Here is a 72,089-nt window from a genome sequence, read left to right as displayed (position 1 = left end):
CAGAAACATGCTTTTAAAACAGAGCAAACCTGTTGAGCAGAAAGTGTGAGGTGAAATTACCGTAACAGTTTAATGGTGTGCTGCGTTTTCAGAGTGTTGTTACCAAGATGGCAAACCTAGGCCGAGAGCAGACCGCTGTGTTCTCTGCAGAGGAAGAAGGCACAGGGGTGGTGGAATCAGAGGTGTGCAGCGAGCTTTAGCCTTGGATTTACACCAAAATGTATTGACAGCGGATTGGTTTTGTTATTTGGGCTATTTAACTTGTCCTTTCTGCATGTCCTCTGGCAGGGAGTTCCACAGATTGCTGGATTGAAGACCATTTTGTCCATTGCCATTGAGTCCAGTTGGCAGGAAGCCCCTGCTGGTTCTTGTATTGGAAGAGACAGCAACCATCTCGTATTTGTTTTCTCTGCAGGAATTATTTTTTTGTAGGCTTGTGTTCCCCCCCCCAGTTTTTCTGACTTTTCAACTGATGCTGTAAGCAGCAGTCATTTCATGTAGTCCTTTGTTGAACTGTTCCTATTTTTAAGACAGGGAAGGGATCTCCATGCCCTGTTCATGGCGTGGGATGCCACATACAGTCTTATGTCATTGCCCTGTTTTCTAGCCCCTTTCTATTAATTCCCAGAGACATAGGTCTCTCTGAAAGTAATTCCTCCTATTTATTTCTGTGGAAACTACAAGCCATACAAAGTGCTCAACAGCACTTTTTGATAGAGCAAATTCTCAGCTTTAAAACACTATTTTTTCAACATAACCACCACCATTAACTGTGTATTTTTGCCAGTGATGAGCAAGAGCCTGCATGCCGTACTTGTAACAATATGCACCACTGGAGGTGACCCACTGTCACCACTGCTGAAACGCACTACCTCACTGTCCTCACATCCACTGTTTGGTCTCCAGAAATGTTCAGCAAGAGTCAGTGAGTGTCAGTGGGTGCCATTTTCTCTGCATGGAGGAATTCAGTGATGCATTTGCTTCATTCGTGCTCCCATGTCAGATACCATTCTGTCAGACCACCCTCTGTTCCCTCCCAGCAACAAAATGTAATGTTGACAGGAAGGTTCAGCCTCTACTGCCATCCCACCAACATCTGCCTGTGATGTCATGAGCCAGTCTAATGAAATAGAGGGCATCACTTTCAAAGCAGCCCTTCCATTCCTGCTGCGGTTCCACCATGGTGGTCCCTTGCTGCTTTAAGCTTGTATTTTACTGTAATGACTTTTGTAATTTATTCTAGCGTTCTACCAGAATGATGGTAAGGAAGCAGAAGTGCTGATGATAAGACAGTGAGTCCTTGAAAACTGTCATGACCCGTAACTTCAGAGAAAAAACAGTTTCCATAAGAGAATGAATTGCCATATGACTGCTTCCTTCTGGTTGTCAGGGAGAAGCACCACACTGCCTCACCTTCCTTTTCCTCCCTACACAAGCTGAGGGATGAAAGAGCTGCTTTCTTGAGGAAGAAGTCTCTTTGCCTGTGGCCAAAACCGCTTGGTTCACATGTTCATCATCCTCTGCACCAGCATGGTGAGCTTGCCCAGTTTAGAAGGCATAAAGGTTAAATAAGGATCTGAAACCACTGGGAAGAAGATGAGCAGTCTGCTTTAGCTCTTCCTCACAGAGTTAAACCAGGATCCCTGAAGGAGATGGGTAGTGATGGCTCTAGAGGGGAAGACGTGAAGAGCAGCTGCGGCCCTTAAGCGTGCTCAGCGCAGAGCAGAGGAGCTGAGGGGAGGCCTGATGGCGGCTGCAGCTCCTCACAGGGAGCGGAGGGGCAGCGCTGAGCTCTGCCCTGTGTGACAGCGACAGGGCCCGAGGGAACGGCATGGAGCTGTCAGGGGAGGGCAGCTGGGGGTCAGGGAAAGGGGCATCTTTGGAATGCCACAGGGCGGTGGGCATGGACTCAAGTGCTGGAGTTCAAGGAGCGTTTGGACAGCGTTTGGAAGTTCTTAGTCATATGGTCTGATATTTTGTGTGGGCCTGTGAAGGGACAGGAGTTGGACTCAATGGTCCCCCCTGGGTCCATTCCAACCTGAGATATTATATGATTCTATACAGTAGCATGGCCTTACAAATCATAATGGGGTTAAAATCCATGGAAAGATTATTTCAGCCCCATGCATAGTGTCCATCCATCCATCTGTCCCCCCACTTCTCAAGCAGCAAGTGACTGTGTTTCTTAACAACAAACTAAGCCGGAGAGAGCTGCAGGGCCAGTGCGCTTCTTCCTGTGACCCACAGACATGGTTATACTTCTTCCTGCTTATTGTGCTCACAGAAGCAGGGGAACAGGGAATCTGTAGTTTCCCAGGCACTCTGAGCATCCTTGAAAGAGACAGCTAGAGCCTGCCAGTCCCTAGCCATTCATTCTTATCCTCTGGCACCTCATCCCTTGTGTCAGCATTCATACAGCTGTGCATTAAGCTGGGGCTTACTCATAGTAAACCAAGGAAAGGAAATGGATTTTGAATTTTAGTGCTGAAATTTCATGTTTTAGTTCCCCAGGCTGGTGGCTCATTTCTTGCCTGCTTGAGCAGCCACTGACAGGAGGGAGGGCAGTGAAGGGGCCAGAGCTGTGTGCAGGGGAGAAAGGGCAGCCATTGCCTTGTGGGGGCCACTGCGGCTGAAGGCAGTGTGAACTCTCAATGGATCCATCGGGGTAGAGCTGGAGAAACTTCCTTCCTTTCTGGAAGAGGCACTGTGGGGTAATGGAAGCCCAAAGTTCATTTCTGCTTACAAAGAAATTTCTTGCCATCTATTTTTTTTCCCCCTCAGTCTTTAAAGTTGCCTTTGTTTTATTCTTTTCCACATTTAATACACTGGGGTCCTGATCTCTGACCAGAGTTCTAGAGGTCACCAACTGCATTAATATTCTAAGAGCTTAATCATCAACAGTACTCAAGCAGATGAGTAAAGAGACAGGAAGTACTGAATTTTCGTTTGGTTTCCACTACTGATTCACCCTGTAGCCTTGGGGCATCTCATTTCCTGCCTCCCCTCCCTTTCGCTATTTGGAAAATGGGAGTGATGTGGACCTGCTTGATACTGTGAAGTGTTAGACTTGTGCCCCCTGTACTGTCTGGAGAAATGGTTCTCACCTCATTCGTACCTTCCTTTCCTCAACCCCTGCTGGGACCCACATCACTGCTGCTCTCTCAGATATGTCAATGCAGCTCCCCTCTGCTGTAGTCAGATAGCTGGGTGATATGAGCTAAAAAAGAAAACTTTTTTTATTTCTGTAGGGCTTGCTTCACCTCTTGTGAAGACCCTGCCTTGGAGGAGTAGTCAGCAAAGTGAAAGCAGGATTTCCTCCAGTTGTTATCACAAGAGACTTAGGTATTGTGAAGCTATGTCTTAAAAGGTACTTTCAGGTGAAAGCGTTACCTCAAATGGCTTTGCAGCATAGCCTTAGGAGACAAGGTAACCTTAGCCCTGTAAAAATTGATATCTCATCAGTGCAGCACTAGGGCATCCAGCAGCTCTGATTTTATCCAGATCATAAATGAGCATGGGACAATGTTTATATGAAAAGAACAGAGCTCATAACACAGCGCTTATAGCACCTTAATGCTGTCTGTGAAGAAGGAAGATGGGATCTGGTCCATCTAGAACTAGAGGACATCTATAGCTAGAGGTCCACCCAAGCTGTAGGACACAGGGATTTGATGGCTGAAATGAAGTTTTTCAGGACAGCCGTGCTTCCAGAGAGATCAATGAGCAGATCTGAACCAGCAGAGTAAAGTTTACCAATTTGCATCAAATAGCTGGGGCATTTTGCATCTGGTTCTGAACATGCCCACACAGGATTTAAAGCCAGTGGAGCTGTAGCTGGTATGAGGAGACTGCTCCCATCCCTCCAACAAAACAGGGCAAGGAAGGGCGATTCCAGTCCTGCAGCCAAACTTAGGGCTGGCAAAAATGCATAAGCTTGGCAGAAAAATACTGTTGCGTGCTTGGGCTAATTGAGAAGATCCTGGGTATATTTTCGGACACTGCTCACTCACTGAGTTTTAACCAGCCAGCTGTTTCTGCTCCTGCTATCCATCACACAAAGCATGCTGCTACTGAGCTCAGATGGCTGTCTCAGGCTATCTGTTTTTGCAGCTCAGCTGCCTTCTGGTTATCTTCCTATGACCCAGCTGTGGCACCTCACCTCTCATGCAGGGCCATGAGACACATCCGAGCTGCTTTGACCAAACTTCCTCTCTCTGAGTCAGACCTCCTCAGTGAGCATTGTCCCCCCTCATGCTCATCCTGATGTCCCTTATCTCACTCAGGAGCAGTTGGAGATGCTCACCAGAGCTGGAAATAGCCCCCTTTATTTCTAATTTTGGTGACAGTATGAAGTGTTAGACAGTGCTTCCTGTATTGTTTGGGAAAATGGGTCTCACCTTATCCATGCCTGCCTTTCCCCAGCCCCTGCTGAAACCCACATCCTCTGCTGCTCTCAGCTGCACTGTGCTCAGTTGTGCTCACAGTGGTGAAAGACTTCCACAGTGGTGGAAGACTACATGGAGATGGCTGGATTGTGATATCATAATTCTGCACCTTATATAAATGTAGTTCGAGTTTGCAACTTCACTAGGCTTTTGAAGAGGTAGGCGGAGTTTCATTCTCGTAAACTTAGGCCTTGTTTTGGCATGGGCCTGAATGCAGTCTTTATGTGCCATGTGCTGCGTCAGAGATGCCACGACGACGTGATGCAAAGCAGTGAGCTCTACAGACTTTCTGTGTGAGTGAAGGACTTATTTAGTCACAAAACACCTTTAGTTGGACCAGGTTCTGTCAATTTCCCTGTAGCCAGCCTAAACCTGGTAAAAAAGCATAAAGCTGGCACAGAAATATTTCTGTGTACCGGACTAACTGAAGAGAAAGAAGATTGTTGTATGCTTGCAGCTGCTCCAGGGCAAGTTGAGCTCATAAAGCTGACAGATCTGCTAATAACCGTCCTGTCACCATGGCCTGAGCTGGTACAGATTCCATTGCAATACCAGATGAAGCCAATGCATTTCTGCCAGCAGCAGACTTCAGCAGGAAACCTGTGAGGGCATAAAGTCCCACAGTGCCCCTGCTCTGAGTATGGGTGCATTTAATCCTATCAATTTATCCCTTTGCTTAATTTCATGCAGTGTGCAAACTCCCTATGAATTCATAAATCTTCGAGGACTGTGCTGTAAGTGAGGTAAATTAGAGAAATTAAAGTATAAAGCATATATTTTAAACAAGTATTAAGGCTACTGAAGTGTGCCCCATGAAAGCTTTCTTCTTTGATTTCCAGGTGACATTTATTTGAATGCTGAAGAGATTTTATTTAGCTTTATTGTACAATCAGTAGGGAGTTACGTTTTGAAAGTAACTCAAAAAATGAAGCCTGAATGATCACTAAAATGCAAAAGAAAGGGGGGGGGAAAGAACATAGGTGAGAATTGGCTGTCCTCTCAAATGAAAAATTAAAAACCCAGAGCTGTTGAAGGAAACTTAGAACAAAATTATTGGCTTAATTGGCTTAAAATTCATCTGATACAGCACAAGGTTCACAGATGCCACACTTTCATGAAACTCTGGCTTTGTCAGGGAAGCTAGCTTAAAATGTTCCCTTTCATCCCTTCCCTGGTGCCTCACAGCTGGCTTCCCACCACAGAGCACTGTCCTGTCCATGGGCATCCCCCACCTCCAGAGCAAGGTATGTGGTTCAAGGTTTTTAACCAAGTTAGAAGTAACAATCCCCAGAGGAAGTGCTCTTTAGTGTGAATCAGTTCAGAGTTTTGGTATGATCCCACAGACAACTGTAGCATTGTCACAAAAGAGACTGTGGAGGCAGCAAGGAATATATGGCTGCTGGGAGACTGAGATGGCAAAATGGCACTGGAAACTTTGTGAGCTACCTCTGACACCAAAGCCAAGCTCTCACAAAGCTATTGCTGACGTATCAATAGAAATGCCAGGGAAAGGTCTGTGGGAAGAGAAAAAGCCTTCAGGCATCACCATGCGGCATGTAATTTAACAAAAGACACCCAGTGGTCATAATAGATGGTTGAAATGAAAGATGTTAGTCACCCTTGGGATGGTGATTGACACAGGGTAATCCTCCGGGTATTATTTTCTTAAAAACAAAATGTTGTAATCAAAATAAAGCAAAAGGCTGAATGTTATGGGGCACTGTTGGGTTTTGGCGTGAGGAGTTTAGCTATAGTTTGGCCTGAAAGGGCAATTTCTGTTCCTCTTCTTCTGGATCTTGTTGACTGACCAGCTGGCTCTTTTGTAAAACACATTTACCCTCTGTGATCTGGTTTTGAGAAAGTCAAATATCAGAGATGCTGTGACACAGAAGTGCCTCGCTGTAACTCTTAGGACAGGAACTTTGTAATCAATGAAATCCTTTTCTCCTCTGAAATATGGAGAGTTTGGGGGACCTTCTAATCACAAAAGAAACACTTTTGAATAAAGAAGGTTCACAAAGAACTACTATCTCAGGACAAGACTTCTGGGGTTCACCTGAACACACATGGTAAGCATTTTGGATGTCTGTCTAAGCTGATTGCCTAAGCTGCCTTTAACAGGTGGCAGAAGGAGGTAAGTACTTCCAGGGCACAGCTAAAGAAGGGTAGAGGAATCGTGTCATAGCGTTGACTACATGGAAGAGTCTGGCATGGTGAGTTCTGGTGCTGAAGTCTGCACTGAAAACAACTCAGGCTAGTGAGATCAATGCCAGGCAGCTGGTCAGTGCTCTTGCAATGGTAATTTCTAAGATTTTCAGCTGCAAGGTCCTGCATACTTCAGAATATTTGGTAAATAGCATTTACTCTTTGGACTAGCAAAGTGAAGCCAATGGGTAAGACTTGATTGCTGCAAAAGAGTGCAGCTCTTGTAGTGAAATTCCCTGGTAGCTCTGTTGACCAACTTCTCGCACTTAAGACTAGTGTATTTAGTGCAAGCATTTATCAGAAGCAAGTGTGCCTAGGCAGTGAATAGGCAATCTGCCCTCTGTTCAATTTGCTTTGAAATAGAAAAAGCAGGAACATTTATACAAAGAGTAAAAAACAGCACATGATTTCCCAACAGCACTTGAGAATTGCTTTTGCTGCTTTGATTGTTCTTGTTCCCTGCCCTCACGAGCCCAGAGTGGAACAGTTACTCCAGGAAGGTGGAAGCGCATAAGGACAAATGATGAGATGAAGATGTGCATCATGAGAGTAAGGTCCAGTTTAGAGGACAGCTTAAGCACTGGGATGTTAATGGCATGCAAATACATGCTTCTGCATAAGGATATTTCCTGTGTCGTTTCCTAAGCACTTGGAAAGAACATTGTGCCGAGTTCTCCAGGATACTGCTAGATGTACTCAGACTCTCCCTGCTATTCTTTGCCTGATTGAGCCCTTGATTTCCTCCAGGAGATTAAGGACATATTTTTACTACTGCCATGATCTGAAATTCTGCACATTGAGGATGAATGTGAGCTTTCCAAACTAGTCTTCTCTTGCACTTGAAATTTAACAAGACTGGGGACAAAAACCCCTGTAGCTGGAACACCCTTGACCTCCATGGAATCATGCCAGCACTGGAACTGGTCCTTTGGTTTGCCAAGGTGGACACACGTACAGCAGAGGAAAAAAACGGCTCGGCCTTGCCATTCATTCAGCTCTGCTGGGAAACAACATGAAGATGTATTTTCATACCATTAAAAATTCAATAGCAAATAGATGAAATTGCAGTTTTAAATAAGGTGCCAGCACCCTAGAGTTAGGCATTCCAAGCATTTTTTCCATGCCACTTTCTTCTCACCACCAAAAAAATGTAAGATGGAAATACTTCATAGTTTTTTGAAGATTAAATGTTACAATGACAAGATAATTCTGTTCTATTTAGACATAAAATCTTTTCTTGCATCACACAGCATTTTCCAACATGTTTGCATACTCTATTTTACAAGACAACAGATAATATCTACACTTAATATCACCCAAATCTTACATAGTTATCTGAGGTCTCAAGCACTTTAGAGAAAAAAGATCACTGTTTTACCCAAGTGCTAAGAAATCACAGGTCACAATTTCTTTTAAGCCAGGAGCTAGTTTTACTATCTTAACTTGAGATTAACTGTTGTATTCTTGACGACTCTTTGTGTGCCTTTTTTCTTGGCAATTGACTTTATATAATCTTTCTCAATCTTAAATCTTTCTGCAATCCTAAATATTCCAAAATCATAGAATCACATAATAACAGAGTGGTTTGGATTGGAAGGGACCTTTATGATTATCTAATTCCTGCTAATGCATACAGATATCTGAAAGTTGTCACTTCCTTTGAAGAATCCTGAGGCTAAGAGTCCTTCCCAAAGAGGACTTTGCCTGATGAAATCTGCCGTTATGCTTTCTTTTTACAGAACCCTTGCAGCAAGTCTGACAGGCTAAGGCACCCAGGCTCACCCTACGCACACACCCACCACACTGCCACCTCAGCTTATGTATAGCATGCTTATGCAATCTGGCTTCCTATAGAATGTGCTGGCATCATGCTATATAGGCAAACCACTGCCATATTTGATCAGATTTCTGTCGATGCTCTCCAGATATGTGCCAGCATGTGCAGAATGCATAGTTTTATGCTGTGCTGCCTCTACGTACTTCAAATGCTGAGATAAGGCAGGCTGTGCCATCTTGCAGTGTTTTTCAGTCATTTGAGACTCCAGAGTGGGCCTAACACTGCTGAGGACAAACATTACCTCCTTGCTGCTTGTTCCTTTAAGAAGTTCAATCAACAACATGATGAGGTGAAGATCATCTGTCCTCATGAAATCGTTCCTGGTGCATGTATGCAAAGAAGTCTGAGCTAAGAGTTGCAAAGGAAGAGCTAAGATATCTCCATACTGAGACACCTTGCCCTGGCTGCAATTATCCACAGTTCTTTTCTGCTCACTCCAGAGATTGTAATATGGACTGTGCAACTAATGTGTTCCCTAAAATCCCACAGACTCAGGTCTGAAGAGCCCAGCCACACAAGGAATAGGTAGGGTTGTGTTTGGGGCCCTAAGCTTTGGCCCAGTGTCGTCCCATTGCTCAAATTGCTTCTGAGCTGTACCTCAACAGTACTCTCTGGTGGAAGCAAAAAGAAGGGACCCATTCTGCTCCTAGATTGCTTGTATGAATTTCCAGCATTCTGTGGCTTGCCTGTGTTTTTTAGTTGCCTGTTTAGTCCTGTTTTGAGGCAAGGAGATGTTCATCAAATTTCATTGCAGTTTATGGTGTGTAAAAATTTACTCTAAATAATAACAGATACACTTCTGTGCAAATTTCATAGGTAGGAATCATCCTAAATGTCATAAGCTATACACAGCATGGAAGCCCAAACTTCACCTTCTTCCTATAATCTCTGCCAAAAGCCATCAGTGAAAGAAAGACAATTCTTGAGCATGGTTCATCTCGTATGATATAAAACAGGTCACACAGATCACCGTCAAGAAATGCCTGTTTCTCTGTACTGACTCTGAAGGGAGTTGAGGTGCACAACTCATGCATAAATGCTTATACTGTAAACACACAGAGTTAGATGGGATGAATCCCACATGCCTTCCCTGGATTTAACACCCTATGGAAAGTCTTTTTTTCTCATCTACTCCTAAACTAGGTGTGCATTTTCAGCTGCTCAGGTAACTCTAAGTGTCTGCTGCAGAGGAGTTAATTTGTCACTTCCCCCAGGAGCCCCAAACACCACACCACAAGATGGTTGAGGGATAATAGGAGTAAAGGAAGAGGGACTTAACTGTAGGGCATGAAGATCAGCAAGCAGCATCACAGAACAGCAGAGGCTGGAAGGTGCCTCTAGGAACTGTTTAGTCTGATAGTTTAGTCACCCCATTGAGTATCTGCGCACATGGATAAGATCCTCCCCGAGTCTTCTCTACTTCAGGCTGAATAGTACCAGCTCTCAGCCTCTCCTCGTGTGTCATGCTCCAGTCCCCTCATCATTTTTATGGCTTGCTCCAGTAAGTCCCTGTCTCTGCTGTACTGGATGAGGAGCCCAGAACTGGACCCAGCACTGCAGACATGTCTCACCAGGGCTGAACAGATGAAAATAATCACTTCCCTCGACCTGCTGGCAACCCTCTTCACAACGCAACCCAGAGGGCTGCTGGCATCATTTTGAGCTATTGCAATAGACAAGGGCAGAGGGCAGCTGCCAGCATGACTTTAATCCGGTTCCCAGGAATGCCAGAAGCGTGTCTTCTAGTTAAAGAGCTGCAGCCTTGAGGCAAGCCAAGTACAGCATGCTAGGAAGATGCTTCACAGGGAACTGTGTGGGAAGGCAGGTTGGAAGATCATAAGAAGGACCACTATTTTGGTACTAGCAGAGAGAGTGGGGGGCAAAGAAGCGCCAGCTGGCTCTCCATACTAAAGGAGACTTGTCCTGTTGCTGACAGATGGGGGAAAATACAGAAAAGAGGTAAATTTCGAGAGGGAGAGGTGGAAAAATAGGGAAAAATAGGCTAGACAAAAACAGGTATGTCCACAGGTATAAGGTCTCCAAAGGAGTTAAGCCTCTAACATTGATGCAGGTGGCATTGCATGTAGCTTTTCTTGCTGTGGAGCAACATTTATGGAGGCCATTGCCAAAGTTATTTGCAGGTTTCTGGAGAGTCCTGGAGAGTTTTGGTAAAAACATGTAGCAAAACTGTGAGGGAAGCGGGGCTTGCTAAATGACAACTTCCAGCAGATCACTTTGTCTCCATTTGGGCCTCTGTCTTTCATCTCTCTCCAAAAGGTGACATAGAAGGGAACAAACATCCAGCAAGCAGCATGGGCAGATGAAACAAGACCATTGCTCCATGTCAGCCTGAAGCCATGTAACTACTTCCCAGCCACAGGCTCTAGTGGAAACCGGTGCTGTGTTTTTGTGGAGTGAGGGTGACAAAACAGCTGTGGCAAGGGCTCAAGAGCACCAAGGGTGGCACAGTGCTGGAGCAGAGCACATACGCCAGAGCAGGGGAGGGCTGTATGGTGGCAGTTCACAAGTAGCTTGGTTAAGGCTCTGGTGGGATGGGAGCCAGCAAAACACAGACAAAATGCTTGTCCTGTTAGCTATGGGGGAGCATTTGGAAAGGCTTTATGCACCTGAATGAATCACCAAAGAATGCTGCTGGGAATTTTTTATTTCTGGTTTGCCCAGTCCTCTGAAATGAGTCAGTTACAAGCGGAGATAACAGGAAAGTATTCCCTAAAATATTAAATGCCAACATTCAGCAGGGTGACAGCCCTGCTTGGTGTCTACTGTAAAATTCTAGCAGGCAAGGACAGTCGCTTGGCTCTTGCTCAGAACCTGTCAGGAACACCCCCACTACACTGTGATTCAACACCAAAGGAGAAAAATAAATCCATTCCTCTGTAACAGGGAGAGTAGGTGAGCATTACTGAGTTAATAAAGCAATGCTGCCATGTCACATCTGGAAACCCAGCTTGGGGCAGAAAAAAATCCAATTAGCTGCAATATCCTTACTATAGTGGTCCTGAATCAGTCCCTAGAGAGCCATTGCATCAGATAACTGCATCCCAAAATGAATGACTACATCCTCTACAACATTTGCCACAGATGGCAGCCACCAGCCAGCAGAGAGAGGTGCCCATTAGTAGAGAGGCAGAACTCAGCTAGAAGTGCCTCCCCAACCCGGGAATGGTGAGAAACAGAGCTGCCTGCTAGCAGATGCCCCCTCCCATGCAGAAAAAGTTGCAGATCCAAATTAAACAACAACAAAAATAAAATCTTGCAAAATACTCTGAAGTTTGGGTTTTATTTATTTATTTATTTATTTATTTATTTATTTATTTTCCCTTATAAACACATGCAGGCAAAAGCAGAGTTTGCAGCCCTCCCTTATCCCAGGTGCTAAAGCTTGTTGCGTGCTGAAAGGCACCGTGAGAGACTGGCTGGATTCTCTGTTAGCAGGTGTTGGGAGCCTGCAGGGATCTGCACCTTAATTAATTCTGACTTACCAGGGCCGGGGAGGCTTATTAGCCTCCACCCTAAAAATGAGGAAGACAGGAGGAGCCCTCTGGGGAGAAGGCAAGCAGTGTTTGTGGGGACAGAAGCTAAAGGAGAGCCAAATCTTTAGGTGGGGCTTTCAAATTCATTTCTTATCCATTTTTTCATAAATACAGCAAAGTTCAGAAGATCTATATTTTTACACTTTGAGATGAACATCTAATCTGTCAATAGTTAGCAGAAGCTCCTTTTGCAGAAACCAAAGCCTCCTTGCACTCAGCTGCAGACAGAGGCAAGTGCTTTCTCTGCTTTGTCTTGGTGCTCCTTACATTTCTTTCTATGTCCCTAAATGGGGAATTCTAAGGCCCATAAGTGGGGGAAGGAAGGGGATATTTAACTTGTTGTCAGAGCTTGTGAAACCACATGGTTGACTTGTTAGGGTTTCTGTGCTTGCCTGCCTGCACGTCATATCATTATTTTCTAATCAAATCCAAAAAGTCAGGGAGAGTATCACTGGCCAAAACCCGTTAACTATGGGGGAAGGGGAATGGGAGAGCCAGAGTAGGGGGATGGACCATTTGTTTAGCATAGCTTCAGATCCAGGCATCTCCGAAGTTGTTCACTGTTCAAACAATTGGATGACAGCACCAGCTTGCACATTCCTGCTCAACTATGCTTCCATCTCATCTTTTCTCCTCTTCCTCATTGCCCTTAAGATGCTGACATCCTGACAAACTCAGACTTGCCCCAAGCAACACTCAGAGCTGAAGCATCCCAAGTAGAAGGCAGGATGGAGTGCTGGGAGATGCCCTGGCTGTCACCACCAAATGAAGTTTGAACCAAGCCAGAGGATTGTTGTACAGACAAGTAAGAGTTTGGGGACAGGGAAAGGGACACTGCCTTCCTGGGATATGGAATTGCACTGTCTGGGAGAGAAAAAAAAGAGATGAGTGCAGAATTCCTGGTACAGGAAATCATATAAATCCTTGTACACAAAGTGAAGGGCAACCCAAGAAGCACTGTGGAGGAAAAGGAAATGGGAATGTGAGGAAAACAGAGATTTGTGATAGAGAGAAGCAAGAAAACTGAGAGTTAGCAATTCCTCCCGGGCATGCCTGGAAAGAGGTCAAGAGGGTGTCAGTCACAAAAGCTTGTAGGGATCAGCCTTGTCATGTGGTGGGCAGTGCAAGCTCTTTTCTGGGTATGTTGGATAGACCCCTTATTGACTATGTGTTTTCAAGGCAAACTCAGGTCAAAGTAAGCCTTTAATGATGGTAACAATTGCCTTTGGTAGAGCTTGAAAGAAAAGAAGAATACACATATTTCTTTTATCGGGAGAAAAAAAAAGAGTGACTGGTATTCTAGGGAGGACTACTAGGCTCCAGGCTATCCCTTGTCCCAATTCTCAAGGAATAAATCAAGAGAAAACTTCCCATTTCATTTCACGTGAGAAAGGAGAATGAGCTCGTTCCCATTTCATTCTTTTGCTGGGATGCCCCTTTCCCTCCTCCAGCATCTGCAACCGAGATCTGAAAATTACAGAAGCGATGAGGGTGGTGCTCATCGCCTAAGGACAATTCCTAAATTCCTCCCCCCCCCCATGCATCCCACTGAAAGTTGTTGCCCGGAGTGAATTCAGCATTGAGCCACCTAGTGGTATTTGATAGAAAACAGCCTAGGCAGGCAACATCAGGCTATAAAGCCCCCTAAAAGGCAAGAAGAGGAGAAAGAGGTCTGTTGGAAGCCTCGTAGCCCTTCCGTGCTCTGGTCGAATTGCATGAGAAAGTCCTTTCTGTTGCTAAGGCAGCCATCAAGACATGGACCAAACGCGTATCAGTGCAAGAGCAGCAAGCAGGGGGTGGAAGCTGTGCAGCACTCTCCTGAGACCCAGCTGCTGTTGGTTTCCTTGCCCAGAGCTGAAGATGCTCACATGTTGCAAATACCTTAGATGAACACAAAGTCTTCTTGCCTGTATAGAGGAGCCAGGGGACTGCGTGGCTGCCTTCCTGTGGCTGCCGGCAAAGGAATTAAAAGGAAAAAAAAAAAATAAAAAATAAAAGGCTTCTTGTCCAGTATCAGGGGAAAAGCAGCTCTGCCTGGTGCTATTTCCCCCCAGGCACTGCTGTGGGGGAAGGGGAAGCCATGCAGAAATTGAGCAAAGGCAGCCCTGGGGTATTCCATAGAGTGATAAACTGCTGTGGAATGGACATCTGAGCCTGGAAGGAGCCAGCCTTTATTACTAAATTAAATTGGTCATTCTGGCCGCTTGCTTCTCATTGCATCACATCAAGGAATATCTTGACTAATTATTTTTCTCTTCTGCTTTTTCAAGAGGGAAACCCAAAGCTGAAAAAACCCTGATTTATTCTCCCTAAAATCAGCTCACACCCAAAAAGGCAGTTCTTCAAATTTACTTTTGATCTTTCATATTCTGTGGCTATGAATCCATGTATTGTTTATTACATGCAATATTGAATGAAAGGATGCTAACATTCTCCCACAGTCATTGCTTATTGGAGTTGGGGGTTAATAAAAGAACCAAATGTCACAAGACTTAGAGTAAAATCATGTGGATTCACATTATTAATATATGTAACTTTGTCTTTTGGATTAGTTGCAGCCTTCTGAATGCCAAAGTTCTCCCCTCTCAATCTTTTTTCTTTCTACAGAGCATAATCCAAAGTATCAAAAAGCCAAGTGAGAGTCTAGTTTAAAGAGCAAGGCACACAATATGTAGAGATGAGGGTATGGCAAGAATGCTGTGATTGGACATATCAATCATTTCTATGGCAACAGGAGAGGATGTAACAATAATGTAGAACAGAGCAGAGAAGACTGTAAAAAAAATAAATTATACACTACTAATACTTTCATTTACCCATTACAGAGATAGACTCAAAATACAGAAAACCATACAAAAAATATTAAGAATTATTTATATTTCCACATTTCTCATTTACAGTAGCAAAAAAAATATATCTTTTATACAACAAGTGCATTCTTGTTCATCTGGAGGATCTGTAGGTCCATTTGAGAAGGCACACATTTTGTGAGAATGTAAGTAATATAGCATAGTAGGATATGATGAAAAGGAGTATGTGTTTGCATGTGGAGAAACAGAGATTGAATCTTATCCATCCACCAGGCTTATGCCTTTTTATTCTTCACTCCGATGAAAATGACAAATGATGGCACAAAGCCTGATGCCATATTCTTCTAATAAATGTACATAGATGTATTCAGTCTTCTTTTAGTCACCAAGGTTGGGATTTAGTTTGCCTAATTTGAGTGCCTGGACCTGAGGTACTCCCTATGCTGCTCTTGGTTTATCAGAGCCTCACAAAAGTCTTCAGCTCTTCATGAAGTGAACCTCTAAACTTTGTCAGCCAAATTGCTCTGCAAGGTCTGCTGATCCGGATCCTGGTCTAGATCCCTACTGACTGCAACAGGAGCTTAGATACTTTGCTCACATGCAAACACTTGAGGCAAAAGTTCAGCTGCCTGCCCACAGGTGTCTGACACCATGCCATATCAGATCCCTTTGAGTAGCTGTGACATCACATGGGGCTGATGGAGGCCCTGTAAGAAACTTCTGAGTGACAGTTCAAAGCTAAGTAGGAGACCTGAAGTCAAGTCAAATGGTGAATCAATCCCTTCAGTGGGGAACAGCAGGAGTGGAACTGGGTGTGCAGCCAACCTGGAGAGCCTAGGAGCAAGTCAGGGTCAGCAGGGAATGGGGGATACAGGCACATCTACAGCATAGCTGGAGCAAGGACTGGTGCCAGGATTGGAGCCCACATGCAGCCCCTGAAGCAAGGGGTATGGGTTGCCTGTCTGGAGGTGCCATGAGAGGCTGGTCAAAGCAGTTACAACCTTTGACAGATCCTAGCTTCTGAAAAATCAGAGTGAGGTGAATCTTCAACCTTGATGCTTATACACCACAGAGATCTGCATTTGAGCCTGCCTCCCACACTTCCTTTGTAGTACCTGGAAAGAAACAGAGACTGCCAGGAAGTTGTAATATCTGTTCTGAAGGTGTGCTATCAAAAAGAGAGATATCAGGCCCTGAAGATACCCGTGTATCTCCTCTACCACAAGAAGAATCTCAGCATAGATTACTGTGCGGTAGAATGGGTCAGATGAACACTGCCTGATGCATCTGCAAGAGCCAGAATAAGAATGAGCACAGATGGAAGAAGCACACAGGGATATAGCCCCATAATGTGGAGTCATTTTATCCATTGACATCTCTATTGCCACATTGAAATCAATATTAGCATATTTCTTAGATTGGATACTCATATTTGATATCTGTCTGAGCATTTCAAATTTATTCTGCTTCCTGTCCCAAGCACAGAGAGGTTATTTGCTGCCACGCATTGCTGTTTCCCTTGAATCTACCCCTGCTGCTATTTTTCTTTAAATGATTCTGCATAGCAAGACCATGTCGAATTTTTTTTTTCCACAGACTCTTACTATCTTGTATGTTAGAGCTGGAGCCAGAGGAATAAACAAGCACACAAGTAACAGAGATGTGTATTGGAAGTGATATGACCCAGGCTGACAGCTCTGTGCCAGAGCCCTTCCTCTGCCAGATAGCTCAGGCACTCTCCCACTGTTCAAACAGCTTCCACACCTGACCTCAAAGGAAAGTTGCATAGCCTTATACATATTCCTTTTCTCAAATCTCAGTAATTAGTTTTATATGCAGTGGTGATCCTGTCAGCTCCATCGCAGAACTGGGAATGAAAACATCAGCTCTTGCAGGGTTGTCTCTTCTCCTGGAGAAAGCTAGACAAGACTGTTTTGAATTAAAGTACTAACTAGCCTCCCACGCAGGGCTAGACATGGTTCTGAAAGCCTCTCATACACCTACGTATAAACACATACACTACAAAATGGATCACAAAATAATTTGATCAGAGGTGGTCTGTTTAGTTGCCTGTCATTCATCTGCTGTTCCTTCACTAAAGCAGGGCTGTCTCAGATCAGGTTGCTCAGGGCTTTGTTAAGCTGTGTTATGTGCATCTCCAAGGACAGGCGTTCCAGAGTCTATCCAATCAACCCATTCCAGCACTTACTGCCTTCCCTGTGTGACCTGTTTTTCCATGATATCCTTTGTTGCAAAATGTGCCAGTTGCCTCTTGACTGGAGCTTAGCCTTTATTGTAGTATCTCATAGGATGCTTAGAGCCAAACTGCTGAAATGTCTACCAGATGAGTGGACTGTGAGGTGGGTGGAAAGCTGGCTGGAGCGCTAAGCTTAAAGGTTTGTTGTTGGAGGTAAAAATCCAACAAGCAACTGGTTGCTAGTGGCCTCCCTTGGGGTCAGTGCTGCATAACATCTTTGCTGATGAGCATTGCTCTCCCCTTGTTCACAGACCCGATTATCTCATAGAAGGCAATCAGGATGGTCAGGTATGATTTGTCCTTGCTAAACCCATTGTTCTTCACATCTATTCATGGCTTCCAGAATTACTGTTTTTTTTCAGGAATAGAGATTAAGCTAACCAGCCTGCAGTTCCCTGCATCCTTCCTTGCCCCTCAGATTCAGCATTTTCCTTTTTCCATTCATTGGAAACCTTCCCCAGTGACCACAGCCTTCCAAAGTTGGCAGTAAAAAGCCTTGCAACGACTCCCTCAACATACTCAATTGCATCCCATGTCCCCTGGACTTCTGTCCTGCCTGTCTTTGGCCAAGTGTCATATCATGCACATTTTATAATTCCAAAACATTCTATCCACCTAACAAATTGAAGCCAGTCCCAGGAAATGCAATCTTCTAGCTGTGTTCTTCTAGAGAATCTTTCATATCTTTGTAGTTCTGTTATGGGAAATGAAACAGAAAATCACTGTGATCTCCGTGCTCCTGTTTTGCAACTGAAGAGAGACAGAAGTCAACCTTTTCTTTCCTAAAAAGGCTTACAACCACCATCAAACCCGCTCTTAGAAACTTCTTAGTCCTTAAAGGAAAAATTAAATCCTCCTCCCTTATGAACATCTCCAAAAACAACATAACACTCCCTGCTGAATCAGGAACTGGAAAACAGGACTCGAAGGTCTGCTGCTTTTACTTTCTTCGCACATTCTGCTACTGTAAATAAGCTAATTCTTATAACAAACCCTGCTTCTTGCTCAGCCACAAAGGGTGGGAAGACCAAGTGATTTGTAGGCTTCTACATCTGAGCATGTTACCTGGATCCCCTCACAGCTCATGGAGGCTTTCCTGGCATGCAATTCCTTTCTCCACAAGAGAGGGTCAGGTGTTTCTCACATTTACCAGAAAGGGACAGAGAGAACCAGGCTTGTAGATGCCTGTGCTGTAGGAACATAATATTAGCCAAGACAGGTGCGGCCCAAAACACATAGAAAAAGTGGCACAGATCTGAGAAAGCATGTCCCTGTCTCCTATGTAGTCTCCTAGCTAAACTCTTCATGGTGTGAACGTAAGTCCATTTTGCAGAGACCCACTGACAGCACGTGAGAGAAGACAGTAAGGAATCCGAGCCCTTGCTCACGACAAACATGTTCAGAAGCTGAATGGAAGGGATTAGCCCAGATACTCCCTACAATATTGCATCAACATTGTGTTTGCATAGTTACTCCCAGTCTCAGAACAAACAGTAAGGAAATAGTGAATCAGACCATGGAGATTTCCAGAAACCTGAGCAGACAGACTGACTGAGAAGCTTGTGCAATGAACAAAAAGTACTGTCACTTCTCCACAGCCAAACTCATTCTGCAGCAATTTATTCAAAGCTACACGGTTGCATGAAGCACCTGTAAGTGTTCCAGCAGTAGGATGTTTATCATTCTGTTAGGAGCATGAAGTTGAGAAAATATTCTATCTGAATACACAGTACATTCAAGAAAGACTTTAGCTTCAAGACAAATAATTTCAAGCTCAACTGAAACCTTTGTTTTCCTTAACATGCTGAGCCATGCCTTCATCTCTAAATACAGTGTAGTTCCAACTCTATTATCTGGATTTGGGCTGCCTACTAGACGTAAGAAGGATTTCATTTGGGAAGATATTGATGAAAGAAGCAGGTCTAGAGCAAACTACACTAAATATTAAAATGCTTGCATTACTCTAAGCATTTTGAGGCAAATCGAAATTCCTTCAAAAGAGATTTAAAAATATATGAAAATATTGAAAACAAAACCGTGTCTCTTTTTTATGACGTGAAATTAATTACAGTATCACTGGATTTACTTCCTGGTTTTGGTGGACTATTTCCAGGGGGCTGTATTCTATGCTGCACAAGTTTTTATTTACATATTTATTCTCCAGTGGATCAAACTTACAGACTCTGGAGCTCCTATCCTGCCACCAACCAGGCTAAATTCAGAGAGAATAAAGGCATTTGTAATCTTCTGCTTTTCAGATATGAAACATTTCCTCTTAAATTAAAGAGAAAACAGAAAACGAATATAAAAAAAACCCCTTTATCTCTACGCTGAGATATATTTATCTTTGGAGGTAAAAACACGTAATGAGAGAGGAAAAGATGCCAGGAGACAGGTGTGACCAAGCTTTCATTACCTATACCTTTATCTAACCGGGTGGAGACAAAAGAAACAAAATCTTTCCATTTAGCTGTGTCATTACGGGGTGAGGCATGCTGGTTTTGGTGCACTGAAACTCTGACAGTGGGTACAGTCACACTCTCCCACTAGCTCCAATTACTCCCTCTCTTTGCCAGCTTCTCAATATCCTCACTTTCCCTAGCTTTCCTCTTCTCTGGAAAGTGGTTGTGTCCCTAAAGGCACGTCCCTCTATATCCTTCCAGCATACCAGTGTCCTTATGGTACCACAACCAAACATCTTTCCTCTCACCACTTTGGCCATCTGTCGGTCTGTGCAGCTTGCCTCAGCAGACAGAATTCAGCTCCCAGATGTCGCTCACTGCTCCTACTGACCGCTCAAGAATTTGCACATGCAATACCCAGTGAACAAAGGAATTCAATCCTACAGCCCATCATGTAATACACACAAAACTCTGGCTGGGACAGAAAATATGCCCATAAATAGTTTCAGAAAGAGAAGTTTAGCTTTTAGGCCTTTTCAATGAGTAAATAAGATACTTAAGTGCACTGTGAATAAAACTACAATTTCCTGCAACTTGCAGGATAAACCATTATGTTATCTACCAGAGATTAGAAGCCATTCTGCAAAAGCTTTAGGAACTTACATGAATTATCTGCAGAAAAGTAAAAAAGAAGCACAGAGGTGTGCATCGAAGTTCCAGCCCTGCCATTGTGAAGCTTGTTGCTTAGCACCCCACATGAGCTGAGTGTCAAATCCAATCGCTTGCAGATATCAAATATTTTGCAAACATCAAATGAAATACTTCATAAACAAGCCATGGTTTGAATGTTGTTCCAAAGTATTTGGGCAATACTTAGAAATACATCTATTCAAAGACAACTGGGAATTTTCAACATTTCACCAACTCAAACAGACCGACTTCATAAGAATTATTATTTTTATCTGTTTCTACTAAGAGAATATAAAAATTCTAACACTTAATATGTTTAGGCAAAGCAATGCTGTGTCTGGAAGCAGCACAAAGGAAATAAGAGCTTGCTATGCTATCAGGGGATTGAAATTGGCAAACACATTCCACTAGCCTGATTTTCCAATAGAGTCACAGAGTACAAACAAGAAAGGCACTACACTGAGGCATCTACTCCTGTAGATGGAGGGTGGTTCCTTACAGGGCATTTTGGGTTCTAAGACCTTGCGGGTGGGACATCAACTGCTTCCCTGGGTGATCACATGGTAACACAGCTCTCTCTGTTGGGGCACAAAGGAAGCTTTGAAGTCCATGGAACCATGGTATCACATAATGGCTTGGGTTGGAAGGAACTTAAAACTATACAGCCCCACACTAGATCAAGTTGCCCAGGGCCCCCATCCAAACTGGATTTGAACACCTCTGGAGATGGAACTTCCCCAGCTTCTCTAGACAGCCTGTACCAGTGCCTCACTGCCCTCATACTGAAAAAAAATATCTTCCTTATATCAAATTTAACTCTTCCATTTCTCAGTTTAAAACCCCTTGCCTGACCACTATACTTCATGATAGAGTCCCTCCCCACTGTAGACCCCTGTAGGTTCTAGCAGGCCACTGTAAGGTCTCACCAGAGCCTTCTCTTCTTCAAGTTAAACATCCCCAACTCTCTCAGCCTAACCCCATAAGAGAGGTGCTCCAGCCATCTGATTATCTTTATGATCTCCTCTGGACACACTCCAGCAGCTCCACGTCCTTCTTGTACTGGGGGCCCCAGAGCTGAACTCAATACTGCAGGTGTGGTACTTGAGAGTGAATTTAAGGGGAAACATCACCTCCTTCAGACTTCTGCTCAATGCTGCTTTTGGTGCAACCCAGGACATGAGCTACCAGAGCAGATCTACCTCTGAAATGAACATCTGAGGTTGTTGGTAAGTGTCAATGGTTCAAGACAGCGTTCTGAGCAGCTTGCAGTATGTAGTTAGGCTGAGCCAGCACCTACAAGGATTTCTAATCTTCACTCCCTGCAAATCCCACTAGCATAACCGATGTGTTTAAGTGCAACATTTCTTGGATTGCTCTCTTTTCCAATGTCACTGGAGGGTAATAGCTACAGAAAATAATAATCATAGGGCTCGCTCATAATGGCTTACTCTTCTCTGCTCAGAAGAGCAAAGGTGAGACCAACACCAAAATAACATTTTCCAGCTCTCATGGGAATCAGTCAAAATCACTGGTTGTGTTTGTATTTGAGCTGCCCATTTCAGATGAAACTCCCAGGGTGAATTTAGTAGTAGTTCTTCATGAGATGCGGCCTGAGTCTGATATAGGCTGGCCTATTTCAGGTGACAAGTCCAAAGACTTGATTGTAATTCTGCAGTATGGCCACTCAATCGCCCCTCTTTGCAAATCCTCCCACAGCAGCCAATATTCCAATAGGAATCTCTACCAGTAAAGTAATATGGACAGTTGCACTCAAAAATTGGCTTTTAGTAATTATTTTCAGTAATTTGGAATATGGGCCAAGTTTTCTGTGCACAAATAACGGATGCAGTGATGTGATGAATGACAGTGATTCTTGAGGAAATTTGGCCATGGGATTTAGCCAGAAAAGTCTGTGAAAGAACATATATCATAGAATCATAGAGTCGTTGAGGTTGGAAAAGACCACTAAGATCATCTTGTTCAACTTGCAGCACATCCCCACCATGCCCACTGACCAGGCCCCTCAGTGCCGCATCTACACATTTCTTAAACACCTCCAGGGGCAGTGACTGCACCACCTCCCTGGGCAGCCTGTGCCACTGCCTCACTGCTCTTTTACGGTATAATTTTTTTCCAAACATCCAACCTAATATACTCCTAGCTAAGCTAAATTTCACTCTGGTGTAAAAAAACTAGTTAGGAAAGGGCATGAGCTGAAACAAAGTAGAGCTGGCCACAAGAAAAGATTAGGCCTATTTCCTGAAGGAGTGCCATCTCCTGTGCAGAAACAGGAAATAATCCAACCCAGGGTTAGTGGTCAGAGGTAGCATACAAGAGGTGCTACACAGAGAAGAGCTCTGGAAAAATATCAACACCGACCCACAAACCAGTGGGAAACCACTGAAATAAGACAGAAAAATCCCCTACTTTTCCAGCCTCATGGAAGAGTTCGCGAATTCTGCTGCCCCAAAAATGGCCCAGCATGGCCCAAAGCTCCTTCCTCTGCCTTGCTGCTCAGCCACCAGCATGAGGGAAGTTGCAGCACGGCAGGATAAGACCTGTTTGCAAGCATTGCCCAAGGTAAGTCTGTTTTGCTTCCTTGTTCACGGCACCTTGACAAGGTCAGGACGCAGCATTTGGCAATGAATGACTAACCCAAGGCCGCTCTGTGAGTCAGCAGCCGCGGTCCGACAGGATTCAGGAATGCTGATTGCCAGGTCTTGCCGTCACCACCAGATAATGCTTTCCCCACAGCTGCCCCAGCAAAGCTCTCATGGGCACACACGGTGTGGAAATACCTCCCGTCATGAGGATTTCCCACTACAGTTCTTGGCAAAGTTGAACTGCTGCAGATTTATGAGCCTCTCAGATCTCCTCTAATTCCTCTTTTGAAACCCCATTACCTCCATCTGTGCTTCCTTTTGCATCAATCGAGCCATTTTTACTCGATGGGCTGGGGGTTTTTTTGTTTGTTTTGTTTTTCACAAGCTCCGATAGAATTTCACCAAGTGAATTTAGTAGACTCCTTCATTACTGACATCTTGCGTGCAAACATATGCAGACCATTTAAGGAAAAACCACAAATCAGCACAATCGTGTTTTTTTTCCGAAGAAAGCAGAGAAGTTCTGAGTTTTATGCAAAGCAAAGCAGTTTAACTGAAAAAAAAAAAAAAGTGTTAACCAACAAAATGGCAGTACCACATGATTTCAGAAACATATTTTTCTGAGCAATTTTTCCAACCCCAGTACTGATCATTATTTTGTAGCTTCCACTTCAATTTCCTTCAAAGAGTGACGATCAGGTTAACCCTGATGCTGAAGAGCGACCTACCAGAGAAGTGGACCTGGATTATGCCAGCAGCTCTTGGATCTGTTGGCAGAGCATTGGTGGTCAAACCACCCAAGCAGACATCATCCTAAGAAATGAACAGAGCTGATGGCCAGGGCCAGAATTCTTCCATATTGCCTTGATGCCAAAGCTGCTCCCTTGAGAAACACTGCTGCTCATTGACAGGGCTGCTCACTCTGATACAGTGGCACCAGCTTCCCTCCCAACCTGAAGGGGGCTTGCCCCACACCTCCTTTCCTCTCTGCTCCAAACTTAAGTGCAACCCAAATTGTTTTTTGGTTTTGAAATAATTTATTAAATTAGTTCCTATTTTTAGGACTTTATATGCTTTGTCTAGTCATCCAACTAGCTGTGTATTTATTTATGAGAGATGCTGACATCTAAGAATAAAAGAAAAATTGTGATGTCATTGCTTTTGAATTAATTTTGCCTGGAGACTTATTTCTGAAGTGTTTTTGTTGTTGGGTTCTAAAATACTCTTGGATATTTCAGTTGTATGAACTTTTAAACCTCCTCAATAAAGAAGAAAGTTCTTTCCTTTTCCCAACTTACAGAAAAGCAGTTTGATTATGAAAGCTCCATTCCAGAACCTTTTAGCCAGAGTTGATCATGAATTATACAAATGCTTTTCTTTCAAATTAAAACCAGAAATAATAGAGATCTTGTCACATTTTTAGTAGTAAATATTATTTATAACAGTTATCAGAAAAATATATGTCAGAGAAGAGACCATCCAGCATCCTATAGAGCTGCTACAAGTTACCATCCCTACAGGAAGAGACAAGTTGATGCTGAGGTTGAAATCCCAGCTGATAAAGCTTCTGTGAAGATAGCTACGTGGCAGTACCACCATTAGAGCTCTTTGATCACACTCTCATGTTTTAACTGGTGATCATTTGGTTCCGGCAGAAAGCATACTGTAACTACTACATTTTTAATATGATGAGGTGTGATTTGCTATCCGTTACATTTCTCATCTGTGTGGGAGGGTAGTACCAATTTGCTTTATGGGTGCAGTGACAAATCTAGCTCATAAACTGCCCAGTATGATATTTGAATGCTTAATGTGACTGCTAGCCACAATGAGCCTGCTGAAATTTGCTTTTGACTATGCTAGAGGGCATTGCTTGGATTCTACTGATTTGCCATCTTCACGTGACCATTTTTGGGCCACCTTTTGTCTGCCTCCACTCCTTTGGAGTATTGCAGTTTTCACAGTCCTACCCAGCTCTGGATAGAACCATAGAATGGCCTGGGTTGAAAAGGACCACAATGATCAACCCCCCTGCTATGTGCAGGGTCACCAACCACCAGACCAGGCTGCCCAGAGCCACATCCAGCCTGGCCTTGAATGCCTCCAGGGATGGGGCATCCACAGCCTCCTTGGGCAACCTGTTCCAGTGTGTCACCACCCTCTGTGTGAAAAATTTCCTCCTAATATCTAACCTAAACCTCCCCTGTCTCAGTTTAAAACCATTCCCCCTTGTCCTATCACTATCCACCCTCATAAACAGCCATTCCCCTTCCTGTTAACATGCTCCTTTTGAAGGCCACAATGAGGTCTCCCCGGAGCTCTCTCTTCTCCAAGCAAGTGGAGAATAGTGCCAACTTGGACTTACACATCAACAGTGATTTATGTAAAATAGTTCTACCTCTCTACAACAGTATAATTGCCATCAGCTTATTCCTGGGACTTTAGAAGAGCTGGTGGAGATGGTTACAAGCTACTCCTGCAACAGAAAGACATTCTGCTGGTGTGTGATGGGAAGTACTCTCAGGGGCTTCCCACTGTCTTTGTTTGAAACTACAAACCCACAGGCAGTGCATTACATCAGCCCTCAGAAGGGCTCCTGACAGGCATCGAGTTCTGCCTTTCTACCACACCCTGCTGCTTCCAGTTGTCAAATACTTCCTCCCTTCTCTCACAGAAGGTGATCTGTTCACCATTATACATGTTTTTGTCAACTTCTGTCTAGACTAGAGCAATGCCATATTTATGAGCAAGAAACCATAGATTCTTAGGAAATTCCAGCACCTACAGAAGGCTGCTGCACTCCTCACCACCACAGGCTATGACAAGAACCCTCCTTCTTTGGCTTTTTCAATTGGTGAGTCCAGCCCATGTCCCTGATCTTCAAAGTACTCATTGGCCTGAGTCCCAAATTCTCCTTGGGCTCCTGTATAAAGGTGGTGATGGCCAGATTTCTCCTCACTTGAATGAGAATAGCCCATGACAATAAACACTATTTAATGGGGAATGATCTCCCCTGGAATCTAGGAACAGCATAAACCTACATCTTCTGTGTGAGACCTATGTTTTATTAAGCCTCACTTTGTCTACTGCACACAAACAGCAGCGTGTACAGTTAGGATAAAAATTCTATCAAAGGAACATAGTGTGCTGCACCTTTTCTACTGGGAAAGGGACAGAAAGCAGGTTGCACTTGAAACCATAGCTGTGCAGGACACGGCAGGAGAGCCTGTAGCTACCAATCAGTTATCGCAATAAAACGTACAAGAGAGCACAGCAGGTGCCCCTGCAACCTGTGTTTCGTTGTTTATAAGCACTCATGGGTATCACTTTATCTTAGTGTGCTTGGTAGGCAAAGGCTTGAAGGTCAAACTGTTATTTCAGTAAGCCAGCTATGTCCTCTCACCTCTCATCTGCTGAGAGTAGATGCACAGCAGCTCTGTATGCATGGAAAACTCAAATTGGGTGCTATTGGGTATGAGCTTCTTAGTAAAAGTTCCCTGAAGCTTGGGTATTGCTTAAGACACTGTTCTTAGGACAGAGATTCCTCCATACTAGTAACTTTTATCAGTCAACGCGGTATGAATGTATCTGGATGACAGAGATACAGAACCAAAAATAAACTTTTGCATTTCAAGAACTGAAAACAGCACAATCAAATGTTATTCCCTTCAACGAAGCTTTGAACTACGATGCAGAAAGATATATTTCACAATATAGAAAACAAAAAGTGATATAAAAGACATAAGGGGAATGCTTATGAGCAGAAATGGCTTTTCGAGGGGGTCTCTCTTCACTATGTTTTATAGTCTTAGCTACACAACATGTACCTCACAACAAAACATACAAAACAGTATTTCATGACTGAGATGGGATAGCTGTTGTTCAGATCTCTCTGGCACATACATTAAAAAGGAACCCTTACCAGAAAAAAAAAAAAAGAGGAAGTGCTGTCCCATCAACCAAAGCTGTTTAGAGAAACTTGGATTCTATGGACAAAAAAAGGGCAGGAAACATTACCTCACATCAGGCTCAGATGTCTGGCCTCACACCTTCATCACTGGATGGTGACCATCTCCTCCTGCACTGCAGGGTTTTCCAGGCTTCTTCACTGCTCCAGCACAGCTTAGGAAAACAGCACGAGGCTAATGAAACCAATTCATGAATGAATGCTACAGCATTAACAGACTGAAGGTCCAAATCTGAGCTTAGTCTATAGCTCTACCATACTTGAATATCAAAGCAGATACCTGAAGAATACCTGAGGATGCATTCATTCATTAGTAAGGGTTACTGTGGTATGTTTTATCCTGATTCTTTTTTTCCCTCAGCTCATTTCTCTCTGCAATGAGGAAGCCTCCAAGAAGATTATGTGGACATAGAAAGATCAGATCACACAAAACAACAATCATCAGGTACACAAAAGGGCTCAGTTTCCATGGAGGCACATATACCTATAAGCATCCAAAATTTACCAAGGCTCCATCCAGAAAATACAGCTAAAAGCAGATGCTGAGAGCTGCTGAGCCCTATATACTCACAAAAGGACACCTGTAAGGGCCTAACTGAGATAAACAGTGGGTCCCTGCTGCTTCAGGCTATCAGAAATTAGTGCAAATAGCTGTGACTGAAAGCCACCCTGACTTTGCAGCATGACTAGCAGCACCACCGATGAGGCAAGCATTGAAACTGGTCACAGCACAGGTGTTTTGTCCTTTCTGCAGCAGAACCTTGGTTTTTGGGGAATGAACAAACAGATTGCTCTTCTCTGAGTTGCTAAGCCTATGGTTAGACCACACGGAGCTGAAAATATAAATTGTCACTACCCTGCAAAACACTTTTCACTGTCATATGCAGAATTAACAGCAGTATTTATGAGGACTGAACAGACAAACTCTGAAGCTGTGTGTGCAGACTACCTCTGCCCTTTAACATGACCTCCCATATCCTTACACTTCAGGTGTATCTGATAGAACTGAGAGCGTGCCATTTACATTGGTGTTAAAACGCAGGAAAGCCTTTCCACTTTAAGGGTTTCAGCAAGCTTTCCTGCTTTCAGCCAAACCCGGATATTGCACCTCGTAGACAACAACACTTCCCTATTTATCCAGATATTTTTAATTTATTAGAAGCAGTCAACCACAATGCTAGATGTTTTATAATTACAGTACACAAAAGAACAGGATGAACTGGCAGAACATGAGCAGCTGCCTACCAACTGAAACACGGGGTGAAGTGCTGCGTTTAATGCTATTAAGTGCTATAGATTAAAAAAAAAAAAAAAAAAAAAGCACTAATAATGAAAAATTGCTTTAGGTTTATCCATGCACAGCTTCTTTTCCATCCTTTTATCAAGGGCTAAGGTTTTTTAGAATGCACTAATAGCTAACAAATTGGAATTTGGGAGACCAAAGAAGCTTTGTCACACATATGCACAGATGATCTTCCTTTCTTTCAAACTAGCAGACAACAAACACTAAGCCCTCTGTCATTAGTGTGTTCATCCATCCCCTATTTGATGCTCTTCCTAGTTCCCTTGATTTCTTCCTGCGTGTAATAATCCAGTCTTCAATATGAGCCATTTCTTCTTAGATTCATTTGTTGCATAGGTAAAAAATGAATCAATCAAATACTCAGCAATACTGAAGTGACTTGTATAAATCTTATTTTCAAAGTAGAATTTGTCCAAAATAAAGTTAGAAATTCATTAATAACTGAACAGAAGACTAAACGAGAGAAAACTTCTTTCTTGTAGTTCAGAGACAGTACTAAGTTACTCACTTACAAGTAAGTCCATAGATACAGCTTCATTTTTACCTGCTAAAATATCACTGGGCATGGAAGTTTCTTAGCAGAATGCTGGCTTCAACAGTCTGCAGGAAAGGAGGTTTCACCCTGTTCTGTTTTTGTTGTGCTATTCTGTTTGTGTGCTAAGAATGGACAGTGAAGGAGAGAAGCAAAAGGAAGCCCCACGGTGGAATGGAAAACAGTAAGAAAAAATCATTGAGAAGGGAGTGGATGGATGAGTGTTTCAGAGATGGGAGACTCTTCCAGAAGAAGTGAAGTGGAGAACCCCCTTCACTACGGCTTCCGATTACAATTAATATGAAAGAACCCACCAGCTTGAGCCAAAACTCAGAGAAGAAAGAGAATCTGAGGCTCATCTGCAAGGGTCACAGTGGTCCCTTCGTCCTTCAGGTACTGGGGTACATCACTCCTGTCTGTTCTTCACCTGGTGCCCCCCACATAGCAAGGAAGAAGACAAGGGTTACTGGTACATCCCTCCAAATCTCCTTCCACTGTGGAATCAGATTACAGTTGGATGTCCTCCCCATTTCACTTGGGTAAATATTAGCTGCATGGAAAACAACGTCAGAGGCTTAGCTATGCAGTGAATGTTGCGTGGACAAGTAATGCTGCAGTGAGGTCAACCCTACATTTTATTCATGTATTTTCACTTGGCCAGGTTACATTTCTGCAGAGACTGTGGCCACGAGTGGGGTGATAACCTTCCATTCAGATGCAACCTCTGAAAAGAAAACCTTCTGCACTTTCTAGAGTTTGTTAGGAAGTGACTGTGTGTAAACTGATGAGGTATTTGTCAGGCTAAATGCAGTTTATGGAGAAGTTTCTTAACTGCTTGCATCCTTAAAAACACTACTGCACATAAATGGAGTGGATAATAAAACAATTCCAGGATGATCTATAAAAACAAAGCATTTGAAATCAGTTTTGTTTTGTTTTTTTTTTTTTAGCTAAGAAATACGTTAATTAGATAAAGATATCTACTGCAGAAGCACAAAAAGTTGCCAAAAGATTTTATGAAGTCACTCACAGATTATGAGGGTTGTTCCGAAAATAATGCCTCCTATTTTATTATGTTGGTCCACAAAATCAGAGGCAGATGTTGGTGGTATGGCAGTAGAGAATGAACCTTCTCACCAATATTCCGTTACATGATGTCACCATGTGACAGATGGCAGCAGAGGGACAGTGTGACGCAACAACATCTGGCATGGAAGTGCATGTGAAATGTTATTGAGCACTTGATATCTGCTGTAGTTTCCATGGAAATAAAGAGGAAGCATTACTTTTGGAGCAACCTATGTAAATGATGTTGTTTACCAAGACTCACTCATAGCTAGAACTGTCTGTCTTCCCAACCAGGGGCTTTGTACATTTCCAACAGTATATTTCATCTCTTTCAATTAAGAAAACAATTAAAGACTTGATTAAAAATATTTTTCTCTGTGGCCCCTGAGGCTTCAAATGATTGAAAATACTTCTGATACTAATTTACTGTTGCACAGTGGAAAAGGGAATTGTCCATTATCTACTTGATATTTTCTAGGCAGCATCCTGGACACCTACCTGTGCGACCTGGTGTAGGGAACCTGCTTTGGCAGGGGGGTTGGACTTGATGATCTCTGGAAGTCCCTTCCAACCCCTACAGTTCTGTGATTCTGTGAAAACATATTACAAATATTTGACAATTTAAAAGATATATTATGTTGAACATTTGAATTTTGAAATTATAACACAGTCTGTAAGTTTTAATTTGGAGGTTATGCTGTCCAATAATAGGAAAATCTAGGATCTGATAATTGTTTATGAATATCTGAAGGGAGCTGGGGGACAAATGGATGAAGCCAGGCTCTTCTCGGTGGTGTGTACTGATAGGACAGGGAGTAATGGCCTAAAACTTGAACATGTGGAACTCCTTTATGATAAGGGTGCACTGGAATTGGTTGTCCATAGAGGTCGTGGAGTCTCCTGTGGAGATATGCAAGACCTGTCTGGACACCTACCTGTGTGACCTGCTGTGGAGTAACTGCTTTAGCAGGGGTTTGGACTTGATCTCTTGAGGTCCTTCCATCCCTTGCAATTTTGTGATTCTATAATGGATGAGAGCTTCCAGGTAATTGCCCAATTTACTATGTAAGTTGTATAGCTGAGGGTTTACAGTGTATTTTCTTCATCTGTCATAACATTTCAAAAGTACAAGATTGTTTTATCATATTTGAATACACTAACATGGTGAAGTATGCGTCCTCAGGATCCTGGTGTCTGTACCCTAAATGTGAAGAAATATTAAAATGTTGACTAGGCTTGCTTTTATATGCAGCAGGTTTGGAAAAATAAGTGTATTGGTACAGCAGATTAGGATCCCTCACTCACGTTTTTGAAGTCATTAAAGCTGGCAACATGAGACTGGCAAAGAGGCATGACTTGTCTTGAACCTGAATCCTAGATATTGTCATAGTTTGTTTCAAAAGTTTCACAATGGAGGAAGCTTTAAAACCACAGGGTGGTGAGGCTGGATTCCTCTGGCCCACCCTCTCTCCAGCAGCAGCACCCAGAGCAGGGTGCCCAGGGCCACGGCCAGGCGGCTGCTGGAGATCTGCGGGGAGGAGACTCCACAATTCAGGTCTTAGTGATTTTGTATGGATTGAAGCTTGTGAAAGTCCTTTATTTGTTGAAAGGTAAATTACACGTGACTTCAGAGAAAGTGTAGATCTACAAAACCTCACTTTGGCAAAACAGTACAAAAAATATATCTGCAGTCAATCAATCCACATGTTTGTTCTTTAATACTTATCCCCCCTTTTTATTTCAGCAGACAAAAGTCAGTGATTTTCTCAAAAGAAAAAGCTGAGTTTTGAGGAAACAATAAGCATAATGGTGGGTGTAAAAACCATAAACTAAAAATCCAAGTATGCACTGAAGATATTAAAGCAGATGAAAAAAAAAACACTGTAAATTGTCTATCTAAGGGCAAAAGAGTGTATTTGAGAGAATAACATGAGGTAGCCTCTGTAAAATGCCTCTTAAAATAACTGTGGATCTCTTGTTTTCCCCACAGCCTGACAGAAGGGAGATGACCTGCCTACTGGTGGCTGCAGCAGCACCTCCTGAGCAGAAAGACTGCTCGATGGGGCTGCCCACCTCCGTGTTTCAGGTTTTAACATGCCGCAGTGATGCTATTCACATACCATCCCCATACGACCAGATGCACATCCACACTGTGCTCTCCAGGTGGACTGCTACTTAGTAACCAAGCAACCATCTCCTTCATCTCTAACTCATGCATGCTGATCTCACAGGAGGATTTTCTTTGGCAAATTTTACCTTGAGTCGTTTGAAGAGCTGTACCATGTCTGAATTATTCTCGTTATAAAATTGTGAATGGATTACTTCAGTGAATAATCATAGGTCTGCAAAACATCTGATTTGTTGCGTTTGTAACCCACTCAGAAAACGGGGATGCCTCTTCAGCAATAAGTCAAGTAACTTGAATTTGTAGCACATCCGCTTTTTGATCTACGCGGGTGTATTTTTTAAGTTAACAAGGAGGGTGTGGATGTTAGTTGTTCATAGACTGCAATGCTGCCAAGCTGTGCTTTGTCACAAGGATCATAACATTTGATTTGAATAACTAATCTAAACAAAGTCAGTAGAAAAATATGAGCTACCTTTCAGTGACCAACTGTTTTAATTAAGTGTTTGTTTCTCATGAGTAAGTCACAAAGGAATTCCCAAAGACACGTATGGGAGTAAAGCTCAAGAGATCATGTATTCATAGAAAATAAATATGAAAGGTTTATGGCCACAGCTATATAAAAATTCCCCTTTGAATGCAAATGAATATTCAGGGTATGTACTCACTCAGCCCTAGCTCTTGTTCATGCAAAGCTCCAACAGTGCTCACCAAAGGTCCATCACATGTTACACATAGCACTCAGCTGAAGTAAAAAGTTTGCAGCGATTCATAGAATCATAGAATCATACAATGGATTGGGTTGGAAAGAACCTTGAAGATCATCTAGCTCCAATCCCCCTGCTGTAGGCAGGGAAACCTCCCTCTAGACCAGGTTGCTCACAGCCCCATCCAGCCTGGCCTTGAATGCTTCCATGGAGGGGGCATCCACAGCCTTGCTGGGCAACCTGTTCCAGTGTCTCACCACCCTCACAGTAAAGAATTTCTTTCTGATTATATAGTCTAGATCTACCCTCATCCAGTTTCCCCTCATCCTATTGGTACATGCCATTACAAAAAGTCCCTCCTCAGCTTTCCTGTTGGCTCTTTCTCAGGCACTGGGAGGCCACTATAAAAGTCTCCTTAGAGGCTTGTCTTCTCCAGGCTGAGAAGAGATTGAAAGAGATTCAAATTTAGATTGAAATACTTTATGTAATCCACCCAAGGAATACTTAGGAATAAGGAATGTATTTGTGTCAGTCACAGTTCAAGATTGAACTCAGCCCAGGTGAGACCACAACTCGAGTGCTATGTTCAATTTTGGGTCCCTCACTACAAGAAAGACATTGAGGCCCTGGAGCGTGTCCAGAGAAGGGCAGTGGAGCAGTGAGGGGTCTGGAGCACAAGTCTTATGGGAGGCAGCTGAGGAAAATGGGATCATTTTGGAGAAGAGGAGGCTCAGGGGAGCTTGTAACTCTCTACAATGACCTGACAGGAGGCTGTGGTGAGGTGGGGGGTTGGCCTCTTCTCCCATGTAACAGCGACAGGACTAGACATAATGGCCCCAAGTTGCACCAGGAGAGGTTCAGGTTGGATGTTAGAAAAAAATTTGTTCTCCAAAAGAGTGGTGTTACATCCCTGGAGGTGTTCAAGAGAAGTTTAGATGTTGTACAAAATGTGATTTTGTGTGGAAATATTAACAGTAGATGGACAGTTGGAATGGATGATATTGGAGGTCTTTTCCAACCTTGATGATTCTATGATTCTATGAAGACCAGGATCACAAATCAGGACTACAAATGGAGGATGTTGGCTGGCCAGAGTGGCCCACCAAGTCTTCTCACATTGCAGTGCTCTTCAGAACTCCTTCACATCAGTGCAGCACAGTAGAAGAAAATAAGGAATACAAGCACACAAAAAGGTCAATGGGGATTTTGTACCAAATATTTCACAAAGCTTGATCTTTTAATTTATTCCAGTGGAGTCTTTTGTATAAATTTATTGAAAAGATGTTTTTTCTCGTGCTAATCTGTATCAGTCTAATGCAATTTGCTATACAGCAAGAAAGAAATATGCTTTCATTTGAACAAAGCAATTGTTCCCAACCTGTATTCAGCTTGGTGTTTGCTGCTTTTTTAGGATCAAAACTGCGAATATATGTAGATGTATGTAGGCTCCTGGTAACTGTATTTGTTCTAGCTGCATCAGGTGGTCTACAGAAAAGGATACTCATTCTCTTTACGAGATCTCTTGGAGTTGTATCCCTATGCTGCCCTAGTAACAGCAGTGCTATTACTCACAAAGTAAAGAAGTGCTCTGCTGAACTAAAGTCAAAGGCAGACAAGTCGAAAATACTCAAGGCAATCAAGAAGAGACCATGCAGCAATCATAGAGTCCTGAAACCATTTAGGTTGTGAGAAATGTCTGGAGATGTTAAGTCCACCCCTACTCCAAACAGGGTCCTGGTAGATCTGAACATCTCAGATCCTGAGGCTTTCAGGTTTGGTTATTCTACGACGGTTAAGTCGTAATGTTCATTAAGCCTGTTATGGTATTTTCCCTCCCTAGAATTTATTGTGGGGCTTAGACACAAATATTACATGAAAATGTCATAAATAGTGCTACGTCCAGTGATATTTTGTAGTCTTGAGGATGAAACAGGACTTGTAAAAGAACTGTCAGAATAAAAGCTTTACAAATCTGGAGAACAGTTATACAACTGCATACAGTTCTAGTTTTAGTCATATCATTTCTGACTCTAAACATGAAATATTTCTTTGATGTACCACTTTGCTCTGAGAAATTCAAATGGTTGGAAGATGGAGCTACATCAATCACGTAATGCTTGCTTTATATTAAGAGAACAATTAGGGCAGGATTTTTATTTGTTGTAATAGAAGTCATTCTCAGAGGAGATTAACTGCTAACTCCATCATCATTTAATTACATCAAACTTATTACACTGAAGCTTTCAGCACACACTTCCAAGAAAACACTTTCACGATCTAGCTATTGAAATAGAATATTTTCATCTGTCATTTTTAATTTATTTTTTCCCAGTGTTGTACAAAATAAATACAAAACAAACAAAAAAACCATGATGCTCATTCAAAGTGATTCATTTTTAACCTGAACACAGGAATAATGGATACTCCAGATTTCCCATATGTAATACTTTAATATTACACAAGCTGTACATGTATTTCAAAACAAGAAATGTACCTTCTGGGCAAGAAATAGTGTTTGCTGTAAGGTTCAGATGCTTCAGATCATAAGTCGCCAATGGTATGAAATGGTTTTTGCTCTGGTTTCTAGACGTTGAGCATCCTTGCTATGATTTTTTAGCTGGCTTCTAACTCATGTTTGAAATTGAGAACATGAGATTCATGTTTGGAAGCACCTCTTTTCACAATGAAGTCGTGTATTCAGTTTAGCGCAAGAAAGAGAAATTTTCTCTCTTTTCAAACCTTCTCTAAATGGGCTTCACGTTGATCATAGTTCAAAGCGACCCTTGATTCCGTTTGATTCCATTCTTTCCTCTGAAACTGACTGATTCTCTGCACAAACATTTCTGATGCACAAACACAGCCAAAAATCACTGGCATGTGTTCTGTAAATCAGACACAGAACAAACGGCAGAGCTGCTGGTCTATCCAGCCTCTGAGACAGGTGGAACTTCACCAAACAACTCACCATAGCTTTTCCTGTAAGGAAAAAAATAATAATAATTTGTTTCTGTTCAAATTATTGTAACATGCAAAACCAGCACAATTATTTCACAGCTTTTAGCAGATCCTGCAAAACACATTGTTAACAGAAAGTAAACTCCATGCAAGATTTTGAAAACAAAACAAAAGCCACAAAAAGAATGAACAAGGGAAGCACAATATTGCTTTGACTTGGAGGAGCAAACTCATCTTCTGTCAGGCAGGAAGGAACCAGTTGCTTTCTCCAGCAAGCATTACTTCAGTCACTTGTGGACAGACGGGCAGCTAGCTCTTATCCACATCTCCATCTCCATGAGTCACTGTGTGATGGTTTGGCTGCCCTGAGTGGATCTGAGAAGAGAGAAATAGAAAGAGCAGATGTCATCAGCACACGATGGAAAGAACAGCACATAGTTCCCTAGCCACCCTTTCATAGGCACTGGGAACATGAAGGACAACTGGCGAAGACCAGAGTCTCTTTGGAAGAGAGGAACTGAGCTGCCTGAGTAGATCCTGCTACCACTCATGGCAGGACCAAAGGCAGCCAGAAGTCCCTGATATCAAGGAGCACGGAGACACCTGGAAACACGGCCATAGTAAGGGCCTTCTTCATCCTAGCCAGGAGGAAATTGGTAGCCAACACTGCAGGGCTGCCCTGGGCAACATGTCTGGATAAAGTCATTCCAACAGATTTCAGAGCTTCAGCCACTGTGTGGAAGAGATTCCCACCCATCTCCAACCCCTCTTTCCCCCCTCCCCCCCAGCCCCAGGCACCTTAAATGCAGCTGAGCCGAGCTGGTGCAAGGTCTGGAGTAACTCTCAGTGCTTGTCACCCACCTCAAGTCAGCAGGCCCAAAGCCTTTCTAATGGCTTCATGTCTTTTAAGAGATCTTAATCATATAATGGTTGCATCATTGAATCAGTTTGGTCTAGTCCCGACAAATCCTCATTTACATACTATTTTGTGTTCCCAGCTCTGTCATTAATGTTTAATGCCTTAATTCAGCCATCAATCCCCACTCAGCAAAACCATTCAGCTAAGTACATATTTAAAGTTAAGCACATTCTTAAATGCTTTGCCAAAATGAAGCGGTCTTACACACATGCTGACTTGCTTTGCTGAACTGGGTTTCCATGTACTACAGAGCTCATTTGCTTCAGGCAACTTGAAGAGAAGCCTTCCTCTGCTCATTTGCATTCATATGTAAGTGGGTGGCTTGTGAAGGACACAATCTTCTGGGAAGTCAAAGCACTGTACTCAAGGAGATGGTGACTGCAATCCTCTTTTGATTATGCTGTTGCTCTGTGTCATGGCACAACCAAACAGAGCCTTTTATATTTTCTAAATCGTCAAGCTGATTTATTCTAAAATGTAGCAAGTGCTCTGATGAGCTCTGTACATGATAAACTGATCAGATTGAGATAACACCATGTTGTTGGTGTAATTCAGATCTCAGAGGAAGGAAAAATCAGTAAATCTTCAAACATATGACATTTTGTCCCTAGGATATCACAGGGAGGGAGGGAGGGAGGCAGGAAAGAAGGCAGGAAGGCAGGAAGGCAGGAAGGCAGGAAGGAAGGAAGGAAGGAAGGAGGGAAGGAAGGAAGAGTGGTGGAGAGGAATTTCTTTTGTTTGTAGCTTTCAAATTCCTTTAGTGTCTCCTTTAGTGTCCTTTTACAGAGAAAGGAATTATACAAAGATCATCTAAGCCTTTGCAACTCTAGGAAAACAGACAATTCTAGCAATGTGTTTCCATTGTTGTTGGTAATGGTGGAAAGCAGTAGTGAATTCACTGTCTTTCATGACCATATTTTATACATGCTTTAGTTTAAGTGCTTAAAAAATCTTATGTGGTGCTTGTTTCAAGAATATTAAGTGCTTGAGAGATGCTAGAACTTCTGCATTCCATCACAATACAGCCATTTCCAACAACTCTTACATGTGCCATATACCCCTACACCAAAGAATAACTCTCCTCTTGAATGCGGGCAGACAAGAGAAGGGTGTAATCTGAAGGTGTGGTTTTGTTTTAAAGACATTCATTACAACATTTTGCAGACCTCTGCTTTACCTCCGTGTTTGATTTCAACTTACCCTAGTTATGGGTGAAAGTCAGAAGAAAGGCACTCCTTTAGCACGCCTTGTAACCAATTCAACCACACTAATCTTAAGTCAAAATTGTATTCTGTCATAGTGTATGTTCATTAAATTCTCTTTCATTTTATGCGAGGAGGACGGCCGTGACAGCAATAAACAGCCTGCAACATTCAGCTTATGCAAGAATAAAAGCTTGCCACAGTTTAACCAAGTGTACATCCACTCAATCCTATCTGACTGCATTAAACTGAAGAAACAGATTTCAGGTTTTCAGCCAAATTCTACTAATAGCTTGGTATTCAAAATCTGATTTTTTTTTTCTCTCTCTGCTGAAAAGTATTAGAATTAATTGAAAGGTTAAAGAGAGATTTTCTGAGAAACTGAAAATACTTCAATCAAATAATGGTGAAGTGTAGAGACCTGAACAGGACACACTCATTTATCTCATTACTGTGACCTGGAAATTGGGCAAGGGAAACTCTGTGACCTACTTCTTCATACATCTTAAGCCCTGGGCAGTAATTGGGCAATCTCTTTGGGCGGCATTACTTCCTCTCATCAAAACTTAGTTTCGAGCAGCAGGTGCTGCTCAGGGACCTTCTGATCCATGTGGCTGCTCCCACTTTCAGTCTGTCATCATAGAAATGGGCTGTTTATCATTTTTTCTCTTTGAGATAAACTGTACATGGTTTTTGCTGCTCTGGAGCCTATGGAGCTTCATAAATGCTGTGGGATTTGGGGCAGGTCCAGAAAGTCATCCATTGGCTGTGGATCTTGAGAACTTAAACTGAGTCTGAGGCACGTACAAAAACATGAGTGAGTAGTTGTTGGCAGCAGGTGAGACTTCATCTTCCTCAGACCCATAACCTGGGAGGTCACTGCTATTGCTGTGCCTGAATAAGCAAAGACTGTGCATCCTGGTACCAGAAGCACAAAGAGAAGGTCAGCGAAGTGGAGATACAGCACTGGACAACAATTAAGAACTGAGTGAAGCTTCCACAGTAGGCAACCGATTACATTTATTGATGATACTGTGCTGGTTATAGTCTGCATATTTGGGGCAGACATCATTCTCAAGGCTTTGGTTAGGGGCTCTGTGAATGAGCAGCATCTTCCTATGGGGTTTTCAACACAGCGTGAGGCTTTACGGATTAAAACCAACATGCATTATACATGACATCTGTGTGCACTGCTCCTTAAATGCAAGCTACACAGAGAGACCAGAAAACCAGCAGCTTCCCAGTAGAAATTTGTGTTTTCTGGTCCCCTGTCCCCTTCCACTTTTAGTATTGCTGTCTACCAATATGTTGGCTTAGGTCGCCTTGTCACAACAAAGAAAGTGAGGCTGTGTCATAGCCGAGCTTCAGCAGTTAATTAGCACTGGGAAGCCATGGGAGTTTCTGAAAAGCAGAGCTCTGATGTAACACAACTCCATCCACTAAGAAGCTTTCAGTTGCTCCAGCCATACATAATTTATTTTTGTCAGTCACATGGTACTCAAGCTCGTTTTGCATAATGGATACATGCAATGGAAAAGTGCTTAAAGGGTTTCGGTGGAGGAGACAGCCTTTTCATCTATCCATATCAAAGAGAAATTAAGTAATTATGGGAGTTCACGGCATCCTAGTGTAAAACTCTAAAACTCTATACAAAATTGTGTTTCCAATGTGTGCGAATCTATTAAAACAGTGCTTATGTTGTTCAAATATGCTGCTGTGTAATTGTTCATTTATACCTCTCTCCAACATCTCCTTACCTCCTGATTTACATGCAATTAACTTCTTACCTGTAATTCCTATTAAAAACGCTGTGCAGTGATACACAGGACAGGTACTGAGCAGCTTCTGATGCCTGGGGACAAATCCAAGGTGCAAGATCATGGTCATTTGTCTTAGTTTCAGTTGGGATGGACTTGATTCCTTCAAATTGTCTGGTATGATGCTGTGCTTTGGTTCTAGGAGAAAAACAGTGTTGATAACACACTGATGTTTGTAATTGCTTCCAAGTTGTGTTGTACAGAGCTGTTTGTAGGGAAGGATCCGAGGAGCTGGGAGGAAACAGAATAAGGATAGCTGATGTAAACTGAACAAAAGGATATTCCATACCATATGGCATCACGAAGAAGGAGTTTTGAAGGGGATAGAAGTTCATCTTGCTCTCTTCTGCTCAGGTGGCCTTAAAGGCCATCTAGTCCAACTCCCCAGCAATGAACAGGGACACCTACAGCTATACCAGGTTGCTCAGAGCCCCGTTCAGTCCAACCCTGGATGTCTCCAGGGATGTGGCATCCACCACCTCTGTGGGCAACCTGTACCAGTGTCTCACCGCCCTTATCACCAAAAACTTCTACCTTGGATCCAGTCTAAATGTCCTCTCTTTCGGTTAAATTAGATAGATAAAACAGTGAGCAATACAGTGCTTCAGGTCATGGAGCCTGCAGCTCGAGCCGAGAGGCTCGCACCACCCGGCTCCCGGCACGGCCGTGCCCGGTACCCGGTACCAGGTGCCCGGTGCCCGGTGCCCTGTGCTCGTGCTGCCGCCGCCCCGCGCTCGTGTAGCGGCTTCGAAAGGCAGCGCGGCTCGCGAGCACCCGCTGGCCGGTAAGGAACGGCTCGGCGCGGAGCGGCTCGGCTCGGCACGTCCGGCCCGAGATGGCGGAGGGCAGCCCCACCTCCCTCCTGCACCTCTCCATCACCCGCTGGTGAGTACTGCTCCTTCCCGCAGCTCAGCCCGTGGTTTTGGGGCGGCAGGGGCCGGCCAGGACCGCGATGGGACGCGGCTGAAGCCGCGCTACGGGGCAGCCCGCTTTCCCTCCCACGGGGGTCTGCAGGAGCTCCGGGAGTAAAAAGTCTGGGTCTGGACACGATTTGGGAAGACAGAAGTTTTGCTGAATGCTAAGGATCCATCATGGCGGTGGGGCATGAGACATCCGATGAAAGTGGGTGAAGTTCCCTGAAAGTCTGTCTTCTGACATAACTCGTACTGACGTAGAGGTGCCTTGAGACTGCAGGACCACCCCGATCGGAGCTGGTTGCCGTGACAGCCTGGCATACAGCTATGCTGAGCGACTGACACTCCCTGAGGTCATGTTTCCTTGGAGTGAAGGCAGTGGTTGGGCTCCTCTTCAACAAGGTGCTCTGTGGAGTGGAGTAAGGTAGTCATCATCACTTTTACGGGGCTTTGAGAAGGAGCATCACCTGCCAGGTGACAGGGAAAGGGAAACCAGGGCTGCTTTCTTCTTACCCCAAACGTGGCTGGGTCTGGCTAGTGAGCCACGCTGAAACTTCAATATACTTTTTGGAACTGTAGATAGACTATTTCCATTTCAGAAGAACTAAAGAAAATGAGTTGTGGAGATCATCCCACAGCTTTGAGACACCGCGTAAAACTGAATCGTAAACAAGCCTTGAAAAGATCAACTGCTGTTTCTTTCATCACCATAAGCTTCTGAATCACCTTTCTGTGTTTTGAGGGTTTTTGAGTGTTTAGCTCCATTGTATGGCTGGTGTATTGACAATAGCAAGGCAGACTTAGCTTCAGAAGAGGCTTCATAGCAGACCATGTGATGTCCCAGCTTCACATATAACAGGCAGCAAATCCCAGCAAAAGGTGAAAAATGGCTCACATAGTGACCCCAATGGACAGTGTGGACAGGAAGGTGTGGTAGAACAGGAGATATTTCCTCAGGTGTTGTTTTTAACCTTCCCTTACCATTCTCTTCCCTTTTGCTCTTACTGGTTTTGCTGTCAGCTTTGCTTTGATGCACGCACGTGTTTGGTTTGCCATTTGAAAAAGGCTCGCGGTTTAAGGAATGATAAATTCATGGAACAAGATTCCCAAATATTTTGTCAGCAAATAGTTAAATGCTGAGATGAAACTATTGGCAGAAGTCAGTTACAGAAGCACAAATTAATTCCTTCTGCACTTCCAGTGACTTTTGCAGTGAGATATTAAGGATGAATTTGGACTTAGGTTTAATCTCCTCTGGGACTGCCTGATTATGAAGAGTTTTGAGACAGCTGCCTTAGAAGAACCGTGTGCTGCTGCCAGCTGGGATGCAGAGCCAGGGCTCTGTTCTGGGATAAATTGATTTTTAGCCCCATGGTGTGAAATGTCCCATTGGATCTCTCAAACCTGGAGATAGGGAGGAAGCAAGAGATGAGCAGACATCATGGGGCCATGGCATGGTGATGCCAAATGGCATCTGCTTCATCATATCACTTTGCTGCAGAGCTTACCTATTATCTGCTACCAGTAAAGCCAGTGCTTTAGACAAACACTGAGTAGCCTGAAATCAGGATATTAAGAATGTACTGAGTTAAAGTCTGACCTGCTTATCTCACCTGATGGATATGAAAAGTCTGTATTCTGAACCAACCTAATTATTGACACAGACAATTGAGGCACTGCGCTGTACCAGCGTTCATCTGATGAAATAATAAAATATGCATAAATCATTGGTTATAGCAGAAGTGGAGTCACTGTAAGACAACACTATCACATGTGCAGTGTGTCATGCTCAAAAAATTAATCCTCTCTGCTTCTTTGCTCCTGTATTTGTACTGCAGGGAGCTATTTTCCTCTGGCATCAAAGACATTGCCACTATCTCGTAACTAAAGGTCTTTATTCTGGTGAAGTCAATAAGTTGGGCTAAAAAGAAACTAAGTTCACTTCTTCCTTCTTGGAAAGAGTGGTGATGCAGTGGCACAGGCTGCCCAGGGAGGTGGTGCAGCCACCATCCCTGGAGGTGTTCCAGAACCATGTGGATGTGGCACTGAGGGACGTGGGCAGTGGGCGTGATGGGGGTGGGCTGATGGTTGGACTGGGTGATCTGAAAGGTCTTTTCCAACCTCAATGATTCTATGAATCTGTGAGTCTTCATCATGTTTAAGGAAATAGTTCCACATTTAGAACACAGTTCTGTTCTAAACTTGTGCTAAAAGCACTGAGATTGTATAAGAGCAGTATTTGGACCTTCATAATTTGTGCACTCTCCACCCCAAACCATCATGTTGGACATTTTAGAAGAGAAAAGGCTTTTATTGATGTTTTGGTAGAGTGGATACCTTTAGAAGTAGAAGATGAAATTTATGTCTTATTAAAGAGATGCTAATATCTCACACAATGGTTTTAGTGTTAGATAGTACCACTAAGTTGTATTTCTTTGTTAAAAACTATGAGATCCTGTCAATTTCTTAGCAGAGTCTCACACAATTTTTCTTACACTTTGGAAAAAAAGAAAGTTGAAGGTAAAAAGTTGAAAAACTTAGAATGTATATATGCCTATGAAGATGTATTTTTTTTTTTTAACTAAAATACAAATCAGCATAGAGGTGATAGTCCGTACTTTGACTTTATGTTCCTATAAAATAGCAGTATTAACTAGTCCACTGTAACCTTGACAAACTATCAATATTGTAAGTTAACAATTCTTTTTTTCTAATTCTGACATAAACTGTTTTTTTTTTTTGTTTTGTTTGTTTTAAAGGATAGCTGATAATTTCTATTTGTGTGAAGGATGTACCATACCGCGTTGGCTGCTGTATGAAATGTATCTAGAAAACTTCAGTTCCAGTGACAACGACAAAGTAAATTCAGCCACCTTTGGAAAGGTACAGAATAGAGAGGATTTGTAAGATTAGAAGCTGAGTTCCAAACAGAAAATAAGATGCTTGCATTTAATATGCGCATTGTGTATCAAGAAAAATTAAATAATAGAAAAGGACACATACATAATATATTATTAATAGGGTAATTCAGCCTAAGAGCTTAGGAAAGACTGTGTTTGAAAGCTTCTATGTTATCCTTTCTTCTGCTTTGGCTTATCTGGGTGTTGTATCCATGTTTTCTGTGGCGGGTGCACTGAGATTTGTGCTGATCCAAAAATGACGGCTATGTTCATGTCTTTGCTGATACACTTCTAGTAAGCTCTCGTGTAGGTACAGATATACTGGGGAAAAAAAAAAGAAAAAAAAGCATTGTCTGTAATGGAATTCATTTTCTTCAGGGAAGATGTGCATGTTACACTGGCAAAGATCTCTGGGCTCTCCAGGTCAAAAAAGACAGGGTGTCCTGGAAGGAGTCCAGTCAGGGCCACAAAGATGATGAAGGGCCTGGAGCATCTCCCATATGAGGAAAGGCTGAGTAACCTGGGTCTGTTCTGCCTAGGGAAATGAAGACTGAGAGGGGATCTGATAGATGTTGATAAATATCTGAGAGGAGAAGAGAGACAAATGGGTGAAGTCAGGACCTTCTCAATGGGGCAAGGACAAGGAGTAATGACCTAGAACTTGAAAGTAGGAAGTTCAGTACTAACATGTGGAAGAGCTTTTTTTTGTGGCGAAGGTGACAGAGCACAGGAACAGGTTGCCCAGAGGGCTTGTGGAGGCTCCTATGGAGATATTCAAGACTCATCTGGACACCTACCTGTGTGACCTGTTGTAGAGTATCTGCTTTGGCAGGGCGGTTGGACTTGGTCTCATGAGGTCCCTTCTGTCTTCTGTGATCTTTTTTTTAGAAGGCTTTTCCAGGGTAAACAGTGCAAGATTAAGAAACCAGTCCTGAGAAGCTGATTCTGCCGTCCTTAAAAGACCCATTTGGTTGTTACGTAATTTTAAACTTCCTTTTTTAAGTACACTTAGGGTGATTTTGCTCCAAACACACACTAAAAATTCTTCACTGAATCTTCCAAGCAAAACAAAAGCAGATGTAAAAAACAATCTCCTTTAAGAAGTCACACTCTTCCACTAAGTGGATGTTGATACAACCCACAAGGCAATTACCACTTAGAAATCCCACATGCAACACATTCTCATGGCTATTTGACTTTATTTGACCAATTAAGGAAAACAGAATTGTGTGTGATTGATATTCATGATTTTGTGTTCAGAACTTCCTATTTTTACAGCTAATAGTTTTCCAATAGTGCCTGTGGTAGGAGCTGTTTTAGCATTTTTAAAGAAAAAATTCAAGAAAAAGTTGTGCCTGGAATCAATTTTGTGTGTGGATAAACTCATTTTAGGAATCATTCATCTCAATTCAGTTGAACCTGTTTCATTTTGTTTTGCTTTTACTGGGTGACGATCACTCTTACTTAAGGTTTGAGTGACCGATCCCACACGATTGGTTCCTCACAGCCTAATGGCTCATCACCCATCAGCCAAGCCATGGGTGGAACTGGTCTGGTTTGGTACAGAGGTCTGCCATGAAGATCATCACCTTACCATCTCTTGGTAGTCGATGGAGAGAAATAAGTAGTTTCATACAGTTCCTCTCACTCCTAATGAGTCTTTTTGGTCAGCTCAGGTGACTCATGACTTGGAACTGCCTGTTTTTCTCTACTGACCATGGAGTCAGCCAACAGTAGCTTACACAAGGAGCCATGTGGGTAAAATGAGTCCCACCTCAGCATGAGCTGCGGCTGTGCAGCTGGAGACTGAGGGGCAGGATCTGCAGTTACACTGCTTTAAAACACAGGTGCACATGTAAGAGGCTAGTCAATAATATGAGCTATTAATAATTTGTCAAGCTGCAGTAACTTGACCGCACTGCAGGTAAGGATTTTTGCCATCAAACCTTGTGTGAGTGAAACGGCGGTTATTTGAGACGGCATGAATTTAATCTGCCTGGTCCCTCTGCTCCGGTATGCCACTGCCTGTAGAAGAGGCCCCAGTTCACAGGACGGCCTTTTGGGACAAGGGGAGTATGTACCACGTTGAGAAAAGGAGCAGCTGAGGGGGGTGCACACAAAAATGTGCACAAAGCAGAACCATTCCAGCACTGTTATCACCTGCAGGTCAGAGAATGCGATCTGTCCTTGTGCAGACCCTTCAGCCAACAAGGTGCACTCTGCACAAAGGCAGCGTTGGGCTGCAGTGAAGGATCACCTGGCTCAGTGACAGCATTGTGCCCTCATTCCTGTACAGCTCCAGCAGCCCCTGTTAGGCTCTGCCTTCACAGGAGAGCTCATGCAGAATAATCGTGCTGAAGTGAGGTATTACCCTGACACTATCGTGTTATTCTGTGGGGCTTAACCTTGGCAGATGCTGCCTGACCTCAGTTCATATTACCACAGGGGTGGCCTGGAGGTCGCTGTGCAGTGTGGGGATGCAGCCTCTCAGAAACATGAAGCCAGATCCCAACATGGAGTCAGAGCTCCACGTACAAGTGAGAGGGTTGTGTGAGTGAACCCTGCTCAGATGTGGAGGGCTGGACAGGGAGAGAGGAACTCCAGCCCCTCCACAGGCCTAAGACAGATGCCTCTTGAAAATCAAGTTCCCCTTACTGTGCTGCACTCAGTCAGCTGTGGGTGGTCTCCTGGGCGTGCTTCAGTGCAGGCAAACCAGGCTGATGTGAAACAAGTCTCACCTGAGGGAGGTAATCCATGGAATTACTCACATTACTATCCACAAAAGCCTGATTGAGTTCAGTTCAGTAGTTCCCATTTGAGAGGTACGTAAGGACAGGTATTAGCCAGCAAGTGATGGGAAGAAAAATAAATGATCAAGCAGAGAAAACTGTAATGGGTACCCCTTTGTGCTTTTTGAATGAACTTGCTAAGAATCTCTAATTTTCTGCTTGTTTTTTAGCTTATCCGGTTAGTTTTCCCAGGTCTGGGGACAAGAAGGCTGGGCACAAGAGGCAGTGCCAGGTATTGTTTCTGAATCCTTTGTTTGCAAAACATAATGAATGATTGCTCTAGTAAAATTAAAAAAAAAGAAAAGCAGAATTCTCAGCTCCAGCTCTAATATATCTTCTGATATCTTTCTCCATCTCCTTTCTTTTCCCGTCCTTCTCTCCCTCTAGCAGAAGTATGAGGATTGGGATAGATACACTTTCATTGATTCAACATCCAAATATATATTCACACTCTGAACACCCAGTCTGGGAGAAACAGTGCAATAAAGGGCACTGAAATGCAGTCATTTTACAAGCATTTGGAGTAGCTGTAGAACTCTGGCTTTGAATGACGGGCCCTTACTTGATCTGTGATTTTTCTCCACTGGCCTGGACTTGCTGTCAGCTTGATACAGCAGTTTGGAGTGCTTGGCCATAGATGCTTCCAGCATTGGTTGGGATCATGTGTGGTACTCTGCATCCTTGTGCAGTTGTTTCCCACAAGCAGAAGCTCACCCTCTACTGGCTGCTGAAGGCCAGGAACCTCCCCCTTCATGCTGTACCAGATACTGGTGTACTCTTCCAAGACCAGAGCAGAATGATAACACCAGGATGGGCATAGAACTCTAGCAGTTCTTCTAGATTTCTTGGTTTTACCTTCCACTCATGGGCCACCCAGTCCCTTACCTATTGTAAGCCACTGTGCTGCAAGTGCATACTGTCCTCCGGCTCAGTGGGGACATGGGGACGTTTGCCTGCTGAGAGGTCTGTGACTTCTCTAATTATCCTGTGCAAAACTGTTGCACTATATTTGCTGGCTTATGTTTGTTCACTTAAAAGAAGGTGTCATTCAAGGGCAAAAAAAAAAAAAAAAAAAATCCCAAACAGCTAAGTAGAGCTTGTTAAGTCATTCTAGAAACACTTGTGTAAATATTTTGTGCCAGGGAAATAAATTTCCAACAGAATTTATAAAGTAAATGTAGCGTTTTTGTTTTCACTTTGTCTTTTCTAATCTGAACATGCTTTCAGTAGGGGAATATTAATTCTTTGCTAACTGTCTTGGAAATCACATGCTTGTCAGTTCATTCTTTTTCTTTTTTAAATTACTTTCTAGATATCATTATGATGGAATAGCTATCAAGAAGGAGTCTTCCTTTTATGGACATTATTGTTTTCTTCTGTCTCAAAAAAATTATCGCAGGTTTGTTTTCTAAATAGTTCAATCATGAAATGTCACATGGTAATTTAGATATTGTCTGTATATAGAAGTCTGTTATTTCTCTTTGCTGAACACTGTCAACAGTGTGAGTATTTTCTTCCTTTTATACACGCTATAGAAGTGCTGTGACCTTAAGCAATATATCTAACAAGAAAATCCAATTTGAAAAAGAGCCCTGTCTAATCAGATTTCCAGTGTAGAAAGGTAGATCATGCCAAACCTAAAGGAAGAAGGTAACATGCTGAGGCTCTAAATGGAAGCTCGGATAAATGACAATTGCTTCTTGACACTGTAGCACTTCTGTTGGTTAACAGCAGGCTGAAGGGATATGTATTACAATATAAATGACAGTGCTCTTTTTGACAAGTTTTATACACAACGGTGTTATCTATTTTTTTTTCTAAAAGATCAGGCATGCTACTTTGAAAGTACTGCTCCTGTTTTATTTTAAAATGTCAGGTTTTAAAGTAACCTCTTGTTGGAGATGATATATCAGACAGGAGTAGAAATTGTCTGCAAAAACAGAGAAACAATCTAAGAAAGGGATGAATGTAAGATAGAGTAGAAGCTAAGTGGAGACTTTATCTCAACCAAGTTGTAGGCAGGATGATGAAGGTCATCGTTAAGGTCATGGTTGAGGTAAATGAGCTTCAGACTTGCATTTCTCCCGGGGAGAAAGGAAAAAAAGAAATGCGTATACAAATGAATTCTGTACTTCGGTTTCCATTCTTTTAAATGGGGCTATAATAGCTCTCTACGGCACAAATGTTCTAGGGATACAAGATAGACTATTAAGCACTCAGATATTCTGGCGATGATGAAAGCTGTTTCACTGTCTGTGGTATTTTATTGTATAGTTAATTGAATACACGCTGCAAGAGAATGGAAAAATTATACCCGCGGGTTTGCTGCCTGTCTTTGCTGGTTTGATGGCAGAGCTAAGCTGCAGCAGCCCAGGCAGCCACAGCAGAGCAAGGATAAAGAGTGGAGCAGGGCAAAGGCTCAGGTTCTGCACACAATCAGGTGGCAATCAGTTGTTTTGAGACCAAACAAATTATTCATAGGCAACGTGAGGCTCATTTCACATGAGAACCTTGCTAAAGTGATATCCCCAGCTATCAATGCACACTGTATTAAATATATATACATTCAGATAAACATCAGCTTTCTAGCTGCAGTACTTTTAAGTAAGCCTCTTAACTATGAAATTGTTCTGTCTGACACTTCCTTCACTGAAGCTGTTGTGTGAAGCCAAAGAGCTGCATTTAGAGCATCTTGCACTCCAAACCCAGCCACGTGCCCCCATCTAGAGCCAACACGTGCACCAGCAGCACCCGAGTGTCACTGCTGCTTCTTGGTGCCTGTTAAAGGGTAGCAGAAGAAAACAGAGAGAAGACAGTAAAAAACAAACAAATGAAATGCAGCCAGAGACACTTGGTTATCATAACCCTCCTCCCACAAAATAACTAAGGAAATAAATTAGGCCACATACAACTTAAGCAGCAGCCTCAGTGAAATAAGTCAATTTCCATCTGTTCTTACAGTTATGTACTACATGCTTCACAAATGCACAGGAACACAGTAAGCAAATATCTCATCTTTACTGCCTTCTCTGTAGAGCTCAGTACTTTTGGAAATCAGAATTAATTTTTGTCATCCAGTAACACCACCACTGAACAAACAAACAAACAAAAAAGCCATCTGTGGAATAATTTTTTTGAAGTAGAGAAATGAAAGTTGGAAAAAATAGTAATAAAACAATTGAGTATTTTTCTACCCGCAAGGAAAAACGTTCTTGTAGAGTTAAATTGATGGCTGCAGCAGACAGTATTTGACCCATGATACAACAGTCTGGAAGAGTGTGCTGGTGTGAAAACTTCCAGATAGTAGTGAAGCAGATTATTAATATACATTTACAGTGCAGTCCAAACACTTGTCTTCAAATCAGATCCAGTGAATTGTAGAGACCTCACTGGCTTGATGCCACATCCCCCTGGCAGAGACAGGGATGTGTGCCATAGCAGTCAGCATGTCCCAAGTGACTACTGCATCCTCCCACACCTGGATCGAGTCTGACATGCAGGTGCTTCTTCTGGAGCTTCTACCTGAGGGGAAGGTGGAGCTGAGAGCCCAGCTGAGAGATGAATGCATCCACCCAAACTCCCTCTGGGCTGTTAAAGAATGGACTGGTGTCAGCACTACAATCCACTGTCTCTAATTACTGAAAACAGTATTTCTTGACCTTTTTGAGGTCACCGGCACTTGACGTGGAGCTGGTAGTAAGGAACTGGGGCCGTGAAGGGTCTGGCACATTGGGAGCTTTGCTTGTTGGTGTCATAAAAACAGCCATAAGATTATAATGGTTGACTTTCACTGCAAAGAAAGCATTTGCCTCTTGGTAGTCAACCAGGCTTTGGATGTGTCAAGTTGCTGGGATGGAATGAGTTCACATTAGGAGTGATGAGGATTCTCTTACAAAGCACCTGTGAGTTGGTCTGTTTCAAAATGTTGAGTTTTCCTGAAGATATTCTGTTGCGCTGATGATGATGTGAAAGTAGTGCAAACAAGCAGAGCTGTGACCAAACAGGTCTCCAAAGGTATTATGGAGATTTAAGAGGGTGTGGGATAATTTGAAGTACACTAAGGTGACTTTTAGGAATGGGAGCTTTGAGGATGAGGTCTCCCTACAATGGCAGTTGCTCTGGTAGATCAAAGTGGCTTGGAGTATGTCAGTGCAAAATGATGCCAGTGAGTTTTGGCTTTGTAAGAGTAGAATCATATCATAGAATCACCAAGGTTGGAAAAGACCTCTAAGTAAGAATTACTTCATGATCTAGTAACAGGGAAAGGCTTGGGTCTCTGACTTTCTAGTGAAACCTGTAATTTTTCAGTTACAAATTCTAGTGTGTTTCTAGGATATTATCTTTGCTGATCTCAGTGTAATCTGTCAATCCCATTCACCATTCTCCCTTCATTAATTTTCCCTTCTTCCTTCCCATTCACCTCAATCTTTCTGCCATCCCTACAATCAGACCTCCCCTATCAGCTCTCGTTCCTCCTCCCCAGCCTCACAGGAGGCAGAGCTGAGCTCATTGCCCTCGCCTCCCACCCATCCTCCACTCTCTGTGCTCTGTCTTTGCCCAGGCAGTGCTCTCCAGGGAAGAGTGTTTCAGCGTGGCAGCCAAGCACCCCTATGGGCACTGGGTGAGTCTGGACGTTTTTTGCTAACAATGCTGGCCTCAACTGACAAAGGTGAGGTAGGGTCAGGTGGAGGAGTAGTGACAAGGAAGGCTTCAGCCTGCCACACAGCAGGGGGCAAACGGACTAGGCAGCCCACCAAAGAAGAGGTGAGGTGCTGAGGTGTGTTGCCATAGCAGCAGCAGCAGAATGCAGCTGGCTGCCTGCTTGGGAAGAGCGGGAGCTGGAAAATGTTTGTTAATTGTATTTCACAGGCTTTAGGAACCTGCAAGAATGAGACGTTTGACAGCAGTGCATCTGTATTGACCCTTTCTTTTGTTTGTGGGGACCAAACAAATGCAGTATTAATGTTGTGCTAGGCCTTTGGTGGGTGGAGTCCTTTGGCTTCCAGCACCAAAGTGGTGATGAAGGGAAAGGGAGGTGACGTGTGTACCAGCCACCAACAAGGACTGCACATTTTGTGCAAAACACTGGCTGCCACCTTCCAAATAACAGTCCCCAGGAGTTTGAAATGACTTCACAGACAGGGAGCACATATCAGCAGCAGATGTGGGGCTGGCTGGAGCATGTCCCATGATACAGAATCACAGTATTGCAGGGGTTGGAAGGGACTTCTGGGGATCACCTTGTCCATGACACTGCTGAAGCCGGTTCTCTACAGGTTGCACAGAAAAGAGTCCATGCATGTTATGAATATCTTCAGACAAGAATCACAGAATCACAGAATTGTAGGGGTTGCTAGGGACCTCCAGAGATCATTGAGTCCAACGCCCCTGCCAAAGCAAGTTCCCTACACCAGGTCACACAAGTAGGCATCCAGGCAGGTCTTGAACATCTCCAGAGAAGGAGACTCCACAGCCTCCCTGGGCAGCCTGTTCCAGTGAAGAAGACTGCACAACTTCTCTGGGCAGCTGCTCTGTTATCCCGTGCTCTGTCACCCTCTCAGTAAAGTTTTCCTCGTGTGCAGATGGAACTTCCCCTGTTGTACTTTGTGCCCATTGCCCCTTGTCCTGTCACTGGGCAACGCCATCCACTTGGCACCCGCCCATTAGATATCTATAAAATGTGATAAGATTCCCTCTCGGCCTTCTCTTCTCCAGGCTGAACAACTCCAGATCACTCATTCTTTCCACAAGACAGGAGATGCTCCAGGCCTCTCATCTTCTTTGTAGCTTTCCACTGGACTCTCTACATTAGTTTTCTGTCTTTAATGAACTGGGGAGTACAGAACTGGACACAGTAGTCTGGATGCTATCTCCCTTGTAGGCCTTTCCTCTGACTCTGATTAAGAGAACCCAGTCCTTCCATTGCCATTACCCAGCTCCATGCAGTTCAGACCTTCCCTAATGTTGAGGGTTACACCTCCTGTTCTTCCCTGCCCATCCCTCCTGAGGAGCCTGTAGCCATTCGTCTCTGCATTCCAGACTTGTGAGCCATCCCACCACATCTCACTGAGGCCCAGAATATCCTGGCCCTGAGACTGGACTAAAACTTCCAGTTCACCTTCCTTATTTCCTATGCTCCATGCATTTGTGCTGAGGAACTGAAGTTGGGCCAGAAACTGGCTTACTGGCTGGTGTTCCTTTGTGCTGCTTTTCAAGTTCTCACCCACAGATCTCTGTTCTTGTTGTTGTCTCTGGGCAGCCACTGCTCATACTGCTTTCACCGTTCCCCTTCCCCAGCAGTTTTAGGCTTGGCAAGCCTGTAGCCAAAGTTGTTCTTTGACAGATGAACCACATCAGTTCACAACAGGCCAGGTTTCTCAGATAGAGTGCGACTGCCTTTCTCTCTTGCAGGATTGACTTCATCAACACAGGCGTAGGAGGAGGGAGGAGATGACAAAGCAAGAAAGCAGCCTACTGCTGCCCAGCTCATGGTTTTCCAGCCAAAAGCTGATTGTTAAGCTTTTGCAGGCCCATGAGAATACTGAGAGTGTGGAGCATCAAGGAAGACTTTCAAAGTAGGCAGGGGGCAGCCAGGAAAAAGTTGCTGTCTGCATTAATAAAGGGAACAGAAAATGGGGTTACTGTGCAATCAAAGCTCAAGGATGATTATGATTTCATTATTTCCATGTATATGATTTTTATTTTCATTCTAAATGAACTGCCACTACCAGTTCAAAATCACAAATTTGGTACAAGAAGTTGGAAGAGATTGTGCTGCTAAATGGCTAATATCTTGCTGTCTGCAGTGAGTGGCTCAATTTTATCTTGAAATTAGTCTTCAGATTCATTAGAAAATCCTGGGACCACTGAATGATGGGAAAGGGTGGGATTTTGTTTCCTAAACACACTGCTGTCTACTTCAGCCTAGAACTCTCCATCCACTTTGAGATTGTTTTCTCACTGAACACTGTATAAATTGATGGGTTTTTTTAAAGGGCTTTATGTTCTGTATTTTACCACAGTGCAGACGCCTGCAGTTCTGGAGATGCAGCTGGTTACAAGAGCAATAGCAAAAAAGAAGGAACAGTGAGTTTCAGATAGATTAGTCTTATAACAAAATGCTTCTCTGTGTGCTTAATTAGAAATGCTATATAATGTTGTAATGAAATACAATTAACCCATCACACTCCCTGAAATAACCTTTGTCTGTGGATCCTCACTAAATGCTTACTCCCCCCACTCCTGATGTAGCTAAGTATTTTTGTTGTGTAAATGTCAGCTCAAATAATCTTTGCTATGCCAAGTGTTGAAATTGTGGCCGACAGCCCAAGTTTCCAACACTGGAGGAGTTAGTTGGGCACAGCCTTCCTTGCCTGAAGCCCACCACTGCAGGCCCTCATGCTGTCGAGCCAGTGTCTTTTCAACTCAGTGAGACTATATTGGCATGGGAAGTCTTTAAAACACTGTGAAGTGATTAAGAAGAGAGAATGGCAACCCTGCTCGCCAAGGAGGCTGATGTTAGGCTAACTGCTGTCAGCTCAAATGCACTAGGGAATTGGCCTGACGCTGGGGTTGTTGGAAGCCAACCCACAGAGCGTGAGCAGCAGGATTATGGGATCACAGCAAAGGAAAAGGAGACACTGTGTGTCTTTCTTGTTTCTTCATGCTGCTCAGAGTGCCTGTAACAACAGCTGAAGAAAACCTTGCTGTCACCTTTACAGCTGAGCCAACAATCTCAAGCCTTATTTAGAAGATTGCAACTGTGAAAATGAGTGCTATAGAAAATATATGCATAGGATGTGCGTAGCGTGAAATATTCACTTGGTTTGAAAATAAATTATTGTTGTACTGTTTGGAATTTGAACTTTTAGTCAACCATGCTTGCTTGTTTCACCCATCTCTATTTTTTTGAGCAAAAAGAACAAGCATTTCTGTGAATAATTACATCTCATTAAAAAATAGTAATATACAACTTCAGGAAAGTAGTAACTTTAACAGAAGTGACAAGATAATTGTGTACTTCTTTTTTTTTTTTTTTTTAATTCTTTCAAATTCATTCTGATGCTTTGGAACAAGGATTTGCACTGTTTTCCATCAGTCACTTATCTGAAAACTGAAGAAGACAGACTTACATATGTTTTGCCTGAATTTGGGCTAGCCTGCCCTTGGGAGCAAGAACTACTGAACAAATACCCCTATGAGATGGTATGTTTAAGTATCCAGTAATCAAGCCATTTAGCTCCTTGACTAGATGATCATTTTTACATTCTTCTTGCTCACTTTGTCCAGATCATACAGGTCGCAAATGAGTACAATAGCCACTGCCACGATATTTTAGAGGTTGTGAAAATGCAAGAGCTTGACAAGGTAGGCCTTTGCTTCAGTAACTTTCCTTGCATGATAGCAAACAAATATGATAATGAAATTGTTTCTTTGTAGCTTATTTAGTTGATGGTTTTACTTAAAGAAGACGTTCATTTATGGACAAAAAGAGCACTCATTCAAGATATACTGGAATTCTTAATGTGACCACCTCTTAGAATGTGATGTTGCGGGCACAAAACACAAGGCCATGGATGCATATCTCCCATTATATCCACATATCCACAGCACGTCTCTTTGTCTTCCTGCTCTTTGTTAAACTTCCTTGCCAGGTTCACCCCAGGATGCTCCCACTAGTGTCTGAGCTTGGCTCAAGCCAGGTGGGGAGCCAAGCTCTGTGCTCATCCTCCTGCTTCTGTGCTGATGTGTGTGTCCTTTCACTGAATCACACTTCACATGTCACTAGTGTAAAATTGGTGAAAATTCATGAAGGATTTTGTGCAATAGGTGGAGGATTGCATCACATCATTTTGGAGGTCTCTACCGCCTGAAAAAATAGCATTTATCTCCTTGCCAGATATATGCCAGCTGTTCAAGTACTATGACAGATATCTATTCAAGGTACTGTAGACATGTTTGTTGTAATTACTTTAAGATTTTTGTCTTTTTGGTAGTTCTAGCTGGAGAGAAAGACCAGCCGTTTATTGTGTACCGTACAATGAGATTTTGTTTTCAGTCTATGTGTAGATATAAATTTTGAGCCAGCGAGTTTGGATTTTGAAAGGAGACAGTGGAACTTGAGGCTACAGCCATTTGCTGCCATATCTTCAGTTCACAGAATCACAGAATATGTGAAGCTGAAAGGGATTCATAACGATCATGAAGTCCAATTCCTGGCTTCGCATACGACCACAGCCGAAAGTTCTTAACACCAATGGAGGATGATGCTATAAATGTGATCTGGGGTTCTGGAATGAGGATATGCATCTGAAATTCAGCCTGATAGCTGGATTCTAAACTACAAGAGGGTTATTTTTCCTTTGATAACTTTACTGTATTTCTCAGTGACATTCCACGCAGACATACAGTTTTCTGCTCAGAATAATTTACTTCTTATTTACAGCAGGTCATCAAGCAGCATCTAGTAATTAATTCAGGAGGTGCTGCTTGCTTCTAGGACCTTTTTCCTTCTGCTAATAAATATAGTTTAATTATTGCCATAAGAGGAGGAAAACAATGGGCTTCTTTCATGACTTAAATTGTAATCACAGCTAAAACATGTTTCATGCTGCTGTAAACATCTGTACATGCAGTTCCATATATTTACATTGTAGGAAATGGATAATATTCTCCTTGGTGACTTCCTGGAGGAGGTGTCTGTCCACTATCTGAAGTCAATCAGAATGTTCAGTAAAAATGTTAAACTCTGGCTGCTTAATGCTTTGGAAGAGCTTCCAATGTCACTCCAAACATCCAAATGTGAAGGTGAGGAACAGAGTGATTTTCATAAATAATCTTCACTTCAATTGCAGAAAAGATTGAGTTACAAGACTCTTAAATTATTTTTTAAACATTTTAGCTGATGACCTTGATAGAAGAAAGGACTAGAATTAGTTGGCACACAGTTAAAAATAAATGGTCTCAATTGGTGTGAGGACAAATTTAAGCCCAAATCATTCCAAGTTCCTGGTTAATTAAAGCGTACTTGAATCTTTTTAAAGACCTGTCTTTTGCCATGTTCACTTTGGCTGTGTTGATGACTCTTAAAAATAAGCACCCTGCCCTCTGAAATGTCGGTATTGTTCTGTCTCTTTTCCTTGCAAGTGGTTTTATGCAGATAAATTAATTAATGAATATAGGGCAGTTCAACATAAAGTAGAAAAAAAACCCCAAAGGCCTATAAGGGAAAATGTGACTCTGTCATTAGAGCAGGATTTTAAAATCTTGTAGTATACAAAGGTGTGTGATCCTAAGTACGTACATACATACGTACTTTGATTATGTATGCAAATGTGTTCATATGTACAAAATGTTCAAGGTCATGTTGGGTGAGGCTTTGGGCAACTTGATCTAGTGGAAGAGGTCACTGCCCACAGCAGTGAAACTAGCTGATCTTTAAGGTCCTTTCCAACCCAAGCCATTCCGTGATTCTATAGTTTATTTATTACACAGAATCATAGGATGGTTTAGGCTGCAAGGAACTTTTAAGATCATCTAGTTCAGTTATGCTGAAGAAACCAGCTGAAGCAAAATGCTGCTCAGTTTTTCCGTGAATGAAAACCATCTCCACAGAGAGAAAGATGGGATCCTGCATGGATACAGGACTGTTTGCACACATGCTGAAGGATGGCTTGCAGTCAGCCTCAAATCTGGCAGTCCTTACGTTCAGGCAATTGATAGAGCAAATTTAGTAATTTGTTTTTAACGCATTTGTGTGTATGAAAGTAAAAGTAATTAATCAACCGGAATGCTTTCTATGCATATTCTGGGCTTTGGGGTTTGTACAAACTTTAGAGAAACAGAATTCACTTAAAAACCATTGCCTGTCTGCAGATTTAAGTTGCTTTATACTTGATTTTCTTGCAACTAAGAATCAGTTTGTTATATTTTATTCTTAAAAAAGATATTCTTGGACCACAGAGTTAGTAATTCTAACATTATGGACAGGATCAAGTAGAGCAACAGAAATCAACTTTTATTAACAGTGTTGAAGAATTATAGATAGATAAGGGTGAAAATGCAAACTCTAATCAAAACAGAAAATTTAGTATTCATGCTGCCATTAGTCCTTATGGCATCTAAAACCATACTTATAAAAGAACGTTGCTCTTGTTTGAGAAGTATTTCATGGAAAAAAATATTGGAAGTATTGTTCCTCTGCATCATGATTGACATATTTCTAGTGAAGGAAGAGCAGTAATCTGGGCTGCTTACAAGATTTAAATTCGTGGGTCCCCAGCATAGATAGCAGCTCAGCTATCTCCCTGTGCTCTGAGTTAGCCTGTTGCTCCCACAGGGATCTGCTTTACAATTTAAAGAGATCTGCCTGCATTAATGTCTTTAAGAATGTAAAATATTAATGATATGAAACACCTGCCTCTTCTTCTTTAACAGAAGTTACAGTATTTATAAAAAGACTCAGGAGAAAGACAGATCTTTCTAATATGGCCAAGGTATGTTCCAGAATCCATGAAACAAAACAGCTGAGCACCTCATGCACTCAAGAAGCCCACACGCAGTAAGGATCATTTATGAGATGCTCCACTGTAGTAGAACAGCAGCAGGGCACAGGTGCTATTATCTGTATACTAACCATGGTCCTAACCATGCTCACCCTCCTACTTATTTCTGCCCACAGTAAGTATGCTGAGGGGCCCTTTGGGCTCTGTGAGAGCCTCCGAGATGTGGTTAGTGGTTGCTATCCTGCAGTTACTCAGTGCTGCATTATTATGATGGGCTGCGCCCTTCCTGTAGCTTCACTTCCATTGCTGTCCTTGAATACTTGCAAAATCACAGCACATGCAGTACAAGATACTCCCAGTATGCCCACCTGGCTAAAATGATTTCACTTTGTCCTCACAGCAAAGGAATAAAAGAAGGGAACTGTGGCTCCTTGGGTTACACAGCAGCATCCCATCTTTCATTAATAAATACAGTTTTCCTTTATGGGAAAGCTTCACCACAACCAACAGCATATAAAATTTAAACCTCACAGTTCAAAAAAAAGCAGTTTTGGAGGCGTTTTTTAATTTAAAAAAAATGCATAAACGTGCATAGGTGTCCTAACATGGGCAAAAGGTCTACATCTATCAAGTGCCAAGGACTTGTAGTTGCCATTTCCTGCAGCAGCACTTTGGAGATGCTGAACACTAGAAAAAAACTCAGCTTCATAACACTACATACTTCTTAACAGTGCTTCTTACCCATCAAACCACTCAGTCCCACAAGAATGCATGTGCCAACTATTCCCAGTCATTTGGACCGGATTGCTGTAGTTAGACTTTACGCTGTTGTGCTTGGGCTTGAGGCATGACATCAAGGTGCTGGTTGTAGCTTTTTTATTCTTCCCTGCACATTCCTAATGCATGGAAGAGCTGTGAAGACTCAACATTTAGTTTACACCCTTGAGATTTAGGGAAGAAGAGTTTTAACCTAGCTGGAGGGAATTCTCCAGCAGCAGCCTCTGACTGCTTTATATTGCGCACTGTTTAACCTGCACTAAGTGAACATTCTAGACCTGAGAACCTGGGTCAGGTCTATACTTAGAGTAAAGGACACTCTGAGCCTGGTTCCTCTTCATGTTAACTGGCACTCTTTGCACAGGTAAATGATATTTGCACCTTCTCCAGAGCCCCTTTAAAATACATACAAAGGGCAGAGGAGCTCCAGAGTAACTGATGATCAGCCCCATTAGTTCCAATTTAAAAACAACAGCTTCAACAAGTGAAAAAATGTGAGCCTTGTAAATCAACATCCCCGTAGTCTTCCAGCAGCTGTAGCCTCAGGTATAACTTCTGACCTTATCCAACGCATTTATACCGGGCTCCAGAAAGCAGAGCAGAAAACAAGAGTCAGATAAAGACTATATTGCAAAATTACCCTATCCACCTAATGCATACCAGAAGATGGCTAGCTGGACAACACGAATATTTAAGATGTTCATCATGTGAGAAACACACAGATGCTTCATGACGAGGTGAATGTCATTCAGAGAAAACCAATCGGTGTTTTAGTTGGTCAGACCAGTCCCTAGGCTTGTGTGTGCTTTATTTTTTGCCCTGGTTGTCCCCATCAGATACTCAGATAAAGTAGGCATGCATAGAGCAAGTGATGTTCTACTCCTGAGACCCATCTAGCCATCTGAGATGAAGGTTGTATCCCCCTCCATCTTGGGGTAGCGAGCCCCAGGATTTGATTATTTCTTGCGAGAAAAAGTACTTTCTTTCATTAGTTATAAAATTTGTGCCCTTTTTCACGCAGTTCTTCCTCTGTCGCATTCTTTCTCAGTTATTTCTATCTCAGCCTGAGGTTTAATTCTCTCATAAGGGAGTCATTTGGTCTTTCTAATCGTCCTTCAAGGTTTTCTCTCTCTGAAAAGCACATTGAATTTCAACCAGAGACAGGTGGTCAAAGCAGGTGACAGTGCTCCTAATGAGAACTGTTATTGAGGGACTGTGCAGCTGCAGCTTCTGAATGGTGTAAACACTCTGTGCCTTGTAGAGCACTTTGCAATAATTTAGCCACCTGGTGAGAAAATCTGAACAATTTTGGCAGGGTCAGCATTCAGAAGAAAAAGTAACTTTCCCATCATGTGTAGATAAAGCAGGCTGATATTTGCTACTACCTGGATGTACGGAAGTAGTTAGAGTACAAGAAAGTGCAAATTCTCTGTGAGAAAGGAATGTGGATATAATGCTTGTCATTTCCAAGGGCTGATTCCTGTCTTTGATAAGATGTATTTAAGCGTTGTCAGGGCCAGCTCTTAGTAATTCAGAGCATTATGGTTTGTGAAGTGTAATGGGTAAAGAAAGAGAATGGCCTAACATACAGGAATATGGAGCTGTGTTCCCAGTGTTCTCATTGTGTGCTCTTGCTGCACCCAGCAGCTCTTCTTCCAATGCTGGAAACTCCAAGTAAAGCAAGAAAAGGAGCTTTGTCTTTAACTTGATTGAAAAAGACTACCGAGAGTCAGGCAGCTTGTGATATTTGAGTAATGCTAACACAATAGTGGAAAACCAAAGTGCTGGATTGGGAGTTATACTTGCAAATAAGTGTGGTGTGATAGAAAGTAGTGATCTCTACCATGCACCCAATGAATGGCATTTGTTCAAACATTCATGAACCCTGAGGTCTTCTCTGAAGTTTACAAGAAAATATTTTTCCTCTAGTAGACCAAAGTTAGCACATGGATTATATACATATAAGCCCAAATTCAGCAGAGCCTGTAGGATCTCCCACATTTCAGTATGAAAGCGAGAGACTAAATGTATGGATGGATGAATTTTAACAGACTCAGATTTAATTCCTTTCATTATTTACCACTTAAAACATTTCAATCAGGATATTAGCAATTAATTAAAAAAAAAAAAAAAAAAAGAGGGAGAGATGAGGATAAAAAGCTAGGCTGAAAATCCTCTGCAATATCTGTGTGTGTAATATTTATAGGGACAAATATGAAACCAGATTCATTCACAAATGACTCACAAGCAAAGAAATGGGACAAATTCCCCACTAATATCACTTTAATTAATACTGTATTCTTAGTCTTATTTTTACCTTCTCAAAGGATAGAAAAACTCAAGAAAACTCACTTTTGAATGTAATTGAAGCACATATTAAGGACAAGTGACAGTGAGGAAAAATAAATCCTAATAAATCGTTTCATTTTTTTCAGACAAAGTACCATTATTTGGCATAACTATAATAACTGCAGGCAAAAATATTGCCCAGATACTTCAAGCATCTGTCAGCCTTGTCTGCTCCATCACAGACACTACCACAAAGTCTCATTGAAAATAATATCACCCAGAACAAAACCCACTCAAAGACAGCTTAAGATTCATCTTCTTTGATGCTTTTTTTTTTCTTTCTTTCTTTTTTTTTTTCCCCATTTGGAGTCTAGTGGTAAATGTAAAGCCTCACTTCTAACTTAGCACTGAAAGGGAAGCTTTTTTGACTGAGTTGAGGGCTTGTGAAAGATATTAACTGTTTTCTTAATAAATGCAGACAATGAGGATAGTCTTGAACAACAACAACAAAGTCACTGTTCTGATCTCGGATTTGAATGCTGTCATCAATCAGGGATTGCTGGATGTGCCTGGAAACCTCTTTCAAAAGAAGTATGGAAATCCAGATGAACTGCAGTACAACATAGAAATCAAATGTAATTTTTTATATATTTTCCTATCCATTTAAGCCTCTGCCTGACGTTGTTAAAGCTCCAGCATGTTTATTCATGGCATCTGCCCTACTGGGAATTACAGCCTTTCAGTAACCCTAAGTACTGGAAAAGAGCCAATAAAATTGAGAATGGAGCACGCAGTTATATCCGTTTAATTTTAAAGGTTAAGAATGAAAGGCTTTGATTCTCTCTTAATGCTTTCTATGGCGATGGGAGTGGGTTTTGTGTTCCCAAATGATACACCTTCCAAAAGAAGGCTGATAAACAGGGACATTTTATGATTTGCTTTGATAAAAAGGAGTTTCCTAGAATTACATTTTGCATTTTCCCATTATTAATTGCAGTCACGAAATCACCTCCTGTGGCCAGATTTTACACACTGTATGCTGAACTGGATGAGGACCTTTCGGCTTTCACATCTTTTTGCTCTGTTAGGGCCTGCAGAATAGATGCTGTGCTGTAAACACTAAAACACATGGTTTACATGCAGCCATGACACGACACATTTGCCAGTCTACCGAAAAGCTATGGGAACATAATGGCAAGTTAATTCTAATATTAACAGACTGCCATTTAAATCATTAGTAAGAAATGGGTAAGATGGGCCGTCTGTGCTTAGAGCTGATGGAGGAATCCTCAGCTCTTTGTTCCTGGCCCGCCGCAGGCGTGCTCCCTGATAGGGGATGCACCACCACCACCTGCCTGTGATGGCTTTTGGCAGGAATAATAATTCTCTTTGTTCATAGAACCATTAAGAGAACCATCTGAATAATGTTGATATGAGACTTAAAATCAAAAGCAATGCACAGGAGCTTTTTATTGCATTCGCTCTTTTTATTAATTATTGTGTTTTCAGAGGTGGATTCGCTGCATTCTCAGTTTCCATTCCTTTTCCAAATTGCTATTAATAATAAACAAAGATTTACAGACCCTATGCATATGTTTTCTGACAATAAAACCTGTTAGCTAGAAGGGTATAGATTCAGAGAGGTACAGTCATGATGCAGCTTGTGGCACAGAGTGGTAGCTTCTAATCTTTTGGGGGAACATCTGCAGTGCTTTTTGGCAATGCTATATATATTTCCATAGAATACTATGGAATATCTGCAGTTACTGTTTTGAAACAATTCTCTCCTCTGCAACAGATTTTTCTTTTTCAACCATGTAGAAGCTTAGATAAGAAATTTGGCATTGCATATAGCCATATTTCAGCTTGCACCTGTGCAAAGTTTACTCTTTCCACTTTGTCCATGACAATTATGCCAGTGCAGACACAGTAGTAATGGCTATGGGGCCAGACAACATGCACACCATGGTCCTAAGGGAACTAGCTGGTGTGGTTGTTGAGCTGTTCTCCATCAAGCCATGGCTGACAGGTGAATTCCTTGGAGACTGGAAAAAGGGAAACCTCACTCCCATTTATAAGAAAGGGAGGAAGGGTGACCTAGGGAACTAAAGGCCAGTAAGCTTCACCTCTGTTCCTGGGAAGCTTATGGAACAGATCTATGGCTCTACGTCCAGGTGGAGGCCAGTAATGTGTGGTATCCCCCAGGAGACCATCTTGGGACAAATACTATTTAACAACTTTGTCAATGACATAGACAGTGGGATTGAGTGCATCCTCAGCAAGTTTGCTGATGACAACAAGCTGAGTGGTGCAGTTGGTACAGAAGAAGAAGGGATGCATCCAGAGGGACCTTGATAAACTTGAAAGGTGGGCCCCTGTGAACTGTGTTTAACAAAACAAAGTGCAAGATTTTGCACTTGGGTTGGAGGAATCTCAGATATGTATACAGACTGAGAGAAGAACTCCTTGAGAGTAGCCCTGCTGCGAAGGACTTAGGAGCCCTGGTAGATGAAAAACTGAACATGAGCCAGCAGTGTTTGCTTGCAGCCTGGAAAGCCAACTGTATCATGGGCTACGTCAGAAGACGGGTGATTGTCCCCCTCTATTCTGCCTTCATGAGGCTCATCAGGAGTATAATGTCCATCTCTGGAGCCTTCAGCACAGGAAAAATGTCAGGCTTTTGGAGAGAGTCCAGAGGAAGGCCACAAAGATGATCACAGGGCTGGAGCAGCTCTCCTGTGAAGACAAGTTGAAGGAGATGGTCTTGTTCAATTTGGAGAAGAGAAGACTGCAGGGAGACCTCTTTACAGCCTTCCAGTATTCAAAGGGAGATTATAAACATGAGGGAAAACAACTTTTTACATGGATAGATACTGATAAGACAAGGGGGGAAACTAAAGGAAGGAAGATTTAGGATAGATATCTGAGGAAGTTTTTCACTGAGAGGGTGGTGAGGTGTCGGAACATATTGCCCGGAGAGGTTATGGATGCCCCATCCACAAGGATGGTGTTCAAGGCCGGGTGGGATGAGGCCCTGAGCAGCCTGATCTACTTGGGCTAGCAGTTAGCAACTCTGCCTGCAGCAGAGGGGTTGGAATTTGATGCTTCTTGAGGTCCCTCCCATCCCAAGCCATTCTATGATACTATGATTCTATGATTCTATAACATGAACTTGAATTTTGAGTAATTTCTAAGAAATTGCGCAGTTGCACTAATCAAAATGCTATAAACAGAGGTCTTAGTATATTTAAAGCCAAATATAACAGAAAAAAAAAAAAAAGCTAGAAATGGCAGCAAGCCAATCACTTGATCTCCCTTCTATATTTCACAGGTTTGAATGACCTATTATCTTCACTGGCACATTCTACAGATATTCGAGTTCTCCTAACCTGTGTATATTCAGATCTTCAGGCTTTTGTCATTCAGGTATAAAATTAATTTAACAATTTCAGAAAAGGAAGAGTGATCACACCATTTATCCCTCTACACTCTGTCAAAAGTTTGAAGGAGATACATTATATACTAGCAACATGACCAGACTGCAGATTTGCATAAATACAATTTATGCATGCTGCAGAAAAAGGGAGAATTAATTGGCATACAAAAATTCCATCTGTGCGAACAACTACAAATGTATTTCTATGCATATATCCACTTCAGTGATTACAGTATTTGGTCTCATTTTGTAAATGCACTCTGTAACACTGTCTTATAAATCAAGATCTCTAAGAAAAATGTCCATATAAATGAAGAGAACACTTAATGACTCCTGAGATTGTTGATTTATGGAACTGTTGATTTTCAGAAGGTTGTAGGAGAGTGAGAAATGCTAGTGGAATGGTTCTACCTCTCATGAAAGATTCAAGTATGATCATCTTTGTGTATAGACCTCTCCCTACATTACCAATTCTTGCTCCCCTGGTCCATCAGTGATCCAGAGCTGGTGGTAGTTTGATAGTAGCATTGCATTCTGTTGGTTGGACAGACCAGTGAATCTGGGGCTGGAAGGTAGTTAAATTCTTTTTTTCTATTTATTTTTCTGAAGAAGCAAGATAAACTGTACTTATTTCTTCAGATTTTCTTCCTAATATTTTGAGTGGGTTTTATAATTAGAAATAGCATTTTGCAGTTCTGTGGTGCCTTCATCTCACAGAACCCTCAGCTGCAGAGAAGATGGAGGTTCACAGTTATAGGGTGTAAGGCAATAGCCACAGCAAAGGAAAAATTCAAAAGATTAAAAAAACAAAACAAAAAAAACACATGAAGAAGTTACCCAGAAGGGTGGAGAATACCTCAAAGACATTCAGAACTTGGCTGGAAAAGACCTGAAAAAAGATGACATACAAAGATCTCTTTCAACCTAAGTTATTTTAACTTAATTTTCCATCTCTGTATGCCGTCTGCACAGGAAAACAGTCCATAACACAATAAGGGACTCTTTTAACCAGCTTCATCATAAAGCATCTTTTTTTTCTCTATTTGCAGCCAAGCAGGAATAAACAGGAGTTTATAAAACTGGCAGCTGATTTCCAGTTGAGATGGAACTTCCTACTGAGCACAGTAAGCAAGGCGATGACACTCAACTATGCAGACAGTTTTGGTAAGTGAGAGTTTTGTGCCTGTCAGCTGATGTGACCTGAGATGGCAGAGGGACCTGATCATTTCAGCAGACATGCAGTCAAGCTATAATCCAAATGAGCATCACCTCTCTAGGATGAGCACAAGGGAGAAAGGGAGAAAGATGCAGCTGGAGATGGCAGGGGAGCAGGACTCCCTGTTTTGGTAGAGGCCATCATTTGAGGTGAAACAGATAATTGCATCCTTAGATGTAAACCTCGCTTCACCCACATTGCAGGAACTCCATCAGGAAGTGGTGATGGAGATCTGGGGCACCAGCAGCCCTAACCATAATAATTCCATATATATCAGGTGGTAGCTTCCAGATTCCCATATTCTTTCTGTACAAAACAGTAACAGCAGATCCAAACACTTGTCAAAAATGCAGTTAGTTCTTCCTAGAGAAGGTATAGGCTCCTTCCTTTTGCTTATGCCTTACACTGACACATTAGACTGATTGAAAACTAATCACTCCTTCAGCTGGATGCTTTTTGTCTCTGTTGTAGTGCTCAGAGCTGTCTAGCACCAAATCCAACACACACTACTGTAAAGCAGAAGTGAGAGGCCTTTGCAATTGCATTTACTGAAAGTGCCTTGAAGTGGTACCACTGTGTCTTGAATCAACTGTACCTCTTCTATATTGCATCAAACCCAACTTCCTTTCTCTTTGTTTGTAAGACCTTTCAGAGGCTATCTGTCTTTTATTTATTCTGGAGCAATGCACTGTCTCCTCAGAGTAACATCTCAACCCAGACTGCATGAACTACCTTTCAGACTTTCAAAGAAGCACCTTCGTAATTTTTTGTGTTCTGTTGGAGGGAGCTTCACACCAACAGCCAAAAAAGCCTCATTATCTTCTTAGACATACCCCTTCAAAGCTTAGGGCTTTGTGTTTCCTACAAAGACATAGCAAAGTGGTATGCTAAGGTTGCTGCCTTTTATATTCTTCAGCATTCTTTCCCTGTTACTGGCTGTGTTTGTGTATATACATGCACAGCCCTTTTCTACACCTAGCTGTTACCTTTTGCCTCATAATTAGGTTGCAAACTCCCTGGAGCAGGATTGGAGGTTTGCTCTCTGACTACATGGAATACAGCACAGTTGGGTCCCTTGTCCATGGCCGGCTGCATCAGAGTAGTAATAACCACATCTCTCTCTGCAGAAGTGTTGTGCACAAAACTCCCCAAAGTTAGATGCAATATTTTGTGCCATGAGTGAAAATTGTGAACGAATTCCAAGAACAGCACTGGAGGCTCAGTGTTTATTAAAATTGCCAATGATGATGAAATCCTCTTCCCACCTCGAGAAGAGCTTAATGAATCACCTCCCTGTTCTTTAGTTGTTAATGGCTGGGGACACAATTAATACCATCTGATCTAAAGCATCCTATCCTCTGCTAAGCCTTCCTCAAACTAGTTACAAACAATATTTTCATCTCACATTATACAGTCTTATTATTGTACTTCATTAACATTGAGATTTAATTCATTTTCACATATGACAGAGTTTTTAAAGCGCCTTTTAATCTTTCTCTGTGATGTTCCAATTAAATTGGTCATTATCTTCTTTCCTAAAAGCAGTGGTTCCTTTAGATGTTGGGTTATGTGATGTAACAATGTCCCATCTTTCCTAGGTCTCTATTCCCACATTTCTATTTGAAGCCTTAGTGGGCAAGGCTTAGTTATTTTAACAAGCCACTCTGCACTCAGGCCATTGCTTTTCATAAATGTCTTAAATCTCAGCATTTCATAAAGAAATGGTGGGGATCCTGCAAGTCAAAATACGCTGCATCCACTGAGGATCCACAATTACTTAGGCAAAATGTAGAATTTTTGGTAAATGTGTGTCATGTTAATGCAGCATGCATCCCCACAGCGTAAGTCACATAGCAGAAACCAAATCCAAACTCACTTCTGGCTGGGGGTCTTGCTTGAAACTTAGCACTTCTGACACACATAAAAGTTACTTCTGAGCTCAGGATTGTCTTTTGCCCTATTCCAACCCTGCCTCCTCATGGATGACGCTCAAGTGCAATCGAAGGAACCTGCATTTAGTCCCCTGGAAGGCTGAAAGGAGCAACAGCAGTCAGGGCACAGGAAGTCATGGGACTTCACGGCATTAAGGGACATGGTTTACTGATGGGACTCCGTAGGTCAGGTTGATAGTTGGGCTTGATGATCTTCTCCAACCGAGATGATTCCACAGTTCTATGCTAGAGCTCTTCTATTATCACCTCTTTCCCAGCATATGTGCCTCTCCTTATCTCAGACACAAAACCTTATATCAGCTGACCACCTACATTTCCTTTATTAGTATCTCCTCTGAGGCATTCAGGGGAGTACAGCCAAGCCAAGGTGGCTGGACAGTCACCTGCATACACACTGTAAGCACTTTCAACCACAGGTGCAAGTCAAAACTCAGTGGCCTCCCTGAGTCCTTCTTTTGGCTTTTGGCAACTATAACTTGGTATTTTGGCATACACAGCTGCAAGGTAGGCCATTTAATGTCATAGGTATGGAAGAAACTGAGATCTGTAGGAGGGTTAGCTTGGGGAGAGGTTAAATAATTTATCTGTGTTAGGGGGAAATGCAGACAATGCATGCTAGTTAATAGGCCTTATAAGGGCAGTGAGTCTGGGGGGATGAACTTGAATAGAAAAGTGAATAAACACAAGCACATTTTTCTCTGTTGGTAAAATTTGGGAAAAGGTTTTTTTGTTTATGTTTAAAATCCATAGTCAGTGCCCATTTTGCTGTGGTAGTTGGAGGCAGGTCATTATGCAAGCATTATTTGATAAGTGCTAGACTGCTACTTTGTCTAGCCCATCACTACAATGAAGCTCTTCAAAAAAAAGAACACATCAGGAAGGTATATGCAAATTAAGAGGTTGCTACAACTACTTCTGGTTTTCTTTAAATCTAGGATCCTGGCATTTGTTCAATTTGCTACTCTTGGATTACGTTGCTCACATCTTCCAGTCCTACATAGAGGAGGAGGAGGAGGGAGAAGAAAGTTTTTGTGTCACACAGCAAAGCGACCAGCCTGTTCTGTGGGTTTATGAGCCCAGCTGCTTCGGGGGCTACTTTGCAGAGGAAGAACCTCAAGCTCAAGCTCCTCAGTCAACTCTCATAAGTTTGATGCTGAACCAGAGTGACATCAGATTAAGCAACGTATATTCAGAGTTCTGAGTTGCTTGGGGGAGAAAGCCACAGAAATCAAGGTGAGATAAAATATTAACTCTGAAGAAAACTTAAAAAAAAAAAAAAAAAAAAAAAAAAGCAATGCAGTAAGTCGTGGAAATCGGGAGAGGTGTAGACTTTGTAGTTTTTCATGTGTGTGAAGTAGAACTAATGAAATATGGGTTTGCATGGAGTTATGTCCACTGTCATCCATACCTCAAGCCAAAAGCCATCCTCCCACAATTCCTGTTAATGGATTATAAACTTTACATTGCCTATCTCCCACTCACCCCATTCTTCCTTCGTTCTTCCTTCGTTTTCCAGAAGACTTTCATCTTTGTGTTAGGTTCCCCAAGTGTCATCGAGCGAGAGCAGCCTTGTTCTGCTGGGTTTGGCACAGCTCAAGGGTTAGCAGGCCAAATGGAATTTACTGATCAGAAGAGAAAGCACATAGTGTAGCCTTTCTCACTGCTGAGAGCACTGAGAGACTCTTTCCTTCACCTAGCTATTAATTTTATCAAAAGATGCCGAAGTGTGAAACACTTTGAGTCTTTCTGCTGTGCCAGACTTTCTTGCAGTCAGCCCCCCGGTTCCAATTAGCAGCATAAGGGGTGACATGCAGGTAGAAAACAAAATGTCTGAGTCTTCTTAGGACACAAGGCTAAATCCTAGGACATATCGGAACACAGATCAAGCCTTTGTGGTTAATACAAGGGATATATTCATCACTTGTACGTTCAGCTGTTTTCAGATTTCTTTTTTTGTGTAGTAACAGCACTAAAGACTCAGAGAACACTATGTTTTCTAGACTATGGAAAAGAACAAATGTCAGTGGCACCAAGATTAATACGGAAATAACAGTTTTGAGGTGATCATGCTGTTGTTATTCTACTGCTTATCCTTCCAGGATGTACTCAGCTTCCATAAAATAGGACCAGGACTGGAAATCGACTGTTTTAAAAAACGTCTTTATGAGTTATAAAGTCTCTTGGAAGACACTTGCTTTTAAATATGAGATATGCTAAAACTAGTTCAGTAATGAAAAGCAGAAGGAGAAAGACACAAGGGAAACAAACGAGAATGGTTTACATACGTCATGGGCATGTTGGATACATACTTTCATTTTTGAAATGGAATGTAATGAGCTATCCTCCCCTGCCACCTTAAGTTCAAAACAAACTGATCTGGATGCAGAATATGGCCAAGGAATCCCTAAATCAACAGTGGTCAAAAATTAGGAGATAAACCAGTAGAAAACCTATTCAATATCTTTCCTGCTTCCTATGTTCTTTCATTGTTCTGCCCTTAGGGGCATTTGTGTGGCCTCTACAACAACTGCAGTGCTCTTATACAAGTGGCAACAGACAAAGATTTGACCCTGGTTTTGCTTTGCATAAGTGATATGCCAACAAATAAATGTGTAATTTTTGCATATTTTGTATGGGACCTCAAGAACAGAGCAAGGTTGATTAGAGTGAGGGACGAGTAGTGCCAAAGTAGGAGCAAATGACTACAAAACCCAAAATGGGGAGTAGTATGACTTGTCAAGGTATCAAGGAGGGAAGGAAAAAGTGAAGGATGGAGAAAGTATAGGAAGAGCTTAGAGAGGAAAATCCTGCCAACTAAAGGACCTGAAACCCTGGGTTCCATCAGTCCATGTGCAAAATGCTGATAGTGGAATGAAAAACAGAGCCCAGTGAGAGCCTGCTAATGCTGTGCCTCAAGTGTCTGTAGCTAGTGAAGGAGATTAAAAACTGGAACCTGCAGCTCAGAAGGGTTTCAGGAGCTGTGATAGAGTGGGTGAGTATTTCTGGCACTGGTGTCCTTTGAATGGGTGGTAGCGCCCACCTCAGCCATTGCAGGCTCTCTCTCCTTGGGTGTCACACTAACTCCACAGATTGATGAAAAATGCAGTTCCAAACCATCTCCACCACCCACCACTTTGCTCATATTACCATATTTGTAGACCCCCAAACTAGACACCCTGTAGATTCCTGTTGCAAAAGAGTTTGTCTTCTGTGACTTTGGATCACCTTCCCATTCTCCCAGGCAGCCATCTGTCCCTGCCCCTACTAACCCCTTTCAGACAGAACATGTATACAAACCCACAGCAGCCCGAACAGCAACCAGCAGCCAAGATGCTGTCTCCTGGATGGTATTTCAGCTGCATGACTTACTGCTCTGTATATCAAGGGTGTGTTTTGTATTTTTTTTCCCCTTAAATCCTTCACCTCACACAGCCTCTTCAGATCTCTTAGGCCTGGTGTCTCTCTTTATCTCCCATCCTCCACTTCTTCCTCTGCCAACACCAACCTCCGTATCTTTTTCATCTTGTCCCACAGAGCATTTCTGTGCCTTCTCTACAGCCTGTTATGCTCAGGAAAAATCTGTTCATCGCACCTCCACCCGCATCTCATTGAAATTAGTGCTAAAAACTCAGTTCTGCTGTGAAACCCTGGAAAAATGAGAGGGAGGACTGGTAACAGAAATCAGAAGAGAATCTCCCAAGCTTGCCCTTGCATCAGCAGCAGCAATATGTGCCTGTGTCTTAGCACATCTCTTCATGATCTTTTGGTTGCCACCTTTATTTTTCCTTTTCCTTCCCCATCTGTTTTTGGTCCCCCACCTCTCCTTCATGCTGAATATAAATTAAACTCCTTAGACACCATGTTTTTCCACGCATTTTGAGCAATGCAGCATATACATATCTTGTAATTTGAAGCATGAATACTGTTAATAATCTTGAGAATGGAATATATATTGCAAGCTGGTGACATCTCCCAAGGAAAATATTTTTATATTTAAAAAAAAAACAAAGTCAGAGGGAGGGGAATGAGACAATACAAGATTTAAACAAACTGGCCTGATGGACAGCATTGCAGATTGAACTCTATCCAGCCGAGTGCAAGTAGTTTGAACTAATAACTGTTGGAACCCATGGCACAAACAAAGATGCTCTGAGTGAACTTAAACTCGTAAGAGGGCAGCTCAGAGAACGTCAGACTGATCTTCACTCCTTATCACAGAGCTTCCAGTCGCTTTCTTTTAGCAAGAGTAGCAATTTTTCATCTAGAAAATCCTATTTTGTGTTTCCTCTCTTTGTTCACTTGTTACCAAATTAAAATCCTATTAAATTGCACACCTGCAGTGGGTTTATCTGCAGAGCACTGTGCTGTGGCTTTTAATCCATTTCCACGCCTCTGTACCATACAATATACTGCAAATCACAGCAAAGAGGCTGAGGGAACACTGTTCACAGCTCTTCTGGCAAAAAGCAAAGCAAATACTTTGATTTGTTAAAAAGGGGGAAAAAATAAGGAAGTATTAACTGCTTCACTTAAGTGAATAGGGAATGGTCGTCTGAATAGTCTGTGTAATCCAGGATACAGAAATCAAGTAAAATAATTAACTAAAATGATTGAAAATAAGAGCAAAGTGTTGACCCTGCTTTAATTCATTGACAAAATTTCCACTGATTTTAAGAAAGACAGGATTTCAGTACGTAAAAGCAGTCCCTGGGAGGGAGGGGGCAGCACTATGGTTGTTTTGGAGAAGAATAGTTGATAGCAGTCACATAAAGTGTGAGCACCAAAAAGGCGCTGGCACTACTGTTACACCTCTGCCATCCTATGAGGAAGCTCAGTGCGTATATCCTCCTGTTGCTTTAACTGATGTAAAGTAGGTTGATTGTCAGCACAAAAATGGACAGGAAAAAAAAAGCA

General features: G+C 42.5%; 1 protein-coding gene across 1 annotated transcript; it reads left to right on the top strand.

Annotated features, from left to right (window-relative positions):
* The first annotated feature begins 40,233 nt into the window (after window positions 1-40,233).
* RFX8 (regulatory factor X8) lies at window positions 40,234-68,376 on the top strand. Its single transcript, XM_042810896.1, has 16 exons — window positions 40,234-40,283; window positions 43,072-43,195; window positions 46,172-46,233; window positions 47,314-47,400; window positions 50,563-50,622; window positions 53,024-53,091; window positions 54,000-54,001; window positions 54,078-54,206; window positions 54,291-54,368; window positions 54,831-54,944; window positions 55,658-55,808; window positions 57,438-57,496; window positions 61,050-61,206; window positions 63,903-63,997; window positions 65,057-65,171; window positions 68,111-68,376. Exons 1-16 carry the CDS (start codon window positions 40,234-40,236, stop codon window positions 68,374-68,376), a joined length of 1,617 nt encoding a protein of 538 aa, XP_042666830.1.
* Window positions 68,377-72,089: the final 3,713 nt, after the last annotated feature.

Source organism: Centrocercus urophasianus, unplaced genomic scaffold (assembly GCF_019232065.1).
Source record: "Centrocercus urophasianus isolate 14NV4802_14NV808 unplaced genomic scaffold, USGS_Curo_1.0 seq_12, whole genome shotgun sequence".
Lineage (NCBI taxonomy): Eukaryota > Metazoa > Chordata > Aves > Galliformes > Phasianidae > Centrocercus > Centrocercus urophasianus.
Note: the sequence above shows the minus strand (reverse complement) of the source record. Positions and strands in the feature narration are given on the sequence as shown.

What these genes read in the sequence shown, in the direction of transcription:
- RFX8 (XM_042810896.1), top strand. Translation starts at nt 40,234, where the DNA reads ATGGCGGAGGGCAGCCCCACCTCCCTCCTGCACCTCTCCATCACCCGC. An exon ending in CACCTCTCCATCACCCGCTG is followed by an intron (nt 40,284 to 43,071) that starts GTGAGTACTGCT and finishes TTTGTTTTAAAG; the next exon opens with GATAGCTGATAATTTCTATT. An exon ending in CAACTATGCAGACAGTTTTG is followed by an intron (nt 65,172 to 68,110) that starts GTAAGTGAGAGT and finishes CTTTAAATCTAG; the next exon opens with GATCCTGGCATTTGTTCAAT.